General features: G+C 42.6%; 2 protein-coding genes across 11 annotated transcripts in view; one reads left to right on the forward strand and one right to left on the reverse strand.

Moving 5' to 3' along the window:
* The first annotated feature begins 3,689 nt into the window (after window positions 1-3,689).
* Window positions 3,690-19,550, forward strand: DIPK2B (divergent protein kinase domain 2B). The gene is made up of 5 exons (XM_065069710.1): window positions 3,690-4,086; window positions 8,887-9,151; window positions 15,409-15,582; window positions 17,646-17,934; window positions 18,930-19,550. The coding sequence occupies exons 1-5, from the start codon at window positions 3,863-3,865 to the stop codon at window positions 19,268-19,270; spliced, it is 1,293 nt and encodes a 430-aa protein (XP_064925782.1). The 5' UTR covers window positions 3,690-3,862; the 3' UTR covers window positions 19,271-19,550.
* Window positions 19,551-40,325: 20,775 nt separating this feature from the next.
* Window positions 40,326-72,089, reverse strand: part of KDM6A (lysine demethylase 6A) — a 157,145-nt gene continuing 125,381 nt past the window's right edge. For 4 of the 10 annotated variants that reach the window (XM_065069665.1, XM_065069644.1, XM_065069697.1 and 1 more), the window contains 12 exons: window positions 61,132-61,261; window positions 59,528-59,633; window positions 58,604-58,809; window positions 56,203-56,267; window positions 56,026-56,100; window positions 54,120-54,268; window positions 53,007-53,121; window positions 51,142-51,329; window positions 49,755-49,896; window positions 44,626-44,752; window positions 43,508-43,678; window positions 40,326-41,196 (listed from right to left, as the gene is read on the reverse strand). In XM_065069665.1, coding sequence (XP_064925737.1) covers window positions 41,167-41,196; window positions 43,508-43,678; window positions 44,626-44,752; window positions 49,755-49,896; window positions 51,142-51,329; window positions 53,007-53,121; window positions 54,120-54,268; window positions 56,026-56,100; window positions 56,203-56,267; window positions 58,604-58,809; window positions 59,528-59,633; window positions 61,132-61,261 — 1,504 coding nt within the window. In that variant the 3' untranslated portion in view covers window positions 40,326-41,166. Of the gene's footprint in view, window positions 43,679-44,625; window positions 44,753-49,754; window positions 49,897-51,141; window positions 51,330-53,006; window positions 53,122-54,119; window positions 54,269-56,025; window positions 56,101-56,202; window positions 56,268-58,603; window positions 58,810-59,527; window positions 59,634-61,131; window positions 61,262-72,089 lie in introns of all 10 variants that reach the window. The other 6 variants (XM_065069651.1, XM_065069686.1, XM_065069658.1 and 3 more) reach the window with 3 other exon arrangements.

Raw genomic sequence — 72,089 nt, forward strand, 5'->3', positions numbered from 1 at the left:
TGAATACTTGGGAAAATCAGACCAGTTTTAGACAACCAGCAGATACGTACCCTTGTAACTTCCAGAAAAAACTGCTTTGTCCAGTCTGTGGGAGGCTGTTTCGCAGCCCAAGTACCATGGCTGGTGGCCCAGCACAGTGCCGGCCATGCACACTGCATTTCCTGCAGCAGCTCAGCAAGTGCAGCATTGCTCCTGCCTCTTGCTTTTCCACACATATAAATATGGCAGAGCAACATTTCAGCTGCTGCTTTGCCACAGGCAGCCGTGCTGGCTGCACATCCTGAAAACCGGAACCCTCACAGTGATTCAGACCACTCTTCCACCAAGGAAGGACAGAAATGAGCCACCAGGAGTCCGAGACACCTCCACATTGCTGCTGTTCCAGACAAGTCTGAGGCTGCGTACCCCCAGAAAACAGACAGCTCACATCGGTGCTAAAATCTGCCTAAAAGAGCCTCATCCTGCCTTCCCTTCATCTCCTGAAGAGCCAGCAGCTCAGCAGCAGGGAAGGGCAGGTCACCTCCCACTTACAGGCTCAATGAATTATGAAGACTGCAGCCAATCCCCTTCGAACCCACAGACACAGGGTTCTACAGACTGGGCTTTTTCAGGACCCAAAAGTTCCACTGCCAGCAAGGGCTGTGGCCAGAATCGGGACTGTGCTGTCAGGGTGGGTGTCAGCACTGGGGTACCTGGCAGGTTGCCACAGTCCTCATGGAATATTGAGGAAAGAGAGATCAGAGCCCAGAGGCTAAATAAACCCTTTAACCTCTGTCGGTAGAAACCATTCCAAAAGCTTTTCTGCTGCACTTGGTGTGACCTCAATAGGGCTACCCATGCATTTTGGTACATATCAGAAATTTTTAAAAATGAAAACTTCTAGAAAACTAATTAGACTTTTCCATTAGGGCCACTGGAACTGCACTCTCACATGGTTAATAGTGTTGCATAGAAGTATCTTGTTACAAGGTTTTTTTGAACGTCCCATCAGGTGGTTCAAACCAAACTATGAGTAGTGCTGAGCTCCAGCAGACCCCACCGTGATCAGCACCCTTAAAATCTGACCTACTAGTTCCACCTGGCACAGGCAGATGATCTACAAGGCTATTGAAGACCTGGACAATTGCCACGTACCACAATACCTACATGCCACGTTACCAGAAGAGAAGAAAAACAAATACAGGTTTGACGTTGCCTGCTGAACCACCTCCTTAAAAAAGAGGCTGCTTTCAGAAGCGCAGCCCATCTCACAACATGCAGCAAGATGTGGTTTCCTGGCTGCCATTTTAGGCTAGCTAAGAGGTACATGTACTCATTTTTAAGCTTTGTTTTCAGTGCCATGAGCATGAACGAGTGTTTCCTGTGCATATCATCTGTGCTCGGGGACAGCCCAGCCAGAGGGAAAATGCTTGAGGGAATGAGGGGGCTCAGACCCTGGGGGCAAGTGCAAATGCCAGCAGCAAGCTTGAGGTGAGCATGATGGATCAACTCCCATTCTTTGAATAAAAAATTGCTTTTATAACACTTCACATGTGGTGCAGGTGTGATACACTGTAAAAAAACACAATTACACATGCTTTTCCTAGGGAAAGATAAACAATTTTTACACATGCCTAAACTATGCAAAAGTGCAGAAAAAATATGGCCATCAATGCATCGTTAACAGAACAGAAATCCTGCTATCCATGTCGTGGTTTTTTGTGCCAGAACATGAGGTTCGCTGTGGGAAAGGCACAGTCACCAGCTCCGGGTGGTGAAGCCCTCCCCTTTCCACGGATCGCTGTGGGGCAGTGCAGGCCGAAGAGGCTGGGAGCCCGGGTCTCTGCTCTTAAAATTAAAATGGAAAATTGAAGACCAAAGGCAGACAATTAAAACATTAAAGACAATGGATGATATGTATTTTATATGTTACGCAATGAACACAAAGACACATTGCTGGTGTTTCATTTTGGTGCCATCAGGGGAATAGTTGGGCAGGGAGCAAGGTGAACGTGGCCGGTGCTGCAGAGCTACTGGCAGGAAACAGCGGGAGGGGCTGATTTCTGCGGAGAGGAAAGGAGCAATGTACTGGCAATAGGAAATGCCAGGGATAAACTTCTGGATGTGGGAAACAGTTAACACCAGTGTTTATCCCTGCTATGGTTCTTTCCACCAGCACACCTCAAATAGCTCTATACTGAAGGAAAAGGCCAAATGTGAACATGGGCAATGCAGAGCCATGTGCTGAATACACTTGCTGATGTACCAGCACTGCCCAGACCCTCTCATTTGCAGTGCAGCCTAAATGTCAGGATCTCCATTTTGCGTGTCAGGACACACTGGGAGATGAAGAAACCTCCCACAAGGGTACGAAGTTGAGCAGAGGCCGCAGAACTCCCAAGTGACACAACTAACAAGTGTCTGAGCTTGCAAGAGCTGTGCTCTCTCCCTGCCTTGTGCTGTTAGGATTGCCCTCCTCCGGCAGCCCCTCTGGACAGAGAAGGGCAATCAAAGAGCCCGGAGTAGCCACCTGCAACTCATACATCCTTTAGCCCCATCAAGCTGTGGTTATACGCTGGAGGGGATAATAAAGGATGGCTACAGTGCGTGGTTTTTGCCTTCAAAAATGCACTAGGAAATAGCTTGGCCTAATGGCGTGAGTGGTCCAGCTTGGGGCAGGCGGGGGGCAACGAGAAGTCTCCAAAGCCTCAGGCTGCTTCTGCTCAGCTCCCATGGCGAAATGCAATTCCTGAGAGCCTCCCATATCAGTCAAAACGCAACAAGATGGGGACGGGAGGGAAGCAAACCCTGGTGCCACATCAGCAGCACGCTGCGTGCTGTACTGATGTGCTCTGGGGCTGGGGTACAACAAGGGACACCTCTTCAAGGTCTGTTTTCCCAGCCATTTCAGGGCGGGCAGAGTAGTCCTGCACCCAGCAACCTGGCCAGGATGGGCAGCCAGCAGTTTCCATAACTTAAAAATCTTTGGCCTGATGAAAGCGACTTCTGGGTATGATCGCAGTAGTTTCTAAGCACATTTGAAACTTCTGGCAAGCTTCCATGTTAGCCCCTGTCTCTTTCTCTAGCTTCTTTCCAGTGCCAGGACCATCGGGAAAAGATACTCAAAAGCACGCAAGTCTTGCTGAAAAGCCCCATTTTCCAAGAGTGGCTTAGAGGCCAAGCTGTTACGTCAGCTGGGTTGGAAATCTTCAGTCTATCCTGCTTTCCATGGCATGAAACACTGGGGTGCAATTTCTTTTAAACAACACTATTTTCAAGAAACAAAACAGCGATGATTCCACCTGACAGTCTTTTCAGTGCTTCTGTGAGAAGGGCTAACTGAGCCAAGAAAGCTTCTGAGAAGTCAAGCGATGCGTTGTTGCAAATCTCCAGAAATAAAACAACACTGAGGGTCTGGCTTCTGGTAAAATGTGCATTTCTGCCACACTATTATTCCTTCCAAATCAGTTTTTACTAAGTGTCCCACATATGCCCTTTGCTCAAGCGACAGGATATCCTTCATTTGTCTGCACAAAGTGCAGATGAGACCTTCTTCGTGTTGTTTTCCAAGTCGGCTGATGGGAGGGTCAGCAGGGGCCAAAGCAGCTGCACCAAGTAAAGGAAAGGTAACTATGGCAACCCAAGTTATCTGCATCCTCCATGTATTTCCTTCTCCCCACCCTACATCATATCTTTCCCACCCAAAACTCAAGCCGATACAGCCAGTGACCAGCTGGCAGGATGGGGACTGTGGCAGGGTCTCCTGCACCCAATGTGTCTTGCCATGTTTTGGGACTCACCACTGCAGGCTGAGGTCATCAGAAAGAGATCGAAAGTGTACAGAGGGGTAACCTGAAAAAGGCAGAGCTCTTCGCTACTGTAGATGGGGCGCTGGATATGTTGCCCTTGCTCCAGAGTTGCAGGTTCATTGATGCTGCTCCTCGTTTTAGCTCTGAGCTGTAATCCTTCCACAGCAGCAACAGCTTCTCCGTCTGCAACCCACATCAAACCCAGCTACAGTTTTGGCCGGACTTTCCTGGGACTTGACAAATGCAACGCCTGCATTGGGACATCCATTTGCAAGAAATTCTTTAAAGAAGAAATAAGGTCAGAAACTCAGCACAGTAATTTTTAAAGCATTCTGCATAGTAACTTAAAAGTTGCCTGTTAGTATTTCCAAGTACTTTAATGAGAGACAATGCAAAGAATAACTTAGCACCCAGTTGCCATTACAGTGCCTAGTAATTTATTTAATTACTTTCTATACGCTGCTGCTTTGTCTCTTTTCTCTTAAAGCCACACAAACATGATCAGATGTCAGCCCTGAATTATAATCTGGAAGTAAGAGTAAAAGGCATAACTTTTGGCATAAGGAGTGGCTCCAAAACAATTCAAGAGAGTGATGGGGGAAGGAAAGAGGGAAGGAAGAAATCAGTTTGTTAGATGTACTGGAAGTATTTTATTATGAGCCACTCAGTAAAGGTAAAGGCGGTTTAGCTTTATATGCTTCCAAAATACTATGTTAACTACAAACGTATAAACATGCTATATCATTTTGTACCAGGTGCAAGAACACAAATGTGCAGAATTTCACGTGCATGTTAACTAAGATCAAAAGCAGCCTAAACCTGCCTGAGGCACAAGGAATTTTGCACAATAGGTTTCTTATGCACTCAAAAATAGATAGGGCTAAATTATTAGTGCACTTTTGGGAGGATTCTGTGAGAACTTGAAGGCAGAGGCAGAAATTGCCTCTGCCTCAAAGTCGATGAGACATATACTGTCCAAGTGGTCATCGATTGATCCAATCAGTTTTAGGCTGAAAAGCAGAGCATATCTGACAATGGCAGGGAGAATGTTGCCAGTGTATTTGAGGAGAAAGTTAAAGGCAGTGCTTGGCAGAGGAAGGGTTTATTTGGTCTAATAAGATTTATAGAGCCATATGCACTTTCTTTTATAGATATAAAAGCCTGAGGGACAAGAACTGATTATAGTAAAACTGTATTTTTAATGCTATAATGTAAGTAGTATAATATTGGACAAATCACCATTTCTATCATAAACTATCCTATAAAATGTAGCATAGTAAAACCATAATGGTTTGTCCGGAGTGGACTTGTAATACCAAACATCCTTCACTTGCTGCTGTTGGAAAAAGGCAGCTCGTGGCTGTACTATGCCAGGGCACCCCTCCCTGTGACACACTGGGAGTCCCAGCCATCATCACTTTGCTCTCTTGGCTTTCTGTCTCCCCCAGCTCGTGCCGACAGTAACACCAGGCCGTGCAGTAACTCAGGTGCAGTTGCACTGAGAAGGGCCAGGACAGCAGTGCTGGGTTTCTCCAGGCCCAGCGCAGACTCCTGTCTCAAAAAAGCAGGATGGATTTGCAAATAGCATATTCAAATGGCTGACACGGGGCTGCTGTGGGTCTGCAGGGGCTGGGGATGCGTTTGGGGTATGGCCTGCCCTACATTTTATTATCTGCAGTGGGGTGGCACAGGGGCTGGCTCCTGCCTCCTGCAGTCCCTTCACCACTCGCCTGTGCAGGGTTTTTAGGGTCCTACCACCAGGTACAAAGCAGCTTCCATGGGTGCAGCTTGTTGCAGGTGCACTGTCTCGGTTACTCCCGCTTATCCACTGGGGAGGCTGGGGCCATGCAGACTCCTTCACCCCTACCAAAAGTAGCAGTAGCCTTCTGCAGCAAGCATCTGCCTCTGGCTGCAATGGGGGGTGGGAGAGAGGTGCTACGTGAGGGTAGGCAGGAGGCCCCCGTGCTGGCTTTCCTCAGGGGATGGAGGGAAAGGGGTGCGGGTGTGCAGAGGGTTCAAGCGGGGTCTGGGAGTGCAGAGCAGCAAACGTGGGAGCATGATGCTTCTGCCTCAGGGAATGTAGAGGGGCTTCCTAAACCAGAGGTGTGGTTGGCTTCCCGCAGGCAGTGCAGCACACGAATAAATGATAATGTATAACTCTGCTCAGAGCATTTTGGAAGGGGTAACTTTCAAAAATGTGTTCCTGAGCAGTCAGTCAGCTTCAGGCTTTTCTTTGCAGGGGTTAAACTTGTTCTCCCACTTGATTTCTTAAACAGCCAGGATTTTTTGGCAAGTGGAAGCTTAAACAGGGGAAATTTCAGTGGCGCTTATGCTCTTTGATCCACCCCCGTGTACCTTTTGACATGTTCACAAAGGTAGATGGCACTTTTTGCTTCTCTGTGTTAATCCTGATTGCTTCATCAATTTTCCATCATTTCCAGGAGCTGCAACATGCATTCAGACTTGACTAAGGAAGGTGTGGGTTTTGTTCCCAGAATGGCTGGTGACACATCTTGTGCTCTAATGTTCTTTACTTCCCTTATCTTTGCCCAACTTTATCCATCTGTAAATGAGAATACCAAAGCCTGCCTACCGACGGACAGCAGCAGAAGTTTTCATAGAACATTAGATTTTCAAAACACTGTGAAACAGATCTGACCAAAACTATTTGCAAAATTGTGCCAATACTGGCAATGAGTTTTGGCCAAAAGTAATGGGAAGGAAGTTTGGAAAACCTGGAATGCTTCAATTTGATGCTTTTCTTATATGGCATTTTTTTATTTTTTGGTTTTAAGGCTTAACTTGTTAGATTTTCATCTTTAAAAAATGTAAAACTCCAAATGCAAGGAAAATTATTTTGGCTGAAAAAACAAAAACTTCATTTCATCCAGGAAAAAAAGAAAAACAAATTGGGTTTTCTTCAACATTTAGTTCTAGGTTGATCTAAAATCTGCAATTTGTGACTCAGTTATTCACACAGATCTTACTGAAAGTCTTAATTAAAATGCATTCAGGTCCTTCGCTAAAAGGCTTCATACAAGAGTGAATTATTGTTACAGCACAACTTGATGATGAATCTTAAAAGTATCCAGCAAGTGTGCCAGGCCAATGCTGCGCTGCCCAGAAATGATGCCAAATACAGAATTGCTGCGGCCCATGCCGGGTTCCCAGGCCCACGTGGCTCTCCCCCGGGAGCTCTGCGGAGGAAATCACTCCATCCATGCTCAAACTAATGCTCAGCCCTGGATTTCACACATCTGTGCGCGGCCTTCATGTGGGAGGCGGTGCTTTCCTGGTATCTGCCTGACGTGAGCTCCCCTGAGCACACACCCTTGAGCCAAATCACAAGGCACATTTGTGCTTAACTAAAAAAAAAAAAATATAAAAAAAAGAAGGAAGAAAGAAAGAGGAACCTAGCCCATAGCCATCTCTTCCCTATACGTGCCTGGCACACTGCCCCTGCTTTGCAGATTAGGCACTGGGTGGGGTTGTGATGCACAACAAATCACAGTGAGGCATAGCAATTATTCTCTGCCCTTTAGGGCTAGCACAAAAAACAGACACCCCTCTTCCCCCCATTCCACACACACACCGCCCCTCCCCCGCCCCCCCCCCCCAAAAAAAAAAGCAAGATGTTTATTTTCATGTCAGATGCCCTTATCATAGAGAAACTTCTGTTTCATATTGGGCAAAATGTCCAAATGAATGAAATGCCTGAACCCCCCACCTGCTCATGCAAGAGTCCAGGCTCCTCCAATTCTGGTCAGCCAGCATCTCTGTGGCAAACCTTTTGAAGGAGGCACGTGACTAGAGCTGGAAGCGAAGGCAGGACAAGCATCAGCATTTCAGGGAGACAGGCTTTCCCTCCCCTGCACAGATCCATGGTGAGTAAGGGGAGAGAGGTGCTGCCTTCAAGAAGGATCATGGGGAGGATGATGGCCGGTCTCTGATTATGGAGCGTGGCTAGCGTCACTGAGCCAGTTATTTGCTTGAAATCAGCAGAAATTAATCCCCCCAAAATTTCTCTGTACTGATCAGCTTTCAGATTTTTCAATGTCTTTTCATCTAACTCCAGCTAGCTGATCCTGCAGAGAACCTCTTGCCTCTCCTGTTTCACTTCTGAGCTATCGGCTTTAATTTATGGTGGGATTAAATTAGAACGTGCTTTCTTACGCACTTGGGTAAGGAGGTTAGGGCAGGAGGTTTTAGAGGCAGCAAATGCATGACGTTGGCCAAACCAAAGGTCAGAGTTCAGCCGCCTTCCAAGAGCGGGTTACAGACATACTTACAAAATAGGCACCGTGCTCCTCAGCTCCTGCATGTGTGACAACGTCTGTGGGAAGGGCTGAGGGGGCTGCTGAAACAAAAAAAAATCACAACCTAATTACCCAGCCCATATGCTCCCCTCCTGTGTCTGTGTAGGGGGAGCAAATCAATGCAAGATTTCCGTGGCTACAGCGGTGCCACACGCCCAGGGCACACGTCTCCCTGTCCCCCGCATCGCACCCCAAACCCTGACACTGCCTTGGGAAGTCACTCATGCCGGCTGCTAAAATATAGCCAGAGATGCTGGACCTGTTGAGCCCAGTACTGAGTTAAAGCCACCACCTCAAAACAAAAGGTCTTTTTGATATTCCCAAATGCATTTATTGTCAGGAGGTTTTGTCATGCAGTGTCCCTTAAAGTGTTGAGCACTCCTTTTTTGGGGGCCTTTTCTCTGGGATTAAGGAAATTTCAAAACTCCAGGGATTCCCTGTGAAATGAAACCCTGCATCACTCTCCCTTCCCTCCCTCTGTTTAGATGGCCCAAAAGACAGCATTTGAGCACTCCATTCCCTGCCCCGTCGCACTATTCATGACAAGGGATGGTTTAAGCAGGAAGCAAAGACGGACATTTTTTTCCAGAGCACATTTCCTTGGCCGACGTCTTTGGCTGGTTCTCCTCACCCCAGCGCCCATGGCCGCCTGCCCATGGTCACTCAGCTTTTGCCGTGCCATGGCAGGAAGCCCCTGGGGCTGGCAACCGTGCTGGTGCTGTAGGGGTGTCTGTGTGGCTTGTTAACCTGCTCTCCGTGGGGTTCTCGTTTTGGTTTGGCAGGTTTGACACCTGGCTTTCTTCTCATTTAAAGCTGCCCCCCAGCTACCTGCTCAGCTATTCGGGCAACTACACCGATGATGCCAAGAGCTGGCGGCTCGTCGATATCACCCGGCTGACCTCCAAGTACCGACACGACCGGGCTGACAAGCGCATCTGCACCTCCCTGCTGAAGACCAGGACCTGCAGCCTGGAACGCGCCCTGCGCCGCACACACCGCTTCCAGAAGTGGCTGAGGGCCAAGCGCCTCACCCCCGACCTGGTCCAGGTCTGTGCCCCACGGTCCCCATGCCCCCCACCAATGGGGGAGTGGGGAGCCCTAGAGGGGTTGCCATGTGGTTTTGGGGTGGAGGGAAAAGGGCCTGAAGGAGGTACAGGTGCAATTTGCCAAGTGGAGGGTCAGCTTAGACAATGGCTGGCTCTCTTCTTCTTGCCCTGGCTGGCAAAGGGGCAGCCCTGTGTCGCCCCAGCCAAGCCCACTGCCAGAGGGGAAAAGTAAAATGAGACCCTGATGGGAAGAAAAGGGCTGCAGCCCAGGGCCAACCCCCACCCCAGCCACAGGTAACCCCACGGTGCAGCCTGGCCAAGGCTGGGGCTCAGCTCCAGCAAGGAGGGCACCAGCTCCTGGCTCTTCATACAGGCTGAGGCTGAAGGCTCATGGAAAGCCATAGCACCTGCTGGCTTCAGGCACGGGGATAACATAGAGACATGCACACAAACATGGCAACAGCTCGAGTGAGGATATTTCTGCTGGGTTTTTGACCAGGGTAGCTTGGACCACTCTGCTTGTGGCCGGCAGGGTGAGCAGCACAGGCAGTTGGAGCTAGAGCCTTGATCCCTCACCCTCCTGTCATCTATAGCAAATGATCTCAGGCACGAAGAAGCACGCTGCCCTTTCTGTTGCAGTCCTGGTGTGTCACAGGCAAAGCCAGGACAGGCACGCGGGGGGTCACTGTCACCAGACAGACAGGCGGCCATGGAGTGCACAGACAGATATGCAGGCAGGGCCAGCGTGGTACTGCAGGCAGGTTCCAGAGGAAGGATGGTGACAGAGCCCTGCTTATGCCGAGGGGCGCCACAGGCAGCCAAGGACAGACAGCAGGCACACTAGTGTGTTTTGCAGCAGCTGGCTTGAGTCTGAGAGCAAAAGTCCTCTCCTCAAATGCACACACATCCCCCCCACCTCATCCAAACAGCAGCATATCCACTGGCAAGGCGCAGGGGCCAGGGTACAGGCTGGATATATTCTAAACAAGACTCTGAGAGGCAAAGAAGGATTATTCCAGTACTTCTCCCCAGTTCCAAGAGAGAAGTGGCTGTGAAAAAGCGACTTATTTTTTTTTCCTATAAAGGCAACTGTTTCCTCCTGCCCGCACGCTGCCACATCCACTCAGCTTTGCTGAGTGCTAAAGATATGCTGCTTTAGCTTTTCCACTTCTGTTACCCGTGGAGCCACACGCCCGAGGAAGGAGAGCGGGAGACCCCATGCTGCAGCAGCAGGAGCAGGAGCAGCACCAGGGCTTGTGCCTGAGCTGTTCCCAGAAGGACTGACTCTAGGTACTGACAGCCTCACGTTGGAGGTTACCCTGAAGCCAGCACCCTCCCAAGGGGTGAGGTGCAGGATGACATGTGCTCTTTGGAGCTAAGCTATGCTGTACTTTGGCTAGTAACCTTGGGAGAAGGGGCAAATACGCATCTTTTCTACCCAGAGCATCCCTCACCTGAGCCTGTGGGCTGTGGGCAGGGGCATTTCCTCCCTCCCAGGGTGGCAGGGAGCAGTGTCCCAGGCACCTGCTGTCCATTGCTGTTCCCCAAGGCAGCACTGCAGGGGGCTGCGGGAGGACAAGGCCAGGTGTGAGGCATTGCTGGAGTGTCCGAGGGGTTTGTGCAAAACTGTGCTGCCCCCACAGCAGTGCTGTGTGAAACAGGAGTTGAGAGCTTAAAGCTTCCGTTTGCTGGGTGTAGAAGTAACTGGAGAAATGTAGCTCTGTGGTATCTCAGATCTGCTGCAAAATGAAGTCATTAGCTGAGCCCAAATCCTTCTCCTTAAAAGGCTCTTGATGTGCTATACAGCTTTCCCTACCCTGTCCTTTCTGGAACTGAATCCCCAGATGAGCTGGCTGGATCGTACATGCATATGTATGTATGTATGCATACACACGCATGCACATGCATGAACACCCATGCAGCACCATGCAGAGGCACTGGCTGGAGCACCCTGGCCTTGCACAGATTCAGTTTCTCCCAAGTGGTTGAATTTCCTCGTGCAGCAGCAGGAAGCTGAGCTGACTCTGGCTCCAGGGGTGAACCTGGGGGGACATACCCGGGGCCATGCGACATTTCAGCAACCCCTGCAGTATTTTAGCTGGAGAGGGGGCAGGAGGTTTCAGAGGGGCCAAGACCTTTGCACAGTGGCCTCAGGATTGCTCTGCTCATGTTTTCATGGTTCTTTTGTTCCGTAAATCGAGCAGGAAAACCTAACTGGGATATAAATCCTTTCTAACACGGAATAGAATTGAATACACAGAGGAGCATAGCAATCCAGAGGCCCTGGGTTCTACCCTCACCACCTCCAGATTTTGGCAGCAATCACTATGTAAGATCAGGCATGTGCTCTGCAAAATGAATGCTGGTCTCACAGTAGTATGAATTGAAAAACATCTTTCAGCAACAATAATTCAGACATACGGTGTGTGTGAGTTTGCATGAGACCCAGCCCTGTTGTGTGGGCCACCACAGGTTACAGGGTGACCCTGCCCAAGCCACCCAACCCCACAGAGACATACATCGCTGCAAATGCTCACATGCAGCACTGCTCTTCTGGCTTTTTTTTGCCAACTCTCTCTTTTCAGAGGTGTTAACAGCACAATGCTGTTGATGCCTAACATGATGCCCCATCCCGTTTCACAAAGCTGTGGTCACCCAGCAGTGTCTGTACTCCCCTCCTGTAGCTTTTCCTATATAGCAGCACTGAGGAGAGCTAATGGGCTCAGGTAATTTTGTCTTATAGAGCAGAGAATTACAACACACCATAATGTGCTCAAATCAAAATGACAGACCATGAAGTAATGTTTTTTCTCTTTACACTGCCTGCCCTGCCTGACCCAACTATCAGCCGTGCTGCCTGCCACAGTGATTATTTCACCCACCATGATGAAAATCTTTATTGGATGTAGCAAAGTCTTCAGTGTTAAGATCCAGCCCGCCTCGGAGACAAGCAGGATTTAGTTGAGGCTCAGCCTGCACGGTAGCCCCAGCCACCTACGGCTTTACCCAGGAGCTCATCACCTCAAACCATGCCATGTGCATTTCCTGTTCAAGGGGAAGAACAACAAAAAAAGCAGGTTAGTTCCAGCACAGATTACCCACAGGGAAAATTTAAAGCCCTGTAAATTTACGAAACACAGCCTGGAAAATGCTGCAGGAAGACAAACAAAAGCAATACCAAGGTGAAAAGCCAACCATTTTCAGCCACTCTCTCCTAGATGAACTGTTTGAAACTGTTGACTGGCACCTCTGCCAGACCCTGGCAGATGTGCCAGCACCGTGGTTACGTGGCCAGTGCATCCCTTTGCTCACAGTGCACGAGCAGCAGCTCTTGGATCTGGCAGCTGATCCGTCCTAGGGAAGGACAGGCTTTACCAAGCTCCCAGAGCCACCCCTCAGACCTGCTGCCTCTTTGACCCCGCACCTCACCATCAGAGACATTCTTCTGTAAACCTGCTGGCACCACCTGCACCTGACCCCCTGTGACAGCAGGACAATAGCGGTGATGCCTGCAATAGGGACCAGACTTGTGGCTTCACAGAGTGTCCCCAGTTTCTCTGTTTTGCAGGTGAACAAAACCCTTGGATTCAAACAGGCTGGAGATGCAGCTGCTTTGACACCTACATCCAAATATTTCCTCCTGGATCCCACCCCAGACCTGGTTATTTGGTGAAGCTGCACTCAGGTGGAGGCAGATGAGGCAGGAGGCAGCTGTGCTCCTGAGCTGTGCTGTCCTTACTCGGGCTGGCTGAAGAGAAAGCAGAGTGAGGAAAAGTTGTCTTCCAGAGGTCGTCTTTACATCAGAGTGAAATCTGGGTGCATCCACGCTAGATGCGCACACATAAGCATACAAGAGTGTTAAACACATCATAATGGGCAGTAGGAAAAAAAATAATCACACCTGAATGTAGGTAGCCATTGCAGGAGCTACTCATTATTGGATATAAAAATGTGGAAATTTAATCAAAGTAAATAAGAAGCTTTCCATATCAATGACAAACAAAGCATCAGGCTGTCTGCCAAGTCATACTGCAAAGGGCTTCGAATATCGTGAAAAAAATCAGTATCTCCAGTGTATCAAGTATGTGTTCTTCAGATTATTCTTCCATCTACATCTTTTTGCCTGTTTTATGGCTTCAGCTCTTGTTCTGCTGTAGAGATGTCAGAAGGGGGGGCCTTGCTCTGCCGAAACACTTGAGCAGGTGCTGAACTTTGTACATTTGAATAGCTCTGGCCCCACTCTCCAGCCCTGGTGAATGTGCCTTCATTAAAGCATAGGAAGCTGCACTGCTGGTTGATATAAATGTGGCAGCACCCAGCCCTGCTCCTCTGCTCCTACACCATTGCTGTTATGCCTGGAACGATTCCCCAGAAAACGAGCAGACCTGACCACTGTGTGCCCACATCCATGTCTGTCTTAACAGGATGAGCTCTGACCTTGGAAGAAATCCTAATTACAACTTTCACACATTCTCTGCCACCATGGTTCCTCTTCCACCTGTATACTCTTAAGGGTCTCAGCTTTTGCAGACTCCTGGAGGCAGCAAGGCTTTCTAACTTTGGCTGTAAATAATTGCATATGCACTGAGCTGCTAGATACTTTCTCCACCTTTTGTCTCTAACACAGCTCTGTTCTCCTCAGTTTTTCTCACTTCTCCTCCAAAGGGAAAGTGATAGAGTCAGCCACAACACGCCTGCAAGCACTGCGAGACAGAAATCCGTAACCATCACTTCCTTCCCCTCCTTCTATGGTTTTAGATAATTAGGTCAAAAAATACTTCCTTCATAAGGCTACACCAGAGGACAGAAGTGTATGAAGACTTGTAACTAGAATTATTTTTGACGAATTCTTTTATTCTCTTGGGGAAAAAAACAAAAACCAAAACCAAAACATGGTGAAACAAGGCTGCAGTCTCAGTTGAGTTTTTCAGGTAGCTTTGACCAGTTATTGGCATTTAAGGCTTGTTTCATGCAAACAGTGCCCAAGGAATGGGTGGTTGGGACCCCACTGAGGCTGGCAGGGAGGCAGGGAAGGAGACGTGAAAGGTCTGGTCCCCTCTTTCTACTTCTGACCAGCAGAACAGCACACTCCTCCTTTCCTTGTTGGTACCTTTCTTTGTCATGGCTGGGTAATAAGTGTTTTATGCCAAATGAACAGCTCACACAAGACAGGTTGAGAGAGCCCTACCTAGAGTTACCAAATGATTTGCGGAGATCCTCAGTCATACCTTTGCTCTCAGCATGAAGAATGGCAGGGAGCAATGCAAGCTCCAGTGCCATTTCCTCTGAAGCACATCTCCCAGACGTTGAATTGTAAAGAAAGCTCAAAAAAGTAAATCTGGCTACTGGCATTTGGAAGAAAAAGCCTTAGCAAAAACATAATTCCCTTCCCCAAGAGAGGCACGGTAGGGCAGCACTTCTGTGCCACTATGGGCAACTCTCCATATATCTGCTTTCCTTAGCTATTAATGAAGACTGACTTCAAAACGAAGGCCTTTTTCGACTACTCAGGTGTAAATTTCTCTACCCTTTGTTCCAGCCATAGATTGCTTGTGCAATTTTAAAAGCTAAACCTCCAAATCTGAAAGGTGAAATACAGTGATGGTTGACTCCATTAGCCCAACAATTCTTTATTTGTTGCTGGTATTTACAAAATATAGGCACAGGCTGTTGTTTTTGATAGTTAATTAACAAGTTTATCAGAGAAAAAACATATCCTGTACTTGTACCCACATACAGTGTTTATTTACACTTTCAAAGCATGTTTACTGACCTTAACAAATAGTATTTCCAAGAACGCTGCTCACAGGCTAAGCAAATAGTGAAGTGAAGACATTATTTAATGAGTGGAGTGACTCACTGGCTTAACAGCAGGAAGGCCCCCACCAGCGAGCCGGGATGCCAGGGCTGGAAGCCCGAGCGGAGGGAGGAGGCCTCCTGGTGCAGAGCAATGTGGTACCATTCAGTCGGGAGGAGATGAGGTTTGCAGCGTCCATGGCTCTGCCACTAAGACTGACTGCCATTTTGGAAACCTGAGCTGTGAACAGGCATTTTTGGATGGCAACATTTTTTTTCCTAGGAGGGGGTTTGCTGTAGGGATGTCCTCATGTGTCTGTACCCATCAGCAGCTGTGCCATTGGGGGCAGAGGTGCAGTAGGCAGAACACAGAGGTGCCCGTAACCCCAGCGCTGGCCAAGAACGTCGCAACATCTCAGCCTGGAAAATAAACATCTTTGTCGTGTCTTCCCCTCTCTCCAGGGCCTGTCTAGCCCCATGCTGCGCTGCCCATCCCAGCGGCTCCTGGACAGGATAGTGCGGCGCTACGCTGAGGTGCCAGACGCTGGCAGCATCTACATGGACCACCTCACCGATCGGGACAAACTGCGCCTGTTGTACACCCTGTCAGTAAATTCACACCCCATCTTGTTACAGGTACGTAGCACCTTGCCCTGGCTTGAAATGCCACCCCACAGGCCCCCTGCAAGCAAACCCTCACATGAGATGTGCGTCAGCCCCGAGCTGAGGAGTAGTCCCAGCCTTGGCCTTTGGCAAGCTTCCTAGCCTTCGTGAAGTGTGTTTTTTCTGTGGGGCTGGGTGGCTGAAGACAGGCAGACTCGTGCTGTGCTCCTTGCATCAGCCTGTGAAGTTGTGGAGAGACATGGATGCCCAGCCTCTTAAATAAATCAGAACCCTGGTGGGTTATTGCACTAGCACACTGTGAAAGCCAGGGTTTTACACATCCCTGGTGTATGTACTACGTTTGCATTGCTAATATATTATTCAAAATCACAGCCTCTTTAGAAACGAGAAAGAACATGCCTTAGTGTGGGAGGACCAAGACACAGAGTTGAGGTTGAACGTGGACTTGAGGAGCACTGATTTGCCAGGCTCCATATGCCAGCACTGTTCATCCCATTTGCATGCCACTGATAACTAGCTCCATGCCATAGTGCAGTTTTGCAGAGGCATTTGGTGGAATCCCAAATACAACTGAGCCCTGAGCTTGAAGGCAGAGAGCTGGGAGACTTCGCATCCCTCCTCTAGCACCTGACTCCTCTTTTTCCTTACACATGTCCCTTTGGGAGTAGCCTCACCCTTCCACCACCACCGTCCCACCTTTATCACAGAATCATAGAATCATTCTGGTTGGAAGAGACCCTCAAGATCATTGAGTCCAACCATAGTCTAACTCTAGCACTAAACCATGTCCCTAAGAACCTCTTCTACACACTTTTTAAACACCTCCAGGGATGGTGACTCCACCACTTCCCCAGGCAGCCTGTTCCAGGGCTTCAGAACTCTTTCCATGAAGAATTTTTTCCTAATATACAATCTAAACCTCCCCTGGTGCAACTTGAGGCCATTTCCCCTTGTCCTGTCACTTGTTACTTGGGAGAAGGGACCAACACCCTCCATGCTACGACCTCCTTTCAGGTAGTTGTAGAGAGCCATAAGGTCTCCCCTCAGCCTCCTGTTCTCATTGTTGTTACCTCCAGCCCTTTGACATACCATGAAGAAGAGAGGCAGAATCTGTCTCCCGTCCCAGGAGAGGGGAGCGCACAGGGCTCTGCCAAGGCCCATGGAGGGGGAATGGTGCTCGTGCTCTGGGAGTCTCCCAAGGGTCATTCAGCCACCCTGGCCACAGCTCACTGGGGCATGAGGGTGTGTCTCTCAGCACTGTAAAGATACGGGAATGCAGCTTAAACAGGTGAGAAAAACATGCTGAAGAGAAATGGCTTGATTTTACATGGGTGTCCAAAACACCTTTACAGCAGAAGGACAAAGCAACCTTTAACATGAAACTGGATGAGTTCATAACTCTGCCTTGCCAGGGTCAGTGGTGCTGGGGAGACAGACAAGTTATATTGTGAATGGCAGAAAGCTTTGTGTTGGCACAGCTTTCATGAGGTTTGTTTTCCAGATGGGATAACTGCCGTGCTGGCACAAGCTGCAGCGATGTGGGGAACCCAGCCCAGGCGTCCCCACTGCAGCAAACAGCCAGCACTTCTGTCCCTCAGACTGCAAAGTCTCTCACAAAATGTCCAGGCAGTTCCTATGAATTAGTGAAAACTGTTTTAGCTCCACCTCACCTCCAAGTCCTGACTTCAGCTATGCAGTGCTCATGAGAGACACATCAAAGGCTCCATAAAGACACCTAGAATTATCTCTTCTGTGCCTAAAATTTTAATGAATTTGAAACTTATCTTGGACTTTCTGGTGAGTCTCCCTCATGGATTTAGTCTTGAAAGATCAGATATTTCTTAATTTAAAAATAGGGGAGAAAAAATAGCAGCATAGCTGCTCCAGGAAGGACCAGCACTTTCCATGGCTGCTGGAGAAGGCTGGGCTGTGGAAGGGTGGTGAGCTGCTTTAGAGAGCAAAACATGAGCTGACCAGAGCACTCGAAAGTCCCTGAAGAGGGAGGTGGGTCTGTGGGCATGGTTTAGTGGCCAGAGGGCAGGGACAAACACCCCCATTTCACTTCTTCCCGGCAGATCTTCCCCGACGTGGAGGGATGGCCCTTCCCGCGGTACCTGGGCTCCTGCGGGCGGCTGGTGGTCAGCGCCAGCACCCGGCCCCTGCGCGACTTCTTTGGCTCTGCTCCTGAGGTAGCCGCCGACCTGGCCCTCCAGCTCCTCGCCGTCCTCCGCTCCATGGGCACCAACGACCTCAACTATTTCTTCTACTTCACCCACGTGGATGGTGGCACCTTTGGCGTCTTCAGCAACGGGCACCTGTTTATCCGGGATGCTAGCACACTGGGGATTATCGACAAGGAGGAAGGTACTCGGCAGGCTCCGGGGCTGCGCTTCTGTCGCAGGAGGGCTCAGCGAGGGGAAGGTGACAGGAAATTTGTTTGTGGAGTCAGTGGTTTGGTGACTGACCATGGGCGCTTATGTCCTGCCTGACCCCCTCTGTGGCTGGCAGCAGCATTCAACACGCACGGTGCTGAACGCTCACATTTGGAGTCTTCCTAAATCACCTCTTTTTAAAGTTTTGCCACACAAATGTCAATATATTCAAGTAGAAATTTCAGAACTTCATTTATCTTAAGTATGGAGTCAAATCAGACTCTCTTCAGGTGCATTGATCACATTAACTAATAACCATTATTATAACAACACAATCTCCCTTTTGTCTTTTTCACATAAAATCATATTCACTTTTCAAAGGTTACATTGGTCTATTCCTGGAAGCAGAGCTAGTCAAAGACTATCCCACCAATAATTTAACAATTTTACTTGGAATGTTCAAATTTTCAAAAGGCCTTTACTCATCTCATACATTCAGCTGAGTAGATCTCAAATATTTAGAAGCAGCTCTCAGAGAATTTTCCACTGGATTTCTTTTTCTTGTCCCAACAGCTATTGATGTTGACTTGAGTCCAGCTCGTTGAGCTGGTTTTGCAATTTAATGATTTTGGGTAACATGGAAAAATTATGGGTTTGACTATTTGCGGTAGTTTTTATAGGAACTCCACATTTTAGGTTAGTACTCCAGTTCTTCTTGTTCTTCTGCATCAGTTTGACTCGACAGACACCTCTCCACTTCCTCTGTCAGGCAGTTCTGCAGAGCTCTGTCTTTCAGAAAAATATACATATTTCAGGAGAGAGAAAATTAGCCCATATACAGCTACAGCGCAGAGTACGCGGTGGTGAAAGGTAGCCGTATCCTTTAGATAGTGACAAGCCCCATGTTAATACAGAGGTACAGACATATGTGATTACCCAAGATTTCACTACCGTGCTTCTAACAACTGGTTTAATTGTCTCTAACAGGGAGCCAGCTGATTGACGACCAGCAGGAATACAAAGATATATTTAGCTGTTTGACTGTGGACTGTCAGTCTGCCTTTGTGTCCTGTGACTCCATCGGAGAGAAGCACAGCCTTGTCATGGTGTGTCAGGAGCTTTTGCCTAAGCTGCTGAAAGGGAAATTCCTGCAACCTGTGCAGGGTCAGATAGACAGCTTCCTGCAGCGCTGCGCTGATGGCTTCACTGATGACCAGGGTGTCAACGAGGCGGTTGCAAAGCTCACAGAGCTCCTGAAGCCTCTTCGGTCTTGTGATTCCCGTTTTGCCTACCGCTACCCTGACTGCAAATACAGTGACAAATACTGATGGCTTTGGAGGAGGGGATCCCCTGGGAAGGACGGGGATCATGTCAGTCCCCTGCCAGTGTGGGAAGCAAGAAGGAACCAGGGTAGCTGGGAAGAGGTGCACCAAATCTGAGGCTTCCCCACAGGCAGAGGAGAAGGGAGCAGAGCACACATGGGATTTATTGTTTGTCTCCCAGAGATGCATTTGTCACAAGGAATGTCAGACATGATGTAAGATTTATGGATTATTAGCATTATCGTGAGTGACAGGGGCTACAGGATTAATAAATCTTACTCACATATTTTGGCCTTGGAGGAGTTTTCCACGCTATCTGTTAAAAAGAGTCTCTGAGGGAGCATGCTCAGAACTAGCTAGATAGAAGAGCATTATTACCAAGAAAGTCTTTCTGATTGAGATGGTACAAATATAATGTGGAATGGATGGAAGCATTTATGACTTTCCTTGTGGGGATTTTTACATCATAGATAAACTGAACCACAAGATCAGTTCCGTACCATCACCCCTCACAGATCACTTTTATAAAATATTTAAATTTTATTGCTTTTATGGCACACAGAAGAGAAAAACGCATTGGACAGCATTAAAAAGCTGAAAGGCCCTGTGTCTCTTGAGGCTCAAGTTCTCTAATCCCCAAATATAATTACTTTTAGTCTTTCCCAAGTTGACAGGCAGCAATTGGACAGTAACAAAGGTTCTTGTTTTAAGATCAGAAAAAACCCAACTCTGGGATGTGATTGTCCAGTAGATACTTCCACACTTTTCTCTCTAAAGAAAACAGAAGGAACCATTTTCACAGGGCCATTTAAATGAGTAAATTACCTTAAGAGGAGAAACAACACAGGCAGAGGATGAGAGATTTGCTTACCCTGAACCCAGTGAGACTTGCTGAAGACTCAGTACTCCAGTGTACATGCTGGGGCACCCTTGAGAGCTGGGACATCTAAGTCCTGACCCGCAAGAAGTGCAGCCATCCTCATCAGTTTGCCTTTCAAAGGAGGAATCAGTAAGCCAGTCCCCAAGGAGCCACTCAGGCACCTAAAATTTGGTGTGGTGTACTCTTTCTCTGCAGTGCTGTTCACCCTGGGACTAGTTGCAGGTGCCTCATTTTGTGGGGGAAGGTGGCAAAAATTGCACATTTGCAAAACACAACTTTCCCACCCAGCACCTGTCAGTCCCTGTCCCGTGTTCTCCCTGTGAGGCATCAGAGGTCCACACCAAACCTTCCTTGATGTCTAGGGGACCGACAGGCCTCACCTGGGTTTGGGGCTTTCTCCTGAGATCCAGGTGCATGGGAGTCACAGAGCAAATTTCACTGAGCTGAGTCAGAAACTAGACTTTCTGGATCTCCCATAAGTATTTTAATCACAGAAACAGTCTTCCTTTAGCCGCGATTCAAAAACTAAATCAGTAAGAGCATAAAAGCAGAAAAAGGTATGAGCGCATTTGCATTTTTTATCATTGTACAGGAGTTACCCAGAGCAGGAATGCAAGTCAAGATTTTATGTTGGCTGTGGAGGGGCTCCGTGCACACAAAGCACCCGTCCTGGGGTTCAAGGCAGGTTTTGCAGACAGATTAGGCACCCAAAGCCACACACACGTATCACACCGGGAAAATCTGCCCCAGGACATTAATTTTGCCTCTCCTCCTGGCATAAAGTATCAAATGCACCTTTCACCTCTCAAGAATTAGAAACACTGAAAATAATTTGTAGGTAAATTTAGCTCCAGGCCCAGATGGTTCAACAGCAAAAATGTTTAAATATACAGCCTAAGCTATGGCTGCAGCCCTCTTTCCTGATTTCAGTCTATTTCTACATCATGGCTCTCTTCCAATGAGAAAAACATGTCCTTCTCTGCGATCCACAAGGCTGACTAACAATCTGTTTTCAACAGTTTTTCTTGAACATGTCTGCATCTCCGACCTCTTGGTCTGTGATTTTACCTGGTAGCCGGGTGTTATCCCTGGGCCCCTTCCTCTCCAGCCAGTCCCCACTACGGTGCCAAGTGTTGGCTGCCTCACATGGGGCTGGAGGAGCTCCTGGTTCACCACCGATCCCACTGGTATCAGTGGTGAGGTGCTGCCCACCCTGGGCTGCCAGTGTCCTCGCAGTGCAGCCTTCTTCGCATGGTCCTAACTAAAAACACACACTGCAAAATGCCCCAAAAGCACTAAGATGAAGAGCTGGCCTGGTCCGCTCCAGCAGAGATGATTCACAAGCCACACGTCTGCAGAGAGGTCCTCACAGCTGCTCCGTGAGTCAGGCTGGCCTCTGATTCCAGGTTCTTTGGTTTTGCCATGGCTTGACTTGCCTTGAAAGGAGGAGCAGCCTTTGCAACTGGGCTCCACAGTGCACTCACTCCTCTCCTGCTCTCCCAGGTGTCCTGGGCTTTTGGTGTTTTTTCACCACACACATTTTCCTTTGGCAAATGAGCCTTTCATCCACTGCACAGCTCAGTGCAAAATGTCTCCTGGGCAGCAGAGCATCTCTCTGCTGTCAAACCAGCCCAGGGAAATGCAGAGGGGATGGATGTGATCAGCACCTGAGAGAACAGCAGCAGCAAACCCAGATCTCTCAGGTCTAATCTGGCATCAGGCAAAAGTGCTGAGAGGTGTCACATGGGCTTTCGCTGAGCCCTGATCCTAATGTGGGCTGTAATCATGATCCTAAAATGCTGAGTGTAAAAATGGAAGAACCATGGTCTTCCACTGCTACTGGACTCAGTTGGCAAGACTGCAGCAGAAGTCTTGAAGCACATTGCATCTATTTTTACACAGGTTGATTCAAAGTTGTTGAAGCTGAGAAGAGTCTCCCCACTGCTTTCAATAGATTTTGATATGAATTAAAAGAAAAAACCCAACAAAATGATTAAAAATAACAGAATCATGGATTTAAAAACTACTAAAGTGTTGGGAGCTGTGTTCACCACCAGTTTCTCTTCAGACATCGATTACAAAGGCCAGGCTCATGCAAGACTGCAACTAATAAGCCAGCCATAAAATCAGTCCATGGCTCAGAGAACAATAATTTTCCTAAACTAAATCTCATTTCCCTATATTTCCCTGGCTTTTTTTTTTCATTGCCAATTTTTTCTCTTAATGTTTTCCTTTTTCTTGGCAGTCAGGCCCTGGAATTAGTGCCCACCCTCTCTGCCAGCTCCAGTCAAGCCATGAAATGCTAGTAGGCCAAGCTCCAAAAGGATGTGAAATTAATTTATAAATGGCAATTATTTTAAACCTAATCCTTCCCAAAAGAACTCTCAAGCAATTACTTCCTCTCTGTGTTCAAGTTATTTCTGATGGTGGCTTTGTGTGAGCCTTTGCAAACTGTTTCTGGTAACAACTTAAATGTTTCCACAGCAGGACAAGGATGGCAGGAGAAGTCTTCCACCAGTCTCACAGTCAGCCTCAGAGCTTCCTTTATTTGTTGGTAGTTTGCCTCTGTGTCCAGCTGTTTATCAGGTGCCACACATTTTAAAGTTTTCATGTCAAGAAGTTTGTAAAGCTGTATTTTTTGCCATATTTTGTCTAGCAGTGTATTTTAACACTGTTGTGAATCAGGGAATGAGGGCTGCGTGGGGGCAGCCCTTAGCAAGTGACAGCCACAATTTCACCCAGCGTAGTTCACCACTCCCCTACATACCATCCTCAGCCGGCGCCTTCACACGTTCTAACACCTCCCAACCAGCGCCCATGACAGGGACGTTGCATGTCCAAAGGGAAGGTGGTGTTGTGTGTTTTACCAGGAAAACCCACACAGGTATTTGAAGTCAAGGTGTCTGGTAACATGCAGGGCACCCCACAACTTTCTATCAGGGATACTTCTGTTATGATCAGTCCTGGGTGGATTGGAGGTCCAGGTTTCCCACTCCATAGCTTCTGTGGGTGATAATTTATTGCCCCACTTTGCACACACACGCATACACACGCTCCACTAGCTTACTACAAGGGGCTGTCCAGAAAACTTTGTGACGTTTTGGAGAATTTAGGATCAGTGCTCAACAGCTCCATCCACAGGAACAGCCAGATCAACAGATTTCATGCATCTTTCCAGCAAGCTCAGCTAGCAACAGTTGTTTGTATTTGGCTTCTGGTTTTCTGAGACTTCATGATGCACTTGGATCTCATTTGCCAATTACTCTCTACAGTCAGCTGCTCTAGATACTTGATTCCTAATTCTTCCTAAGTTAAGCCTCAGTTTTTCCCATTATCTTGAAAGTAGAGCTTTAACAAAAATATTCAATGTTACGAGATGTTACAAAATCATAACAGCCAGCACCACAATATTCTGAATTGGTTCACCAAGACACATTAATTTGATTCACAGGTGAGTCTAGCTGCTACTGTACCATCTATTTCTCTAATTCAGTGCTGAAAGGAGCTTGGTAGCCATCCTGAAATTAAAAAGAAACAAAGACTAATTTCAGGGAAAGGAAAATTAAATTAAAATAGCTACTCATGGCAAGACCATTGGATGGTTGGGAGAGGTGTGCACAGTTTCTTCCTTACAGATTAGAAAAAACAGCCAGGCTCATCTGCTCTCCTCTGTATGAGGATGGTCTTGGCTGGAGGGTGTTGGTGAGTTTTTAGCACTGGTCCTCAAGGAAGACTTGAACAATTGACAAAAGACCCCCAAGGAAGGGTGAGGATTTTTCTGGACCCTGGGGTCTGGAAAAATGAAGAGAGAGGAAAGGACAGAGGGAAAGCTAGGGAAGGACACCTGGTAAAAATCTTCGAACAATTTTTAAAAAGCAATAAAAGGATGGGGATAAGCTGTTCAGCATTTCAGTGGTGGACAGGAGTGCGAGCTTATGTGGTAGTGGGCTGGTTGCATCACAGTAAGAATAGCACAGAAATGGATATAGGAGCTGCAGGCTCTCCACCACTGGGACAACTGAAGGAAGAACAGTGTGGCTGCACATGGCATTGTACTGGGAAGGAGGCTGACCCTGAGACCACCGGAGATCCTTCCCCATGCAGAGAGTGGACTTTGAGGTGGCAAGACCTCTTCATCTTAGTTACCTCTACCACGTGTGATGAGCCCTTAAAAGCTGTGGTACGCACATCTCGCATGGAGACAAGACCTCCTGAAAGATGAAATGTTAGAGGTGGCTGTTTGTTGGCTGAATCCAGAAAAGAAAATAGTGGGATTACCCATCTGTGCATTACCCACCAGAAGGGAAGGAGCAGCAGCAGTAAGAATTTTTCTAATTGAAAAAAGAAACCCTGTGCTTCTGGCATAGTTTTACTTGCTCGTTTTTTCATTTTTGCTCTGGAGCAATGAGAGGAAGCTTCCCATTCTTCACAGATCTCCAGCTGGAGCTGAAGAATGCTGCCTGCACTGTAAATTTGCCCCCACTGCTGTTGGCACTCCTTACTCCTGCCCCAAGGGCCATCAACATCCCACCACTGAGTTTCTCACCTCTCTCTGCCACCAGCCTGGGATGGGGCTGGCTAGACCATCCCCAGCCCTCTCCTAACCTTTGGGAGGAACAAGAAGGCAAATGTTTCCTAAATGGGAAAAGGATAATGACGACCTGCAGGAGCCAGACATCATCCTTCACCTCTACTGGCTCCTCATGTAGCACCTCTCAAAGTCCAAGCCCCTCACCTCTTTAAGGATCAACTGCCTGGGATTAGTGGGCTTTTTTTAAGACAAAGCTCTGTTCCTCACAACTTAGAGTATAAATGGCAATAGTTAGTCCAAACTTTTCTGGTGTTTGAAAGAACAAGAACACATCAGCCACTCCCCTGGGGACATGGAGCTTTAAGAGGACAAGTTTGTCAGGCTTTACAGTCATAGAATCATCATAGAATCATAGAATGCTAGGGAATGGAAGGGACCTTGAAAGATCACCTAGTCCAATCCCCCTGCTGGAGCAGGAACACCTAGATGAGGCTACACAGGAATGTGTCCAGGCGGGTTTTGAATGTCTCCAGGGAAGGAGACTCCACAACCTCCCTGGGCAGCCTGTTCCAGTGCTCTGGCACCCTCACTGAGAAGAAGTTTTTTTTCTCAAATTTAAGTGGAACATCTTGTGTTCCAGTTTGAACCCATTACCCCTTGTCCTACCATTGGTTGTCACTGAGAAGAGCCTGGCTCTATCCTTGTGACACTCACCCTTTGTATATTTGTAAGCATTAATAAGGTCACCCCTCAGTCTCCTCTTCTCCAAACTAAAGAGACCCAGCTCCCTCAGCCTTTCCTCATAAGGGAGATGCTCCACTCCCTTCATCATCTTTGTTGCCCTGCACTGGACTCTCTCCAGCAGTTCCCTGTCCTTCTTGAAATGAGGGCCCCAGAACTGGACACAATATTCCAGATGTGGTCTCACCAGGGCAGAGTGGAGGGGAAGGAGAACCTCTCTGGACCTACTAACCACCCCCTTCTAATACACCCCAGGATGCCATTGGCCCTCCTGGCCACAAGGGCACAGTGCTGGCTCATGGTCATCCTGCTGTCCACCAGGACCCACAGGTCCCTCTCCCCTAGACTGCTCTCTAATAGGTCATTCCCCAACTTATACTGGGACCTGGGGTTGTTCCTACCCAGATGCAAGACTCTACATTTTCCTTTGTTATATTTCATTAAATTTCTCCCCGCCCAACTCTCCAGCCTGTCCTGGTCTCACTGGATGGCAGCACAGCCTTCTGGCGTGTCAGCCACTCCTCCCAGCTTGGTGTCATCAGCAAACTTGCTGATAGTACACTCTAGTCCCACATCCAAGTGATTGATGAATATATTGAATAATACAGGCCCCAGTACTGACCCTTGAATCACTCCACTAGATACAGGCCTCCAATTGGACTCTGCCCCACTGACCACGACTCTCTGGCTTCTTCCCTTCAGCCAGTTCGCAGTCCACCTCACTACCCGATCATCCAGACCACACTTCCTCAGTTTAGCTATGAGAATGCTGTCCTATAGTAATACTCAGCAAGGATGCATATAGCTACAAACCCTTGTCTTAAACAGTTCACTTGCTACATTACACGTAAAGATAGCTTTTTAGACTAACTCCCACGGAAGTGTCAGGTAAGGTTCAGCGTATTATGTGTTTTAAAAGGAACTTGTCAGTCATGCAGGATTTTTTTTTCCCCCTTCAAAATTTAAATATTCAGTTGAATAGAGGCTTGTCAAATTCATTCCTCTAGTGATGTCTTAAAATAGTGGTTTTTTCCTGCTCTGAAAAAATAATCAAGTCACTAGGAATAATTGAAGAATTTTCACAAGGATTAAAACCTCCCTCTGTTTGTATTCTTGGCACAGGAAGAGCAAAAATGAAGTTCACTTTGGAGTTTTTGCTCCACCCTGGTTGGAGCAGCTGTAAATATTTACTCTTTTTTTTTTTTCCCTCACCATTTCAAGCTGGAGACGGAGAAAAGAAAGTGCCCTTATATAAGTTTGCACTATTTCTATTAGCAAAACAAAGCAGGGATTTGTGTACAGTTGAGGTACACAAGGACTGAGGACTGGAGGAGAAAGGTGCTGGAAGAATGCTGCTACTTTGAGTAAGTGCTGTGATTAAACATCTCTTTTCCCAGTGAGGCCACCTGTCACCATTTCAGATGCCCCTGACGAGAGTCACCGCATCGCCGCTGGTGTTTGGAAATGGAGATCCCTTCAGCAGGTGGCCAAGAGATGGAAAAGGGTGTCCAGGTTTCAGGAAACTATTTATTCTTTCCCATTTCCACTCATGGTGCTTCTTGCTCTGCCTGCCCCTTCCACCAGAGAGGGGGACCCCACGGGGCACCCGTGAAGGCTGCACAGGGTTAAGTCTGCCAGGTGCCAAAGGACCACAGCAGCCCCCCATGAGCAAGGCCAGGGGTGATGCTCAGGGGCTTTCCATCTCATGTCTGTGTTGCCTGGGGACAAACAGTGACAGGGGTTTCTCTTTGTGTCTACAAGGATGTGAACGAAAAAAGCTGTGTGGGAAGCACTTTTGTTGAATTCTGTGAGCAAAGTGACCAGAAAATCTAACAAGCAGCTATTGACTTGCTTTATCGACATGCTTTGAGAAAGGCTTTCCAAAGCTAAGCTGTTTGAGTATTTTTCTTTTTTCTTTATTTTTTTTCCCAAAAGTAGCATTGTGGTTACCGACTGACTATTCCGCTTGACAAGAGGGAACATCTGTCTGCAGAGAGAGCAGGGAAGGGCTGGCCAAGCAGTGATGAACTTTATGGTTGCATGTCCCTAGGTAGGAGCCAAGCAGAGCTTTCTAAAAATACAGCTTTTGCATGACTGAAGGATTATATGTACAGCAATATAATGTTACCAGGCAAGGAGTAGCTTCTGAGTGGAGGACATGAGTACAAATATGACTTGAGGTTCCACCAAAAAATATATATATTTACCTAAAAAAACCCTCTAACCCCTCAGCACCAGCAAATCAAGGAGGAAGTATAAAAGGCCAAAAGCTATGGAAACAACCAAGACTTGTTCTAACTCGACCAGAGTCTTTAAAAGACTGTCTTCCCCAGGGACATCTGTCTTCATGGGATTTTGTGAGAAGGATTGTTGATAAATTTGACAGAAACACAGACTCTCAGTATTACAGAAGCAAAACTTAAGAATTACTTGAAAAGCTGTGAATACCAAGTCTGTCTTTTCCCTGCTGTGGACTTGGATCTGTGAGCACACCCATTCCTGCTCTGAGACACCAGCCAGCTTCTTCTGGCAGAGGAGGGGGCAGAGGCCATAGGTGCAGCCCCCTAACTCACCTGCTGCTGCCAGACGAGGACAGAGGGATGCTACATGCCAGACGAGTGAACTCATGCAGAGGCAGGACTGTAGAGGCCGGGTTTGCAGGTTGCGAGGACAACTCTGAGGTACTTCATGACTTGACTTTTTAAGCTATATATGGAGCCCAACAGGAAAGCCCCATCTGCTGTGATGTCTGCCCAAGTTTTTCTTGAAGAACTCTGCAACACTGGGATCTGTTCAAAGACACTACATTAGAAGTTAAGAGTAAACGTGTAGCAACAATAAATAAAAAAATACATACATGCATACCCCAGGTGGCTAAACAGCACCACTGTGGAGTGATTCAAAGCAAACAGACACCCTTCAAAAAGGAGGAATCAAATGCAGAAATTAGGCAAATTAGATGCAAGACTATAATAAGGCAGCCCCAGAAGAGAAATTCTAGGAGCTACTTGTTAACAGTGTGGATGTTGACAATAAACCCTTTCTCAAACACTCCTGGCAGAAAGCCTGCCAGGAGAGCTGCTGTGGCCAGCAGGCAAACTCAGTGCAAGGAGGCCAAATAAATTAATAAATCAGTATTTTGCAGTGATGTTCACAGGCAGTGTCTCAAAGAAGAAATAGGGATACTACTAAGTGAATCTGTTAAGAGCAAAATCAGGTAAAATCCACCCAGTCTCCCCATTTGTCAGGGTAAGGAGTCTATACAGGAGGGATGGTGGGGGGTTGTCCACCTCACCTCAACTGAGACTTCGATGCTGCTCTGTAGAAAAGCTGGCAAATAATGGGTCTAACAGAAATATTACCCAGTGGGTGTGAGTGAGGAACCCTGCTCAGGGTGTGTACAACTCAGTTAAAGGCAGTTACTTATCACGGGGAACAAAACGGGAGCATAACAGGGACATCAGTGAGCTCAGCCTGCCAAGGGAGCCTGGAAAGAGTTGGGTTTTCAGTACAGCACAGAGGAAGACAGGATGAGGAGCAATGGGCACAGACTGAAACACATAAAGGAACACATAAAGGAACTTCTTCTCAGTGAGGGTGCCAGAACACTGGAACAGGCTGCCCAGGAAGGTTGTGGAGTCTCCTACTCTGGAGACATTCAAAACCCGCCTGGACACATTCCTGTGTAACCTCATCTAGGTGTTCCTGCTCCAGCAGGGGGATTGGACTAGATGATCTACAGAGGTCCCTTCCAACCCCAACTATTCTGTGATTCTGTGACAACCAGATGGGCACAGGAGTGGGAGGAATTTCCCAGGGGGGCTCAGCCTTGCAAGGCATCATGAGCCTGAAGAGAGGTGACTGCAGAGGAAATCCCTATGTCAGGGTTTTAGGGTAATGATAGCAGGAGGACACAATAGGAGAAAGATCCATCTTCATCTTTTTTCTTACATTGCTCCCCAAACACAGCACCAGAGATGTGGCCCAATGAGTCAGCCCAAGTGAATTCCAAACATCACAGGAACAGCTGGGAACAAGGGCTGGGGGTCCTGGGGCAACAACCCAGCCTGTGGCCAGGGGCCCATTACTGATGACCAAGGCAACATCTTCCTCAGTGGAAAAGGAGTTTTTAGCTTTGCAATGTCCATAAAATGAAATATGTGAATAATTCATCAATATTTATGGATAAAGCTATTTCAACATAGCTACTAATGACTCACTGTCTTCTCAAGGAAACATCCTAATTTTCCACTGATACCTCCTTTTGGATTACAAGACAAAACAGACAAACAAAAACCAACCAACAACCAACCACATACACACACACAAAACCCACAATGTGAAGGAAATAAGCTTAACCCGATCCAGGGAAACCATCTTAACAGCTTTCAGTGACTGTACATGAATCAATACAAGTTTCTCTCATCTCATGTGTTCAAGATGGTCCAAGAGAGCTGACCTGATCTTTGATTGCTTTTTAGGGTTTGGAAGCCTCGAGCTAGGAGGACTTGCTTTCCTCCCAGGTGAAACCTGGTAGCTCAGGAACCCGTCCCTCCTCCCATCCCCTCATGTCCTTCTTGGGGTTTTTTTGAGAGATTAACGACCGTGATCATGCTCTCATGACATCTTACCCAAAACAGCTTCATCTATAGCTGTAAGATTTCTTTTTCTGCTCACCATCCTCACTCCTTTATCTTTACTGGGATTGAGTAATTTCTCCAGGACTACAGCAGAGACTCCAGCCTCCTTGTTAAGGAGCAATTACTCATTCCAGAAACAGAGACCCTTGTGTTTTCTGAACTGAAATGCAAGAGGACTTTGATGAGCACCCAGTGGTGCTCCCCCAGCTCTGCCCTGGGGGCAAGCAGCTGGGGAGGAAGACACCTTTCCCCACCCTGATGTGAAGTGTAGCTACCACCCTGTTTGCTCTCAGGGGATGTCGCTGCTGCCACCAGCCACAGCTGCCAGGTCACTGGTCTCCCCCAGGGTGCAGCTGCAGAGGAGCCCTGCGTGGGCATCAGCTGGACCTGGGCTGCTTTGGCAGCTTGGAGGAGAGAAAATATCTCCTAGAAGTCATTGCAGCTGGAGAGGTGCCTTGGGGAAAAACTTCCTCTGACTGTGCTCCAGAGGAGGTGAAAGTGGATTGCAAAGAGAAGAATTAGGGAAAGGTCATTATCACCCAAACTGCTGGGTCCTCCAATTCTAACTTAATTAAGGGAACATGGTGGGGCAAAGGCCTTGTGGTGTGAGGTGGTGTGCTGCTGCTGGTGCCATCCCATGTCAGATGAGAGAAACTCTTTTTGGGGAAACTTTCCATTCAAGCAGATACAACAAATACGGTACAGGAGGCAGAAACTGCGAAGGACGTTTCAATGCAAAAAATGCAAATGCAACTCTTCCTAGTCCATTTCCTATTAACTGGATCACACTTTCCTTCCCCTGCTGACCTGATAACCACTGCAGACCTGAGGAGAAAGGACCATAATAAAATAATATCACCTCCAACCTATCTCCTGTCTCATGGCCCTTTTCCAAGCCCCCTGGAAGCAGGAGGTGCTTCTGCTTGCTGAGCTCAGAGTCCATCACCACACGTCAACTGTGCATCATTAAACTGAAAGACTTGCCACATGAAGTCAACTAAAACCAAGCTGAGGGCACAGGAGGAGCAAGTCAGGAGCACTCAGAGATGATCAGCAAGAGGAGGGAGGTGCTCTCTGATGTGGGGAGGATGCCCTGGGCAGGGGAGCATGGTGCAAGGGGGCAGGAAGCCCAGCCTGGTGTGGGCAGGCAGCAGCCTTCCCTGGGGACAATGCGCAGGCTGCAGCAGAGAGCGGGACACGCGACCACGCACATGTGTGTAGAAAGACGATACAGCTCCAGCTGCAGCAGTGAGGATGAAGCGTATAGATTTTCAGGTCAAAACTTGGGGTGTAAAGGATGGAGGCAGGGGAACTAAAGATGTGACCCATGCAGCAGGGAAGCGCTGACTGTAGTCAGATAATTTTAGTGTGGCAAGAGGCAAATGTGAGAAAACCAAAGAATCACAGAGTGATTCAAGTTAAACCAACATTCAAATTGGCATTTGTGTAATGGGGACTAAGGTGCAGGAGTGTTGGAGGGACTTTAAGCCTCCAGAGTTTTTAAAACATTAAGACACTTAACGCTTTCTCAGATGGCCCAAGCAAATGAGTCACCTTGCAAAAAGGTGAATAAACGCCTGTTTAAAAAATAACTATTTTTCTTGTATGCTGCTGGATTTGCCATTGTTGATGACAGTCACAGGTCTACATACAGTATTAAGCTAGTTGCTTTATTGTATCCTCTGACCTGGAATATTCTCCTAATGCCAACTTGCTCCTCAAACCCAAATTCTTTCCTTTTGAGCATTAAGTATACTGAAAGAAAGTGATGAGCATGGCTGAGACACAAGGACTGTGTCAACGCATAGAAAAGCTACACTAAGGATGCTTGGCAGTGAGAGCATGGAGATAAATGTAAAGAGAAGGTGACATATACTTTGAGAAGGAGCGATGAGCATAGCCACTAAAAAGCACCAAAATGAGCACATAAAGCATACAAGACATTCAAGAAGCAAAGAGATTTGCCAGAATAGAGGAAAGAGGTTTTCTTCTACAGCAGATCGATAGCTTTCCAAAGTAACTGGAGGAGGAAGGAGGTGCAAAAAAAGACACAGACCAGTGAACAGCTCTCCCTCTCTATATAAGACTTTTTTATTTTCAGTGTTTCAAAACTTTTGAAAGCAGACACACCACCCAGATTCTGAAAACTGAGAAGAAATGCACTTCAGTTCTCCTCATCCATAGAAAACCCCACTTGCTTAACTTGCAGATCCACAGCTGTCCTGCATCCACTGCCCCCGCAGCGTGTGAGCTCCCTGGGGGTTTCCTCTGGGGGCAGAAATACTGAACAGCAGTAACCACTGGCAAGGAGGAAAGGTGAAGCAAGATGCTCCATCTCTCTGTCCTCCTTCCAGGTGCCAAAATCTGCCAGCACAAACCTCCTTATCCCTTCCAAGACCCTTTCTCAGCAGAAGTCATTTCCCCCACAGTCTCCATGTTCCACATTTGCCTGGCAGCACCTATCGACACAGCCGATGGTGGGCAGCCAGCACCCCCGCTACCCCCAGCACCCTCAGGGTGAGCTGCCAAGGAAGAGGAGGTGCTGGGAGGTGACCAGCCTTTGCTGGAGCTCAGGGGCTGGGAACATTTCCGTGCTGGAAGCCAAATCTATTTTTCTAGCATGGCCTCTGCATTAATGCACAGCTTAGTGGTGTCCAGCATCACGCCCCAAACATCTCACAGCTACAGCCCGGAGCGAATGAAGCCGTGGGCTGTGTTGGCAGGTCCTTGGGCTCTTACCCAGCAGGAGCCAGAGGGATGCGTGGGCTGGAGAAACACCAGACAGCCCTGAAATGGCCAGATCCTGCCATGCAATCAAACACCTATTCAAACACAGCAGCACTTCATTCATACGTTGCCCTACGTTCTCCCATCTTGTAACTGTGTAAATAGGCCGTAGACATCATTTTCCACAGTGTTCTTCATAACACAGCAAGAATTGCTAAAGACTCCATCAAGCTTTGTAAACAGCATTTTGCACTGATTTTGAAAATCAGGAACTGAAGTTGCACTTATGGTAATTGCCAACCCACTTTGTTGGAGCTGGAAAACTCATCCTACCTTTGCTATTTACCTTGTAGCTGCTGATGAAGTGGCTTTTCAAAGGTATCATCATCAAACACTGACACACATATTGTTTCCCTGTTAACCAGAACTGAGGGAGGATCACTGAGCACTCATTCAAATAATTTTTTGCCTGCGTAGAGTTTTGCCCTGGTAGACTTCACTCCTTCTTGGCTTCCTATCTTTAAAAAAAATGTATTCTTGCACTTCTAAGACACTTCTCATAAAATTAGTGATTTTTTTCCCTTGTTCTTTTAATGTTTCTTTTTCAGGGGGAGTGTTTTCTGCTGTATCTATCTCAGAGATAACCCTGTAGAACTACTGACTAGGTCACACAGGCACAAAAAGCCGAAAGATGCTGGAGTAGGATTTAAATGTCAGGCTGCAACTTTACTTATAATCACATAGTTACAACCATGGCTCACAGACACAGCAATTTCCCTCATCCCTATTTAGGAATACTAAAATCTATTTTTGCAGTTGAGTGCTGTGATAATGATGACGGGAACCTAATCACGTGGAGCCAAGGTCTTTTTCTCCTAAGACATCTACCAGCCCGTGATCTGCTGTAGCTGGTTCTTAGCTAAAGTGCAGTTATTTTGCTGCAAAACTTGTTAGGATCATGCCATGTGAGTGCTTGGCACTCCCATGGGGCACCACTGGGCTGAGCCCACACCTCTGTTTCTCAGTAACGTTATATTCAATGTGTCACTAAAACCTGGTTGTCATTTTTAAACCAGCCAGCCAGGTATCAGGTATCTGCACCCTTATTTGATGACTATACATCAGCACCCCTAAGCTGTCCAGGAGCTTCTTGCCTCCTCAAGCATAACCACGATCACTTTGCCACCTAAAACCTTTCCTTTCTTATGAGGAAAGACTGAGAGAGCTGGATTTGTTCAGCCTGGAGAAGGCTGAGAGGGGATCTTGTTTATGCTTACAAATATCTGAAGGGTGGATGTCAAGAGGATGGTTCCAGACTCCTTTCAGTGGTGCCCAATGACAGGATGAGGTACAACGGGCACAGACTGAAGCACAGGAGGTTCCATCTGAATATGAGGAGAAACTTATTTACTGTGAGGGTGCCAGAGCACTGGAACAGGCTGCCCAGAGAGGCTGTGGAGTCTCCTTCTCTGGAGACATTCAAAACCCACCTGGACACATTCCTGTGTGATCTGCTCCAGCTGAACCTGCTTTAGTGGGTGGGTTGGACTAGATGATGTCCAGAGGTCCCTTCCAACCCCAACTATTCTGTGATTCTGTGCTCCTAAAAGGTCCTTACACCATGGGGGATACAAACAAGGCTGATGTAACTTGCTCTCCACTGCCCAGCGGAGCTGGCTTCCCCTTGCTCCTTCCTCCTGGCACCCAACGCAGGAGCTGGGCAGAGCTGCCCTGTTGCAGTAATACATCCCCAAATCATCAGCGCTTAATCCAGGACAGCAGAGGGAACACTGGCATCTCATGAACAAGACAAGGTCCTGCACGTAAATACCGAGCTGTAAGAATGCCCCGAGCCTGCCAGCAGCTCCAGAGCCCCTGGAATACGTTTCCAGATCTTCAGCTGTAAAGACATTTGCCCTTCGAGATGACCTTGGACTGTTGGAACAGAACCGCAGCAGATGCTCTTCTCACATTGCGTTGGACACCTTGCCAAGTGCTACTGACCTAAAATTTCCTCTGTATGTGCTCCCCACCCTCCCCCCCAAAAATAAACAAACAAACGAACAACCTGTGGCAACTGCGACTGGCTGCTAGTTATCTTCCTTGGCTTTTTTCACAGCCCAAGTGAAGCTATTCCTGGTGGGTCATTTATCCTCCACTACCCAAAATCCATTCCTATTTAAGGTCAACTTTGGTTCTTAAAGAGGTCATTTTTTGCACACACCTGAAGCTTGGCTGCAGACAGGAGGTGACCCAACCCTGTTTGCACCCATTGCTCACCCCTCAGCCTTCTCCAGGATCTGGAACAACAGTCCTTCGAGTTGCTGCTGTGAAAGTCAGCCATCCCGTGACAACTGTGTACAGGAAACAAACCAACCCAACCAAAACACAACCCACAAAACTCAAAATCCTAAACTTTCCATATCATAAAACTGAACAGATTAAAACTCCAGCAGCAGCCAGAAGATGAACTGCATGTTGCACTTCACATAGAGCATTGAAAACTAAAGATGCCTGACCACTGCTCAAGAAAAGTCCCGTTTCCTCAAAGAACTCCTCAGGTGCTGAAAAGGACAATGGAGGAAAGGGCTGAAAATATTCTTTATTCCTGATCATCTTTCTCTGTGTCCAGAAGGCTAATATAAATGACAGTCCAGCTACACGTCAATGGATACAACTTAACACTACTTAGTCTTCTCTTGGGGTGTTCCTTCTACCCCTTCCAATGATTTTAAGTTTTTGCATGTACTTTACAGCCGACTCTTTCATACCCCATTTCGGTGTTCCCATGGACTCTGGCAGTGGCTGGGCTGTACACCTTGGCTTTGGGTGAGATGCTTTCAAGCATCTCCCAGCTCCACGAATTAAAGGAGTTAGTGCCCATTTGTTTAACTATTAGCCTATCAATTAACTGTTTTCTGCGCTTTGCAACTTTTAAATTGGTATCTCCTGAGCCTATTCTGGCTTGGTCTCCTTTTTCATCAGCTTCAGTTCCAAAACACGTGTCACCTCCCTACACCCTGGGCAACAGCTCACATTTAAACCAGACCCGAAATCATCTTCCATCAGAAAAAAATATGGGATGTGTCATTTGAGAGCAGTGCTCTATCCTGCTAGAAGCCAGAGCATGCTGCCTTCTGCAGCTGAGGAGCCGTTGCCCTTCGGGAGCTCAGGGGCAGGACAGGAGAAAGGCAGTGGGCTCTAATGATAAATCCATTTGCAACCCACTTCCACCCTCCATCCATGCATCCTAACTGCTGTGTATACCCAAGGCCTTGTCATTCCCCAGGCAGGGGCAACAGCAGTTGTATTCGAATTCTTTTACAAGGCCCATGGCAACAGGGGGCTGGCAGTGACCTGTGAAATGCTGATACTACTGCCCAAGAGGTGAAGCTGGAAGCTGAACCTGCCCTGTTGAACCTGTCCTTGTCACTATGAGGTCCCTTTTCCCTTCTTCCATCCATGCAGTCTGTTTTTATGGCTTCCCAAAGTAAGTAAGAATATATATAATCATAGAATAGTTTGGAAGGGACCTTCACAGGTCATCTAGTGCCATGAGCAGGGACATCTCCAACTAGATCAGGTTGCTCAGAGCCCCGTCCAACCTGGCCTGGAATGTCTCCAGGGATGGGGCATCTGCCACCTCTCTGGGCAACCTGGGCCAGTGTTTCACCACTCTCATTGCAAAAAATGTCTTCCTCGTGTCTGGCCTGAATCTCTCCTCTTTTAGTTCAAAACCATTACCTCTTGCCCTGTCACAATAGGCCCTCATAAAAAGTCTGCTCCCATCTTTCTTATAGGCCCTTTTATTTATGTGCACCTCACCCATACCCAGTCTTTTCAATATTTTAATGGGTGTTTGCCTCTTAACAATTTCTCCCTCCCCTCTTATCATGACTGCTCCTGGGATGGGGCCGAGCACCCCTCCTCCACAGCAAGGCTGCTAAAATCCACCCAAGTTCTTCCAGCTCATGGGTTCCAGCCCAGGCCCAGGGTCTCAGCTCCTGTGGGACTCAGGGCTCCTCCCTGTGTCCCCAGCCTCGACATGGGGCTGCACCCAATTCCACCCCATGTAACCTCCCACAGCACAGGCTCAGCCCCAGCCCCGGGTGCAGTGCAGGGGTGGTTCTCCCTCTCCACCTGCCATTTTCTTTAGCTTTGCAGGTAGCACCTGGCACCAACAAGGTGTTGTCTCCTCTTCCATCCCAGCCTTTTTCCCAATGACCAAATACATCCTGCTTTCCCCTTTTTGAAGGAATGCTGTTTTCCTGGAAGGAGGCTGCCCTGGGGCCCACACTGCTGCCTTGCCAGCAGCCTCCTCCCTGGCACCCTGTGCCTTCCTCCATGGCAGGCAGCAGCCCTGTGCTGAGCTTGCTTGAACTTGAGCTTCAGCTTTAACTTGTGCCGGCACCACCTGCATTCCTCCTTCCTCTGCTGTCAGCATCACCACAAAGGAAGCGGTCAGTGCTGGCTGGCTTTGACCTGCCCCAGAGGTAAATCGTCACCCTCACCAGCCTTTTCCCCGTGCCGGACCACTGAACTCCCAGCCGGAGTGCTTCTCCCTCTGCCTGGTTCCCACACGGGCTAAAGCAGCCATGGAGAAGAAAGCTTCCCTACCACCCTTATCTGTTGGCCCCACCTCAGTCATCACCAAATTGTTGGGCCATGAGTCCCTGCTACAGATAAAGACGCAACAGCTGTGACCTAGGGAAGCTCAGGCTTAAAAGCCCTCTCTTCTCATCTCTCTACGCCACAGATCAGGGCAGCAACCCAGGATGAGCTCCCTCTTCCGCATCATCTCAGTTGAACCCTTCCATCTTCCACCTCCTAATCAATAAACGTATTTGTGGCCAGGACATCACCAACTGTGGAGTCCCTCATCCTTGCTCACCCTTCTTCTAACAATCTGTTTTATTATACTGAACGGAGCTACGCTGTGCTCATTTAAGCAAAGCAACATGATTTTAATACTACTTTAAAAGTCCTTCCAACTAGAAAGGTGCAGATTCAGGACACTTTGTCTTTACTATCTACCATATAAATTCAGGAAGTTTGGGCAATTTTCTGTCACTAGGTATTTCTCACTTTCCTAGTGACCTTTCTCTAAATACTTCGTACATAGCTACCACCACCACTACTTCTGAAATGTAGCCACTGGTAGGACTTCACTTCTCATGAAAAAAGCAGGGAGATACTGGTTCCAAGTTGAGTACCCGAAGGAAACCTTAAAAATCAAATCCTCTGTTGAATATAATAAATAAATAAAGTTCAGAAAACATGCAACTATTTCTTCTCCTCGTTTACGGGATCCCTTTGTTGTTATGCTCCTCCAGGACAGTTCTCAGATCCACAGTTCAGTAGCAAGTGTTGCTACTTCTAATTCCCTCATCCTTAATTGAACTTTTTACTATTTTTCTTTTAAATGCCCATTTGTATCTCTGCTCTTATCCATCCCCTAATAATGCCTGTTTTTCTGTTAGTCTGTACCTTTCAAAAATTCTTGCAAGAAATGCCATTTCTTTGGGCATTCTCATCCTTTTACGCATTGATCTTTAATTAGCCTGCTACGACAACGTGTAGCCACAAGCAAACCAGGACCGCTTGCAGCTGCGGAGCTCAAGGGTCCCAAGACTGAGGTTCTGTGGAAAGCGAGTCAGTCCCCTCCCTTCAGCTCAGGGCTCCACCTCCCCCGCCCTGCCCCATTGCTAACACTTGGAAATGCCCAGACATCACAGATGTTTCGCTTGCATCCCGTGCTTTGTAACTTAAGAAGCAGAAGTGCTTCGTAATAACTACAATTGATAAAATATTAACTTGTGCTTTTTTAATAAAAGGAAACAAAAGCATTCTAAAATCATAGCAGCTTATAGATCAAAACTGTCCATCGGTTAGGAGCATAGTGTAATTAAGAAGTAGGCAAACTGCAAAGTATTGAAGCCCTGCAGCAATTCAAACCCACGACAAAACCTTCAGGCAGAGTGAGCAATACGGCCTGCTGCTCTAATGATTTGGTCTCCTTGTTAACTGGTGAAATACAAATTTTTGTCCTCGGTAATGGCATATCCTCTTCTACAAAGGGGAGGGAAGGTGCCAAGCCCTTCTGGTAGCGCCCAGTAGCTCTTTCCCTAGTTAGCAATGTTCTTGTACAGCACTGAGAAACAAGGACTTTTTGTTTACCATTAGTTGAGGTAAGTTATCTTGTTTTTATTTGGGTTTAAGACTACTGTAAAGGAGTAGCTTTTCAGTTGCAGCATGGTTTGTCGAGATTACAATGTTTATGACTGCATAAAATACACAAGTAAAAAATGACTATTTGTAGAGTTTGTTATCAAGAGCTGAGACTTACATCTTTACAGAACTGCAAATACTGGCTTCCTAACTGCTAGTTGATAATTTTGCTGGCAAGAGCATTTGTTATACGTTTCTTTAATCACTATACCCTTTTGTCCGACTCTCGTAGGAATTAGCAAGAAAATAATTTATAACTATGGTTAAACTGTCTTAACAGCATTAGACAAGCTGTACTGATTCTTCATTAAAACACCCTTCATTTGAAGCTACAAATGTAAAAGGCGATTCTTTTTGTGCAAAAGAAACTATTAGCATGCTCTGTGCCTTTAACACGTCACATTGATTACAGAAAATTTAACAATGCAAACACTACCATACCCCCACTAATGAGAAATTATGAGAAACTGATGCAGAGCCTTCTGCATCAGTCAACTTTGATCGATAAGAGAGCTATCAATTTTGAAATTTAGATTTAATGCATTTTCAAGAAGCTAATGAGAAAGGAGCAACTTAAAATAAATACCATCATTAAAACTGCAAACTGTTACAATGATATATCAGAAACTTGTCCTAAATAAACCTAGTGCTTCAAAAATTTACCAGTGAATTCGTATTACAAAATATGTGAAAATACAACAGAATACCACAAAACAACGTCCGTTTTTGGGGTCAACAGTGACGCCAAGATGACTCAGTCTGAACTTTTGAAATTGTCAATAGAACATACTGTATTACTGAAGTTGCAATTTGGTTGAATCCTAGAGAATATCCCCACCTGAACTCAAATCCACCTTTTTCATTTCTCCTCTCCAACTAGTGCCAAACTTCCTGTCAAAGCTGGTATTTTCTTGCAGAGCTTTAAAGTTTAGCCATTACTTATTTTCTACTACTACATTTTGGCAGCAACTATTTATTGGTCTGTTATTGCAAAAAGTGCAATTTAACAATAAACCAGTCTGAAGGTCATTTTATGTCTTGAGGATACATACCATATATTTCTTTAAAAATAATCATACTTTTGTAAGCAATACTTTACAGTAGACACCTCAAATCTACCATAGATGTAAAACTTAAAACGAGAAAAATTTAGTCTCTAAATCTTTATACACATATTTATATTCGAGTTCCTATATATATTATATATATACACAAGCACAAGAGTATATATAAAATATATATAATCAGATTCAAAAAAACAAAAAACTGGGCACTGTACATAAAATCTTTTTAAAACTCAAACAATAGAAAAACTTTAAACATTAAACAATTTTAATAAAAGTTTCTGTACAATGCTAAGCAGTTTTATTTACATATAGAAAATGTAATAGGAGTAGTGTTTGAAATTACAGAACTCCTTAAAATTTCAATGGCAGGTAATCTGGAAAAAATAACAGCATTCCATTCACAAATATTTTCAAGCAATAAATATGTATTTATAAATAGTGTAAATTTACATCAAGATTAGAAACAAAAATCACAAATCTGAAGTTTATTCCTTAGTCTATGTGCAACCCATTTATCTTTGTGACTTGGCTGTTAATTGTTTTAAATTTTATTTAGGAACCAAAAGTGTAACCGTCATGGTTTCAAAACAAGACAGAAAAACGTAAAAGCAGTAAAAAAATTTATATCACCTAACTCTTCACATTAAAAAAAAAAAGTTGCCCAAAGAAAGACTTAAAATTTCTAACTACCTTACAAAGAAATGACCAGCTAAGCTAGTTCTTTTTCCAAGGGAAATTCTGAGGGGGAAAAATGGATGAAACCAACTCATCAGCCCAGAAACAGAGAAATACAAAAGAGGTGGTCTTCAAGTCAGTAGTCTGTATAATGTTGCCAGTTTTGTCAGATATATACAAAACATGGAATTATTTTTTTGAAGTACAGCTGGATGAGCTTTATTTGTTTTGAGTTCTGGAGTAGGAGGCAGTGCTCTCTCCTGTCCAGTTGGTTGACACTCCGCACTTGGAAGGTTGCATAGACACAGCTTTCAGCCAGCAGCCTTACGGGATAGCTACAAAAATCAGTGGTGCAGAACTGGGTCACTTCCTGAATATCAGAAAAGTTTTCATTTAATGTCCATGAAAAAATGTCAAGATGAGGAGGATGGCAATGGAGGAGCCTGAAAAAGAAAACATTAAATTACCTTTTCTACAAGGGTGTAAACTCAGTCGTTTAACCAAGACCTGCACAAACTGTAACCATGAGCGCGTGAAGTCACACGCACTACTGTTTTAACACTTTAGGACTCTCTCAAGTGGACACTGGCATTTTTTTCCCAACTTGTGTTGGAAAATACAACGCTTATTTTGTGACTACTCTGCATTACGATTCTGCCTATACTGCAGACTGGACTATGCTGTGGGGATGCCTGTGTTACTACAATGTGAGCTGCCAAACAAGTCCCATTGTGGCCAGCAAAGAGCTCCATGTGGGCTCAGCATAGGTGTATCTTAATATACTCCAAAACAGGGATTCTCAACCTGTTTACCAGTGCGGGGGGGATTGTCCATTTGTGGCTCTCCAAATGCCTTGCCAGCTTCTTTTCTCTTCCCCTCTATCCAAACTATATCATATAAGGCTGATGGTAGGATATCTGTGGAAAGCACCTCAGGTTCTCTGACATGGGGACAAAGTTCACGTGGGTTTTGGGGTTTTTTTTTGTGCCTCAAGAGTGAAGTAAGCTAGGTGTCTTGTTCCTGCCTGCTTTCAGGAGACAAGGCCTAGAAGATACCCAACTATTTCCCAACGCTGCACTTTGTAACATTACCATCAAAATACCCGATCTCTGACTGCATTTCCGTATCTTCTTTTCCTGCTCATCAGTCCTGCCCTGATGTGGAACCCCTCCAAGAAGCTGCTCAGAGTCTTTAAAGACACTTTAAATCATACCATAGTACGCACCTATGAAACACTAACACTAGCTGATCCCCATGTTTACTCCCGATACTTTACCCCAAACTCAAGAGTCTCTCTGTTGGGCCTGTTACACATCTTTGCCATCTGAGATTATCTTTGTCCTGTGACTTGCAACAAAGCTCAACTTTTCTCTCAGATCTGAGAAATGTTATTTTAGGCTATGACTCTTCTCAATCAAGACTGTATCCCCTTTAAAAGAACTGAATGTGTGTACCGATTTCACAAGAGAACAATTATTAATGCCCTTTAGGGCTGCAGGTATGGGCTTTGGTGGGGGAGGGAGCTACTCACAGGTTGAGAATCCTTGTTCTAGGGACATCATCACTGTTACCTATATAAAGTTATAAACACAGACAACAAAATACCCCTCCCTCCCTCCTTCCATACAGAAACTTTCTTGCCCATTTCCACTCAACTGGATGACATATCTGAGAACAAGTGTTTATTTATATGCTTTTCTGTAACAGATCATCACTTCGAAATTGCAGTATTTCACAAACTATAATGACAATGGGCTCCTAGAAGTATGAATTGAAGTTCAACCACCTCAGGCTCTGTAGAACCAATGAAGAGAATTAAATTCAGAGGACATGGTCCTGCATTCTTGACAGCTTCTACTGCTGAACCTTGAGGCCTTTGCTCAAAAGGTCATGACTTATGCTAGCATTACATGAACTAGTTGTCTAAACATACAGTTTCTGCAGCACCTGGAAATGAATCAAAAGGCACAGCCATTTCTGGGCTGTTACGTTTAATTCAACATGAAATTCTCATAACACTTTGTCCAAAGTTTTGTCTTCGACAGAAAGGCAAGGCTTATAAATAAATCCAGCATCGCTTTCATTGTGATTACAAACAAGCCATCTTTGCCTGAAACAATGAAACCTGGGTGAAATGTTAGGACAGTTGTGCTGACACAGTTCAAAGCAGGAGGCTGCCATATATAGCACAAAGCTATAATGGCAAAGAGGCTGTTTGCTTTAAATTGAAATGCAAAGGAGGCCCCAAGCCAAAAGACAGAACTGTTTGAGAGCATCCACTTGCTAAGCAGAAGGACAGTGCTGATTTGGGAGGGGATGGGTGGGGAAGGGGAAGGAAGGGGTCTGAGTGCGTAGGATGCTCTGCTGCTATACTGACTTCATACCACAACCAATGTATTAGAGATGCTCTTGAACCTGGTGCTAGTTTCTCCAAGCTTCACTGTCCTGATTCTTCCCATCTCCATCTGATCCAGTTATGGTCTTCAGGTGATCTCTATTGGATTTTTAAAGCCACAACTTTATGAATTGTAACATCATACTTTTCCTGAAAACTCAGTGGTTACGTTCTGCAGTAAGTTACTCTACTATTTCACATAATTCTGACTCTTCAGCATGTTGTTCTGTAACTATCACACACAACCCATAACTCCATTTGAATCAGAGTCCATGGTACTCATACAATGGAGTACCAAGACAGTCTACAACTGCTTTACAAATAATGTATTTATGCACCCACTTATTAATATGACTTACTAATGTAAATTGATCATAGACTTGCATCAAGTCCTCCATTTTGTACTGTTCTAGCACCACAAAATTTTCCAGGTTCGTGCTTATCTTTCTTGCACAGTCTTGGCAATGCACAACATAGGTCTTTCGAGAATTGCTCTCACTAGTGACAAAAAGCAGATCAAAGACTTCCACCTATTAGATAGGAAACAGAAAGTCAACTGTTAGGATTTCATTTTTTAAAAAGTTAAACCATAAAAACTGTGTTTTCATTAAAATTTCCACCTTTACCCTGTGCATGCAAAGAGAAAAATTAGATCTATTCAGGGAAAAATCTATCCTCCCAAGGCTCAGGCAGAGAACTGAAATATTGTAAAACCACTAATACTACACTTAGGACGTCTGCATGAACAGCGCTCTGGGAAAGCTTATGGTCAATATTGATAAAGCAGGATTTATGCTCTGAAGAGAGGTTACTCAGCAATGTGGGAATTTATAACAATTATACTCAATTTTCCTTTTTAAAATTTGTCTGAAAAAAGAAGTTTGTGATTTATTTCCTTACTACTCAATCACATGCCCATGCTGCCCAAGAGGCTCAGTCAGAAGTAAACTGAAACTGATTTTCAGGGTGCAGGAAAATTTTATTTTCTAGTAAGCTTAATGAAAACTATTATAAATGCTTTAAAGGACCTATTAACAGAAAGTAGAATCAAAAATTTCAGCAAAAAGGTATGTCCTGTGAAGAAAATGGACTTAAATTCTCTCTCTTTTGGGGCTGTTGTTGACTTCTTAAATGAAGACAGATACACCTTCAAAATGAAGCTCAGCAGATCAAATTATATGCAGGAAGGGATAACAACTTTTTATAATAACTGAGAATTGAAAATCGACCTAGTGAATAACAACACTGGAGAAGTAGTGTTGGAGAGACTGCAGCAAGATACAGCCTACATCTAGAAAAACAGCTTGTTAAGCTCTTTGAAGACAGTACTGCATCTTCACATACATGTGCTTCTTATAATGCACCGCAGATGCTGCAACATGAAAGCAAAATTAAAATAGCAACAACAACAAAGGTTAGGAAAACATTAAAATAAATATTATAGTAGTACACAAGCCCAACACATATTTTTACTGACCTCACAAATGCTACAGTAATGAGCTGGCTCGTCCTTTGCTCGCCCGTGCCAGACAATCTCTTTTCCTGCAGCAATTAGAGCTTCCCTCAGTGTCTGACACTGTTTGAGAGTTCTTAACAGGCAGTACCTGCAACCAAAACCAGTTGCATTTTCAGTTCAATGTTCAACTTTATAGCGAGATTCAAGCAGGCTTTAGTTTCTTCCAAGACGCTGTACGTGGAGTTTCCTCTTCCTCTGGGATTTCAGGAACAGCTGGCTAATAGGAATCACCAGACCCATGACTTACGTAGAAGTTTGACCACATACTTAAGGACCTCTGTCTAGATTTATTCTATTTCAGTACTGCCTCTTGCCCTGCAAACACGCCGGATCTTCCATTTTTTACTGGAATGCATCAATGCTCTTTTAAGCGCCATAAAACAATGTGTTTTCAAAAGCAATTAATGTATTTTATTTTGAACTCTGAATTTATGAGCAAAAAGTTAGTTTGAACTGCCAGGTTCAAAATAACTGTTTACAATGTGTTTACATTTTACATCCTGTCCAAAGACCTGTTTTAACTGACATCTTCCTCTGTTACTTCCTCAACACCACTGAACTTCCAGTTATCCAAAGTCAGGAAAGCCAAGTTTTGACATAAATTACTATGCACACAGTGGAAATGAAATCTATCAAGTGTCTTCTTCAGTGTAAAAGTAAAAATTATAGACAGGTAAGTATTAGAAAAGTCCCTTCACAGGAAAAGATGGAAAAAAAATATACTGATTTTATGAAGAAAAGAACCGCTTAAGTGTCAAATTGAAAATCAACAATTCCTTGCCATAATTCTGTAAAGGATAAAACAAAACGGTTTTACCTTCACCATTTTATACAGTTCTCTTTCTCTTCTGTACTAGAAAAATCTAACTTGTTTTCTAGCATTGTATGAGCTACATGCATCGTCTAAAAAAAGCTGGCAAAGTACGTTGCCAGATTCTAAACTACAATGTTATTTAGAATAACTTTTAGCTCTCAGCTATCCTATTCATTTGAGCTGCAGCCTTTGCAGCCTTTAATTTTCTCTTCCACAGGGTGGTTAAGTTACATGCTCATTAGATGCAGAAGGAGGACTGAAAAAATGTAAGGGAAAAAATAAATGTTGGACAGAAAATGAAGTGCTCAAGAGTTCCATCAAAATTTTAAAGCCTTAAACATGTAATACATGTGGGGTATTTTTTGGTGTGTGGTTGGTTTGTGTTTGGTTTTTTTTTTTTAATGTTTTTTTCATGTGTTTCCAAGTAGTTAATAGACTCTTAGGCTTACTTTAGATACTTTCCTCTTGATGTTTTAAACTCAGACTGTTCATCTTCACTAAAAAACAGTTTATGGCTTCATTAATACCCTCACTGTAAGAATAGCACAAAACTGAAAGTGTGTTTCTATGTTTAACATCGTCTTTTCATACACTGCATTTCAAGAAAATTAAACAGCTTGTTTAGTTGTAACTCCTTTGACACTTTCAAAGTTTGATGCTAATGGGACTTATGCAATAGATCATGTATTAATTCACCTGAATTTCAAGCTAACGTAGACATGTTTCTGATAAGTTCAGTAACTTGGGTATAGCATTCTTTTATGCAATACAGCATAAAAAGCTACTTTTCTCTTCTGGTGTTACCTGGAAAAATCTTTGAGGATGCCAAAGAGCAACTGGAAGCGCACCTGCATGTTTACCACCATTGTTCTCCACTCTTGACTTACAGTTTTCAAAGTGTTATTTTGAAATAATTTTCTAGTGTTAACAGTTGTGGAGAAAGAATTGCCCAAAATGTAACTCACATGTAACATTGCTGAAAAGTTTGCCAAATTTGCAACCACAACTGAAAACAACAGCTGAAAGGTGTTTGGATAAAATTCAGATCCTGGTAGTGGCACTTGAAAATGTAAATGCTAACTATTTTATGCCGTCAAAGACTGGGAGAAAGCATACGAAGTATCACTTTGAAAATGCACCGCAACTTCCTAAAGTATGGGAAGCCTAAAGAAAGCCAAAAAAGGTGTCTAGCAGAGTCACAATGTATAAGTTAAACAGTGTCAGCTTTTAATATCGTAGGCCTGCTTTTATTCTTGTACAGTGAGAATTCAGTTAAAAGAACATCTGGACCACCTCTCTCTCTCAAATCCTTGACAGGTATGGCATGGAGTATGAGTACATGACGTCAAGTCAAATTACAATATTTAACAGAAGATTTTAAAATGGACATAGTCTTGATTTATTCTAGAAAGGCAGTGTTTGAATATTTAGATATTCAGTAAAACCTTCTGAAGTACGGAGACCATTCCAATGGCAATGCAAAACCGACCTCTTTGTATCTTTCAGTAATATATCTTCCCCACTGATACCAAAACGTATTCTATTTGGCTTCATGGTTTTGTGCAAAATCATTTCTCCCATGTCACATTCTTCGACAGTTCTGAAACTATTTTTGTAAAAGAACTTAGTATTTCAGTTACTTTGGAATTAATTTTTAAGCCTTTATTACTATATTCCCATTACCTCGAAAATTCTTCTCTTCTTCAGATGCATTTGTAAAAGTCCTTGTAGCTTCCATCTAAGAGGTTTGAGGTTAATTTTTCTTATCTCGATGGCTACGCTACCTCAGTCAATTTTTAAATCATTCTCCCTTTGTTCCTGCTCATGATTCTACTGTTAATATAAACTCTTTAAAAAACATTTTACAAGAAGGTTTCAGTTTTTACTCTGTGCCTTATCTAGCAAGACAGCACTGAGTTGCACATAGGCTAAAAATATAAGGAAGCTTCAGATTTCTTTCAAAAGTAAAGTTTCCGTCTATTATTTTTTTCCATACTGCTATTTTATTTCTTGGCATAATTAATCTGGTTCCCAATATTTATATGTATTCTTAAACTTTAGTTCATTGCCTCTAGAGCGGTTACTCTCACGTAACTCAGTAAAACATATTTGTGTTTGTCTTTCAAATTGGAACTGGTTTTTATTGTTTTCTAAGAGCTACTCTTTTCTACTATTCTGATATTTAAGAAGCCCCAGACAGAGAAATCAAACTACCTGAACATTTCAGGGATCTTCCATGTGCAATTTTAGATACAAACTTGCATTTTGGCAAAATGATGACAGCTGCATACATTTTATTTTCCTGATGACAAACAAAGAGTCAGCTAGTCAAGTTGAAAATCAACCAGCTGTGTCAGAAATCACTATTTCTGAAGTGTTTGCATACATGTGCATACACGCGCATATATATAAACACAGAAATGTCTGCATTTTCTACATAATAAAATCCAGGAGCAGTGGACAACCACTGCTTGCCAGGTGGTGCTATTTTCCTGCAGACAAGGAGTCCATAGCAAAATTATGCAACTGCTTTCCTATCTAAAGGAGATTCATGAAGGCTTCTGCATTTCCAGTGTGCAAGATCAGATCCTAGACTGTTTATTCTGGTGACACCTGTTTCTAGCATTACCTTACGACAGAAGTGACCACAAGGAAGAGTTAATTCAGGTTACTGCTACTAGCTGTTACAAACCAGAGCTCATCTGTGCACACAGCACAGAACTTGGGATGTGGCTGACAACTAACTTGGATGTAGGGCTTAATCCAAGAAAACTGGAAGTGGTTTCAGCAGACTGGAAAAAGCAAACGCATGCAAGACCCAAGTTTCTATCTGCTCCTCAGCATCTCTCTTTATTTGTAATGTACACCTAAAATTTAGGTCTCTTATAAGAAGAAACTCAGCTGCAGTCAGCCAGCAAGACAATAGGAAACACCCATTTCATCCTATGTGTTTTTTCACAACAGTTTAAGAGATTCTCTTGTAGAAGGATGCTATGCTCAGTCATGTTTTTCTCCCTTTAGGCCTAAAGCATGGCAAAACCCCTCAAAATTGTGTAAACACAAAATACAGGTGCCAAAATATTGAAATAATATATTGCCAAAAACTTTCCAGAACTGTTTCAAGCTTGTGAAATAAGGTGGGGGGTTGTTTTGTTTTTTTCCTCTCTCCCACACCCTGCTTCTTTTTCTCTATTTCTCATTTCTAACTATTCAGTTTCTCCTCTCCCTTTTTATGACAGCTAACATCCTACGAACACTAATAGTTTAATATTAAATTCATACTGTAAAATTATGTCTCATTCAGATGTCATCAACAAATCCTACTAGAAGGGAAAAAATATTTTTCTTTGCCCTTTTCTTGCAAGTTAACTTACTAATTTTTTAAAGGTCCATTTCAAGGCACATTATAGAAGGATTTACCACTTGTGGATCCAGTGCACTGACAAGATTAACAAGTGCTCAAGCTACAACTTCTTTGGTGGGTTTAAGGAAAACAAAGAGTGCTGCTACCTGAGTACTGTCATGGATGAGTAAAGTGCTTTGGAATTCATTTCCCCACCTCCTCTAGGACAAACCAACGAAACATGCTGAATGTCCATTCAACCTAGGCATAATGATGCTGCAATACAATTTATATTTGTTTGAAGTTGTAATCTTCAAACAAAATCAATAAAAGGTGCTCTGAGCCTGCAACATTCCTGCATTTTGGCATATGCATATGAGAAATATCACTAAAGTCAATTACATTTTACACATCAATTCATTTGTTGTTCAGAAGAAAGAGCAAAGGGAAGGAGGTTTTCACATTCCTACTGGCCTTTATTTAAAACATTTATACTGGATCTCCAAATGACAGTGCGTGAGCATTAACTAGAGGTTCTAGAAATGTAAAATTAACTTTGCTGTAAAAATGACTGAACATCTCAATTCTAATATTTGGGTTGATGACCTAATTTTGTTATTTCTTATGGTATGTACTCCAAACAGTTTTTGTCATCGAAGTCAAGTACTTCTGTAAACTGCTCTATTAAGTCTATGGCATATTTAACAAAAAGGTTAATCAGATCATTCTAAAGCTATAACACAATAGCATCAAACACAATGTAATGAAATTGATGATATCTATTAACAAAATGCTGAAAAACAGAATAGAAAATAATTTTGGCTTGATTCTCAGGGACGGAAAAACTTTACAAAGGCTTACTTATAAATCAGGTATTGTTTTATGCTTGAAGAAGAAATAGGTACAGTGAATGTTCAAATAAGTAAAACTTACTTTATCATTTCAAAAAGCTTTGGATCTGAGACTTTGATATTTCGGGCCATATTCCACGAAAGATGAACCATGGGCACTATGGACTTTACGCTCTGCAGTTTATTCCACTCGTACCGTTCCACTGCCAATTTATATTGACAGGCTATAAAAAAGCAAAATTACAGAAGCAATCGGTTAAGTTTAGAAATAAAAATCAACAGGAGCCAAAATAATTTCATTATAATCAAAATGTATACCTTTTAGGGCTACATTAAACTTCATTTGCAATGATCCACTCACTGCAACTACATTTGAATTCTATAAAATTTCTTTTTAAAAATGTATTTATGATGCTAGAGGAACACACAATACCAGAGCAGCAATGACTACCTGTGAAAACAAGTTACTGACAAGTGTTTGATTTCTAAGGTGAACTGAGCGCAATATTTCAAAAAGTGTTACCTAAACATTTTTGAAATATTTCAGATGAAAAAAAAATATATCTAAATTGGAAATGTCTTTATCTCACTCTATTCACTCTTCATTGTAATTTTACAACGCTATGGTGTATATCTTGTCTTCAAAAGAAGACTGCACCTTTAGAGATTTGTTGCAGTGAGCCAGACTTTTTCATTAAGCAGCCTATTCATCCTGCCCTTTTTAAAAAAATGTTTTACAAAATTTACTGCAACTGAATATGTGAGCTCTGTATCAGTCAATCATACGGTCCTGGAGATATACAATTTATTGCACCATTATGAAATAAAGACACACCTTAAACTATTCAAGAAAATGGGAGGTTTTTGGAAGTATATTCTCTTCCAATGCTTGACAGAATCATTTTAGCTGTGAAATTTCCTTCCATTCTTACACCTAAAAACGTTCCAAGACCATGCTTCGAAACGGAAGCTTCTAGAGCAGTAGGTCTGAAAAAGCTTACTATGAACAAGATTTTACAACTGTTCACATTTGCTGATGCTTTGACCAAAGAGCAATTAAGCATCCATTGTCCTGAAAAAGCTAGATTGGCCAAGTCCTTAACTCATACGCCAGCTATAGCTTGGTCTGCCAGGTAAAACAAATTTTGGGAGAAAAAAATTAAGAAATGGCCTATGAGACAGAGCGTATAGATTCATCTAAATATTTTATTCTGCTAGTATTTGCTACACAATTGTCACTTTTACAGGTCCATTAAATGAACAAAGGCAAAGACTCCATTCTTGCTGCTTTCTCTTCCTCTTACCAATGGAATTAATTTAAAGCTTCAACACGTTTTAAAATATAGTACATCTATTTTTTTTTAATCTAGTAAAGCATGGTAAATTAGTAAGAAATGGCAAGTTCTGAGGCAAATGTAGTATAACATTACCTAATTATGTAGTTCAGCACAGGCAGTACTCAACCTTACCTGTAAGAGGGCCAACATTCCACGCAATGTTGTTGCACCAACCAATAGCCTGAACCCAATGAACAGTTCCAGCATTTATCCACACTAAATCCCCTGGTCTTTGAATAAACCTGTAAACTGGGACGTTAGCTTCATACAAATCTTCCAAGTTCGGCCACCAAGATCCCATTAGGAAATTCATATTATTCCTGAAACAACAGGAAAAATAAAGACTTCAGCAATTATCAGCAGACATATTAGTGGTTGATACTTCCACAATAAATGCTTTCTGCATCTCATCAGTGACCCAGGAGGACTAATCAAAAGAAAAGTTTCATCTATAAACTTCCTAATCCTAAAACCACATTTCACATCCTACAACACATTAAAACACCTAACCATCTAGCCGCCCACACGAAGTCAGTTTATGGCTTCCAGTTTTGTTCAATTTTCCTTTTAGTTTCCCAGTACCTTATTAACAGGCATAGAAATCCTTGGTCAGATCTAGCATGACACTGGTGTCAAATACTGCTTTTTCAACTGGTGACTGGTTTTATCTACAGACCACACCAGATCTTAAGAATGTTTTCTGTTTTGAGCAAAGCCAACCAGGTACTCGCACTGTCAGTGTATACACATGAAGCTTGTCCACATAACAAGCTACTTGGCACCATCTCAATTGTGATCCACACATCTATGCTTTATTCAGGCAAGAAATGTTGACCCTCCCGAGAAGCATGAAAAAAAGACCTCCACATGGATTTCCTAAGTACGAACTCTTCCACTATGCTTATGCAAAATACTTACTTCTCTCCCAATTTTATACTGGTTTTATACTGCATGAGAGCATTTGCAATTCACAGTTTGCAAAGATAATTCAGTGCCTCTGTGAGGTACTCTACAACTTTTATGAGGTTACCAAGATCTTAGCTTCTCAGTCACCCTCAAGAGGGCTGTGTCACAGGGGTAAAAGGCACGTCATCATTGGAAATATCAAAATTGCATCAGTGGAACTACAATTTTAATGGATGAAGTAAGAACAGTTGTCAGTAGATGGGCAGAAAATATGGAGTACAGAGACACTGAGATGCATCTGCAGAGCTCTGGAAAAGTTCTGAAGAGAAGTCAAGAGCTTAGTTCAGTTTTAACTGGGCAAGAAAAAAAATCTCCCATAAAATAAGCTTCAGAAGCTACTGCCTGAAAACTAGCACCATTAGAGGACAAAATTGCTCTTTTGTTGTTGTTGTTGTTTTGTTTGTTTGTTTTTGTTTTGAAGGTGAAGGGGAGTCCTTCTGCATGTGTGTGTGTTTTGTTTGAAAAGCATCCACTCAACACAAGACACAGCACAGAAACCCAAGTCTTTGAGCTGGCTGAGTATTTCTCCAATGGTCAGTGCATCTTAGCTTGTTCCGGCAAGCTACAAACATGTAAATGTATGTAAAGTATGCCACAACACCTCCTGGCATCTGAGTAAACTAAGCGCTCTCTCTAGATGCACCAAGAAGCCATGCCAAAATACCAATGACTCTGTACTTGCTTGTGTATAACATGTACATTAATCATAATACCGATTTTTGAATCATGAACCTAGATGAGCATTTAGTACTACCACTCTCTCACTTCTTGTATTGCCTTTATTCCTGTATTTGAAAAAACACATAATGAACCTGATGTTAATTTTTGAAAGCAAAGCTATCACAGGCAATCCAGGTTTCTGCACGTTGTACAAATGTACTGTTTTGCATTTTGTCTTATTTTACAAGACTCTTCTGACTACATGGAGAACCCATAAAATAACTTCCTCTTAAAATACCCTCAGTAATTTCCCCCCCTAAGTCTGAGAAAGACACAGAGAACTTAATAAAAAACCAGTACGCCCAGCTTACTTTTCACAGAAGTCATTCATGACACCCCAATAGCTTTCAGGGACAACGAACCATTCACAGTCACCTGGACCAATATTTATATTTACTGAGCAAAAGTTGTTATTTTCTTGATGACCTGCAATTTGGAGAAAAATAAACACATTTTACGTAAGGCTGATCTATCAAAACAACAGTACAAAAATGCAAAGTTAGTGAAAAACCTAAATCACAGTTAAAGTATGTACATATTTCTATATGATACTTACATGTTATTTAGGTGCTTTACGGTGTTAAGAAATGTAATTAAGCTACCAATGATATGACAATTCTCCTTTTGTTAGTTTGTGGACAATGAAAAGCTGAAACTACCAGTCTTGTAAATCTGACCAGTACTTCAGCAGTTCCCTTTTTGTAGAAATAAATGCTTCAAGATGCCAAAGCTTAGATTTTGTGTTTTATGACTAGCTCTTGACAGTCTCAGTCAGAAGCAAAACTTCATTACTTCAGGCACTGAATAGACAAGTAGTAACAAAATATGTCCCAAAGGAGCTTTCAAAATCAATGTAGAAATGTCAGTGTTTTATCTTCTTTTGACAGCTGGAAAACTGAGCCATAATACCTAATGGAATTTTCTGAAGTTGTACTTCAGAAAAAACAGACCCTGAAATTTAGTCCAGATCCCTCAAGTCTCAGTCCAGTGCCTTAACACAGCACTATGCATTATGGAGGGTTGACTCCTATCCTCAGAATCTAAAAAGTAAAAGTATACTGATTTCTATGATTGCACAATACCTACTTTGGAAACCTGTAAAAAACTTTCAAGGCATGTATAATACAAATACTGTCAAAGTATATAAACCCATCTACTTTTTCCCTTAAAGAATCCAGTATTGCATGCAATCAGTTAGTATGGTAATTACCTAAATTACCTAGCACTGCAGAAATTTCCACTATAAAGTAATTCAGTACTTCATACATGCAAAGTTCAGTTAAACAAGAAATTAAAAAAATACTCAATATATACAATTTCATCATGTTTAGGCATGCCAAATACATGGAAAATCTGCAGTGTAGTTAAATCAAATACCACAGCAGTAGAACCTGATTTTTTTCATGCAAAGAGATTATACTCACCTGGTGTTCTGCTTCCTGGAACCTTCATGTACAACTGCACTGTGTTCATGCCCAAGATGGTATGACCAACATGGCTTAGAAGATTTCCTGCTGATACCACACGTACAAAAGCAGGAAGTTTTGTCAGTTCATGAAGTTGCAACTTCCACCTGCAGCAAAATAGCAAATTGACAAACTGTGAATCCCTAAAACTCTTAGAAGAGTTTGAGTAATATGAACATTTTCAAAAAATTGTTAGCATAGGAGAAGAGTGAGCAGGCAACCTACTTCTATATACCTTAGCATCTCTTAAGCAGGAAGCTGAGACAATGCAATACTCTTACTTGACAGTTACAGAAATTTAAACGACAATTTCACTTGAGGGTGAGCTAAAAGCCACGGTGACCAGACTCACTCTTGCAGTTAGCCAGTCTGCTGATAAACTGCCAGAAAATTCTGCTTGCAATTTACACCTCAGTGCACATCTTCAACTCGCTAAGCTAGTCAGGAACTGTTAACCATGCTTTCAAGAGCCAAACAATATGATGCTACAACATATATGAAGCTGACTGACTAAACACATTCTAGTGTGTTCACAAAATTCCTGTGACTACAAATGAAGTTAACTACCTGCATACACAACAGAAAAATCCCAGAACTTACGTGTTAAGCTCTGTAATGTCACCCAGGTATCTGTGTTACTCTTTCAAATTTAAAATATTTCCAAATATCATCACAAATTTTACAGGCTAGTTGAGGGGAAAGATAGTTATGTAGCGAAAGCTGACACGACAGATCAGAAGATCTGGGATCCTACAAGAACTATGTGAAGTATCAAAATCCAATTCCCTATGAGTCTCAGGTTAGTTACGCTTACCTTAAAGTCTCTCTCCCAACGGTTTGCTTTAAGTACTAGTTTATTAGCTACGATTTTATATCTACAGGTGGAATTTTTGTTAGAAGAAACTAACATCAATATTTAAAATTTTATAACAATCTCTAATCACATACATATGTACACACATTGATCTTTCAGTGACTATACCACAAAAAAACCTCAGGATCTTAAGTGGGCTTTATTCCCCGGTTTCAAACACCATAACCTTTTCTTCTGCTCTAATGACTGAAGTAGATCAGAAATTTGGTACTGCAGCTTCTGGGACTGACAGCCTACACCTGCTGGATCTTCTATGGAAATATATAGTAACTAGAGATTGAACCAAATAAAAAAAATATTACTGGACAAAAAAAACCCCACTTCCTTCCAAAGAATTTCTAACGCTTTCTGATGTTCTTCTGAGCTAACTTAATCTACTGGCAGAAGAACAGGTAGCCTAAAGAATACTCAATTTATTCCTTTTTCTGAGGTTCTGGGAGTGGTATCATGTTTTAACCAGAGGTCTGGTCTTAAGTACATATTTTGAACCCTATTTTGGGATAAAGAAGCAAGAGCTATAAAAAAGTGGAACCAGAAAGGATGACAGTAGGAACAAAAGGAAACAAAAAACAAGTAACAGAAATCCAGGCAAACAAAGAAGAAAAAACTTGTAATCTTACAATTTTGATGCAAAGACTGAAAACTTGGTATTGTCAGAAGTTGTAAGTAAACAATTTAAAGCCTCAGAATCAAACAAACGGATTGTATTAGAAGGACTAGAAAATACAGTTTCTGATGAATGTTTAAGTTAATTTCTGGAAAAATAAAGATCCTGGAAAGAAAAGGCTGACAATATATTTTAGCTTGAGAAAGACTCGTAACAACAGTCTGTAGACCAAAGGTAACAATTTCAGTGTGGAAATGGAGTGTACAACTGAACTGGGTTTATCAACAGACTGACTGATGTCTGAGAGGAACACATTGGTTTTCCAGAAGGAGTCTCATACTGTAGAATATCACTGTGAACAGGAGAAACTGTAATTAACTTACTTTTTGTCATCTGACAGGTCAATGTTGGTCCCAAACTTGATTGTTTTAAAAGGTCCTCTTCTCCTCCTCCCAGAGCTGAAAGTATAAAATAAAAAAAATAACAGATGAATATGAAAATTGGAATGATGTAGAAAACCACATGAAACTAGAGAACTATCACATTTATCCCACACTTACTTATCAGAAGATGTGGATTCATTATCCGAGTGGTCCTTGTGGTGACTCTTCTTCTCATTTTCCTCCTACAAAATGCAATTGCGGAGCTTGTTTTATATGTATAAATATACATAAAAATAAGAATATATATAATCTATATGGGTATAAAGTGATAACGTTCACAGAGATAGGTACATTTGTTTCAAGATGCTGGTTCACTCTTTAAAATATCTGTATCTAAGATTTTACATTAATATTATTGTTACAAAAATTTAAGAAGTCATTAGTCAAAAGCCATTGCAAAAAATTCTGCATGACTATAAATTCAGTGTAGCTCAGGCCAGGACAACAGACAATGTCTACACTATAAACATTTCTGCTAGTCTGCATTACAGGTGCAAATGAGTATGCTGCTTCTGTCATTATGCAGGTGAACTGGAACCCAATCTTAAGGAATACTATTAACTTCTTCACACTATAACATTTACATTCCTTCAAAGTCACACAGGTCTCTTGATAAGAAACTAGGATGGCTAACATTTATAAAATTCATTTTATAAAATACATTATATAAAATCCTTTGAATTTTTCATAGCCATATGCTATTTTAGCACCGCAGTAGCTCAGACCATGACAAGTCAAAAAAATCTAACCAATATTAAATGATGTAATTTGATCTTTTTAGCAGAGTGTGCTCAAACCCCTGTTCCAAAGATTTATTTGTTGGCAAGTACAGGGACATAGAAGGAAAAAGCATATGACAAAAAGGAGGAAAGCACTGCCTGGAGACTATCCAAAGATTGCTGGCTTTGAATGGGTTTGTTGTTAAATCTCAAAGTGCCCTATGTACCTGAGAAAGTCTTATTCATCCTTTGAATGAAGAACAAAGAGAAACAAAAAGGAACCCAGTGATGATGGATTTATCAAATACTGCAAGGCATGTTACAAAAGGAATGTAATAGTTATTAGAGGAAAAAGGAAAAAAAAAAATCACTTAGGGCAGGCCAAGAGGATTGTGTCTGTAGAAAGAAGAAACAAAGCTTTCATTTGAACACCATGAAAAGTCACCTAAGGACAAGACAAAGCAGTGTTAAGCGAAGGACACACATACACTTAAACCAGTGTCTTTCTGATTCCCAAGGGAAAAATGAAAACGATCACTGAAAATTATTTTATATACTGCATTTTTACCACCAACTTGTAACAGAGAAAAAAAACAAACCAAAACAAACAGATAATCCTGTAGGTCACTTCTTGGTGCAAATCCAAAATTAAAGCTTTCCTGCTGACAAGTCGGTATGTGATCAATTACATATATTATTAAACGTGTATATCTATCTGTCTATCTATTTATCAAAAACGTTCCGGTGAAGTAATGTCCTCCAGGCCCCTGGAATGATACAGAAGAACACAACGCTGGTGGCAACTGTCCAAGCGGCACCAGAAAACTTCAGGTGATACCTACTTAAGTTTATTACCACTGTCCCAAGCTCTTGATGACTTCAGTGCTCCCCACTTCCCAATGGTATCCCTGTTGCTTTGCCTCATCCTTCATCAGTCTTACTCAAAATCTTGTGACAACCTTTCCTCCTCTTTTCTTCAGCTACCAATTAATTTCTTCATTTCTAATCCTTTCCTCTAATGCACAAAGTTTAAATTTAGAATCTGTCTTTCCTTTCTTACTGAACCCATCGTTGTTTCTGTGTAATGGCAGTGAAAACTGGAACAGTCAATTCCCCACGTTGGCGTTTTCCCTATTTTCTAAGTAGCAACTGGTCAATAATATCTTTGTCCTTGTTCTGCCTCAGCTTAATCTTTTTATAACACTAGATAATGTTAGACTCCAAGAAGTGCTCACAGCTGGATGTGGTCATTACTTCAGCAAAAATGTTAATAAGTAATACCAATAAAATAACATTTCAAATATTTCACTCTGTCACATATGTCTAACAATTTCTAAACTAAATACGTGCTGTTACGTTTGGAACAAAACAAAAGACAGGTATGATTGTAAACTTCTAATAAGGCACATTCATGTTAATTCAGAATACTGTGAACAACAAAGAAATCTGATTTCAAACCATGCATGAAATTAGAAGCAATATAAGGTAAAAAAAGGCATCTGAAGTTCTCAATATTTTCGCATGAATTTTGATATTATAATATGAAAGCTTAAGCTAACAAGCTTTTAAAGTATGTAACAGCCAGAAGCCTTCCATCAAACATTTGGGAGGAACATTCTACATGCTCTTTGACTCTCTACTCAAAAGAGATTTTGCACATCTACCTGTGCTCTTCACGCTAACGGAAATGTCTCCTTTTCCTTAAGAGCTTCCATTTGATTTCAACAGCCATTATTAACTGGTACCATAGCTAGTATACACCCTGTAAATGACAACTTAAATAATAACTACAGACTTACCCTTAAAGACTCCTGGAATGAGGAGGCTTGGTACTGTGCATATTTAGCAATTGTGGTATGAGATCTACTGCTTTCACAACGCCAGATTTTCTTTGTTCCAGTGGGGTCCCAGTTTTCATCTGCTGGCTGCAGTAATTGTGTCCTCACTTCTACTATGTGTTCATTATTTGCTTCTACCAGTGTCTTAGTAGAGAAGAGTCCTAGATCTAATGAATAGGAATAAAATTCATAAATGACGGTTAAAACATAATAAAAAGCTTCAAGAAGATTAATACTTAAAGTTGTCTAAAGGTTTAAAGTAAAGCATTTTTTCCCACCTCAGCCTTCACAACACAGCCCATCTTTAGGTTGAAAATCAACACTCATGATGAACACTCAAAAAGCTTTTCTGCACACGACAGAAGCAGCTTGGAAAAAACTCGGCAGATACTGCATGGACTATATTCCAAGAAACTTTTTACATGCCTTGTGTAAACAACTCTGCAAACAATGTTTAAATTTATTACCAACAAAGTATTTTTTTTGAAACCAGATTTTTATGAATGCGCTTCCATTGTACATTTTCTGCCAGCAATTAAGTTTTTCTATCCAAAATATTGTATGCAGTCAGATTATAGATCATTAAATCTAAGCACAAAGACGTGTAGCCATAATTTCCTTCGGAAAAGTCTATCTGTAAGCTTCTGTATCCGCAGTTCAGCTTCTGTCTGTGCTCAACAAAATCTGCTAGGTTATTTGGGTTTTTTTGAGATTATCACAATTAGTAGCGAACTGAGAAATGGCACATTTCGATGATTACTTGGAATACACAGGTAATACAGTATTACAAAAGTAAAATATCCACTTTGAAAGAACTGAGAGACTTCTCTTTGAAAAACACAGACTTTTTTTTCCCAAAGTGAAAAGAAAATAAATTAAACTTACCTAATTTAAGCGCTCCAGCAAGGCCACGTATTACAGTAACAGGGTTGTTTGGATTTGTACAAAATTGATGTAAAGGTGGAAAGAAAGCATCTCGTTTATTTTCCAACTGTAAAATTATAACGCAATATTAGATGTCAGATGAATTTAAACTCCTTATTTGTAAAATAAGAAAGAATAATTTTTAAAAAAAGAGAAACAACAGAAAGAAAACAGGAGTTTTCTCCACTTCCCTTCACTGTAGGGAATAAGCCATTATATCATACAACCCTCTTCACATTAAAAGCTGGGTTCGCTCCTGAAATCGATCTGTTACTGCAATTTATTTCTTGGCATGAATTATTCCCAGGTTTCTTTGGCTTTTGTAACTCACGCTTCTGAAGTTTATTTATCTGACCATAGCCTTGTACATTCCCTAAGTCCACAGAATTCTCTGAAGAGCAAGATAATATACTAACTTTCTTTTCAGAAGTCAAAAAAGCTAATTCTACAGATAATGTATATGAGAAACACTATAATTATAAAGACTACTCTCACAGTGTATCTTGTGTTAACCAGAAAGGTTGATTTGATTTTCTTATGCTTTTGTGCACCTGTGACCACAAGTCTATGCTATAGTCTCCCCATTTTTATTTATTTTTTTTAATTCTTATGAATCTTCTAAAATACCGAAGACCTCTCTTTCAATAAACAAAACGTAATACAGAGTTCCCAAGTACTGGGACTGATGCTGGCATATCTACAGCATACTGTAACATGGTGACTTACCAGCTTTGTATGGACTCAAAGCAGCTGTGACAGGCTTTTTTAAGGTAGATTAATTCAGATGCCACACCTGGAGAACAGCTGGAAGCTCTACTGCTTCCAGCAGACTGCTTGTGCACTATCAGACCAAAGTGCCAACACCATCTGCTCCCCAAGCTGAGCTGACCAAAGATGACTGGAGGTTTTCACAATGACTGTTTGGACATACTATAATTTATTCTTCTGTTATCAAGGAACTGAACATCCTACAATTTATTTTCTATTACTAAGGAAGTTAGCTCAAACTCTACATTAAGCTGTTATGAAACTTTATATTCAGAAGTTTTAATGTTTTCATAAGAAAATACTATACAATTAAAACCTGCTTTTCCCTAATGATGCTTAATTCTTAACATGACCTTAACTTTTATTTATTTTTTCTTTACTATGTTTTGAAGCAGATTGTTAGGAGAGTTTAGTTTAATGACTTGATCATTTATATGTAAGCTGTCACTTGAAAAAATGTACATACATATTTGAAATATTGTATCTAATGAACTGTTTTATTTTGCCAATATTTTGAGTATTAAAAATAAACAAAAAAAAAAATCTGAAGCTCTTTTTCCTCTTGTTTACTGAAATCCTTAGTTTAGAAGTACTTTTAAGAGTCAAACTGTATCTCAAAATTTTCTTTAAGGTTAGCATTTTTCCTGCTTATAGCCTAGCTGGAAAAGCACTGTAGTTAGAATTCAGCTATGAACAATGCATCTCTAAAATATTAATAATTACATTATGTAATTCACATATCCAAACAATTAAAAAAAGACAGTCAGCAATGTACTTTTACCATTAGATTTACTTACATAAATACTAGGTGTAGGTGGATTCAGCTTGTCCTTTGGCAAGGGAGGGTACGGTGGAGGCGGTGGTCGTGGAGGTGGGCATTTATCCAACAGAATACTACTGTTAGATAAACCATTTTTACCCAGATTCCTAAAAGGAAAGAACAGCTGCCTCTGTCAATACTTGACAAATAAAATAAATACATGTTAGTGTCATCTCTTCTGCAAAATAATGATGTATGAGGAGAAACCGTAATTCAAGATGCAAATAAAGCTCATATATTTTAATCAAGAATTCTCAGTGTATAATTTGGTATTATTCAAAATAATTCCCACTTTGCCTGCCAAATTTGCAACATCATCACTATTAGTTAAAAACCCAGCCATTTTAAATAAAAGCAAGTATGACTCATTTGACAAAATTCAACAGAGAAAGCAGGTTTCAAGTAGAACCTTATTAGGCTGGCACTGCCTGACGGATGATCAGTTCACAGCAGCTGAGATAACGCAGCCCAGCAATGTTGTGCAAAGCACCAAGTCAGAAAATGACACTGCCCCAGTCAAGGAACTGCAGAGTCACAAAACCCAACTACACTAATGGAACTAAACTGAACAACCACCTACCCCTCTCTGATTTACCCATTTTGAAGCCAGAAGGAGCCTCTGCTGCATAATCTATTTGTTTGAGCAACAGAGGGAAAGCACCAAAGTGAGTTGCTGTGTCAATAATCACATGCATACTTGAGTGAGAACCTCTCTGGTTGTATTTGCAGCCTTTCTCTGGAGATTTCTAGACGAAGATAACCCACCGCGTGTGTGAACTCCTTCTATAATGAATGACCCGAAAAATCTGCATTCTGAGCTTAGTCTGTATTTAATTTCAAGTCCCCATCACCACAGAAGTACTTAACAAAACCATCCCTCGAATTTGTTTGTTAAAAATGACTCAACTACTTCAAAATTCTTCCAACTGCACACTATTCAAATCCTTCTCCCAGCCTCACTTGATTAACTAGCTGTTACTACTTCTCAACACCCCACAAAATGGGATGTTTCTAATGCATAATTTAGTTATGTATCTTCATAAAATTTACCAGTTACAAAACAGTTGTTCTGGTAACAACAGTCTTCAGCATAAAACACAGCTGATTTATATTGAAACTCCTAGCAATAGAGCTTGTCTCTGAAACACAGAAACCCTCATCCTGGCACTGAGAAACAACATAGAGCTGGATGCTGGCATTTGAGAGCAGTGCTTCTAATCAAGCTACCACAAACCACAAGGTAAGGTGGACTTGGGACTTGAGATCAGATCAGAGCGCTACGACAAACACTTTAAAGAAAATAAGCAAACATCTCACCTACCCCAGGCTGCAGCAAAGACAAGCATCCCGAGAAACTGATGCTCATCAGGACAAACAAGTCAGTTATTCCATTCAGAACTTAAGAACTTATGGCAGCTTATGGCATACATTGCTCCCCTCTGACAGAAGATCACAGCAACACCGACAGAGACATGTTTAACAACTGCCTCCAAAGCACACGTGTCACAACACCAAACACAGCTTATTCCTTGCGCTAGGTGAGTCTAATGCCAGACGAGATTGCAACTTCAAAGAAACTGAAAGAGCAATGTGGAAGCTTTGATTAGGCATCATTCAGCTCGGGAGAAAACTCACTGACCAATGCTTAATGTCTGATGTATCTCCTGCAAAGACTTCATTGTCCCACATAAAAACAGATAGAAAAAAACATGGCAATATAAAATCATCATCACCCAAAGACATGTATTGATCATGGCTGCACGAATCTAAGATTCAGACCACCTACACAAAACAAAACTATAATCTGAACAGCAGGTATTAGAAGTAAACTATAATCTCTGTGTTACCAAAGTGAAAAATAAAACCAACAAAAGAAAATGCTTAGTATTAAAAAACAAAGAGAACTTTGACGAAATGCAGTTTGCATCGATAAAACAGTTCTCGGGCAATTTCTGAGGCAAGGAAGGAAGACTGAACCTGAAGAAAACTGGACATTGCTCAGTACGAGCATGACTTAAGGTACTGTCATCACAAGATAATCAGCACAGTGGAAGCTCAGTAAAACCAGGGAACTGTGGGGTCTTCAGGGAAGGGGACAATAGAGAAAGGAGAAACTCCTGTATGCTTAGAGAAACTACAGGTCTGAAAAGGCAAAGGAGATACAGAAGAAAACAGAGAGTACAGAAGAAAAGATCAGATGAACAGAGAGATCTCATAAACCCAGCACATGAAGCTGATATTACCGAACGTACACAATAGTTTCTTATTAAGTTACTAAAACCTGTGTGGAAATTTCAAGGGAGGAAAGGGGTCAAAGAAAAGCAAAGCTGAGATAGCAAAATGCTCGTAATTCAAGTGGCACAGAAAACAGATGGGCAAAATATTTAAGGTTGTATTTAACAGAGCAGTTTCACTGTATCATGATTTTTTTTACTATGAATCAGAATAACTGACTATTAGTAACATTAAAAATTATGCTGTAATTGATACTGTGCAAAACACAGCAATAGAAATAATAAACCCCACGGAAGTACTAAAATGATTTGCTACCAGCACCTGAAATGAAGCGGTGTGAGTATCAACTGCCAGCTTCTCCACCTCTAGAAAACCAGAACTATGGGCATTGCAAGGGAACTGAAAGATCCTTTTTGACCACAGCAACCATGAGGAAAATCTCACACACCTCTGTTTCAAGAGCCTACTTTTTGTGAGAAGATTTCATACTGCCTGAAAGAGGCAACAGATGCAATGCCCGAAAAAAAACACGCCTGCTTTAAGCCTCCCATAAAAATGGATGCATAAAGGGTCATTTAGAACACCATGATGGAGGAATGAAAGGAAGGACAGGCTTCATTAATTTCAACCAGCTTTCCAGAGGGAATTGGCTCTTTGTTACACTGGATGGGCAGAACAGCACCCTTCATTCCCGCAGAGGGAAGAAAAGACAGGAGCAGCTGTCAGCCTCAGAAATGTGCAAACTGATGTGCAGCACTCTCCTGAGCCAAAGCTGCAGCTCTCAGTCCACTGCAACTTGCTCGACAGGTAAAAGCAACAAGTCATGCAACTGCTTTACTCTGAGGTGCCATGCTTATGAGCAACACAAACCACTACAGATGAAACAGGTTCCTGGATTTCATGTAATCAAGGCATCTCTTGAATAATCAATCACCAGATCAATTAAAATACCCCGTTTTTCCCATTTTACTGCTTTCTAGGATAGATTCCCACACCTTCTAAAAACAGTTTGCAATCTTGGAGAACAACTTCCCCTCTGGCTGTACCAAAGCATGCAGTTAACCAGAAACAGAGGTGTGACCCAGGTTGCTTTGCAGCAGTCATCTTTCCTCTTCATTATATAGGCGCTAGCTCCCCAGCCTGTGCTTTTAGAAATATTAATACAAATAATTCAATGTTACCTAAGGATTTCTTGACAAATGAAGATGGATGGCTTAGCCTGGGATGATGCCTTCATCCACCTACCACACTTTCTCCCTTGAGTTTAGTATGCATGGACATCCAGAAGCTTGTTATGCAGCTGGGACATCCCTGCCCCATGGAAAGCTGGACTCCAGCTGCTCCAGCCTTAGAGACTCTCCTGCTGGAGCCCTACGTCACTATCAAAAACTAAATGAAACGAGACCAAAATCCGATGCCAAGGCAACATCACTGAAACATTTACAATCACATGAAACTTATACGGTAGTTGTTATACAGCTCATAGGTACTGCATTGATTTGCATCATCCTAGTTGACTAAAGAGAGATCATGCAAGCTAAAAGCCAAGTGTGTTACATAGCTGTATCCATTTTAACTCTGTTTTATTATACAAACTCGCAACTACATAAAGAATATTAAAGTTAACATGATAAAAACTTATTTTCCAATAACCAGGACTTATCATTACTCACTATCCTTTATATTTATTCATCACCTCAATAACTTTATTATTTCACTCAAACCTAATGTCAGGCAGAGGATTACATTTATTTCTCAGAAAATAGTTCCAGAGTGCTTTTCAACAGTTCATAGTGGAACTTCTTCTGTTTTCCAAGAACTGTTTTAAAAAATCTGTATGAAGGATAAACAATTCTCTGGTCTGCTCTTTCAGAGCTCATGGATATATGCTATCTGATCCTCTGACTTAACAGTGCCAAATTTAAGTCTAACTTCTGTTTAACCTTCTTCTTGATTATTGCAAAAACAGAGAGGGTGTTATTGTACATTCCATGATGTGAACATTGTATCTGCCTTTTCCCCAAGCACAGAAGGAAAATATTTACTTAACTCTCTTGCTGCTATTAACTATTCTGATAGCTGTGTGCAGTCATCGAACAGTAGATTTTTTGTGTTTCTTCTTTTTCATTCTTGGCTATAAATTCCTCAACTTCATTTCTGAGTTTTCTAGAACATGAATATAAGGAACTGCGGATTATGTGCTATTCTATCTCAAATCTATCAGAATTAACTAATGTACAAAGAAAAATGAATGAAGCATTTTTAAGTGTGCTTTCAGGAGGAATCAGTTGAAGCACTGGGATGCACAGTACTTACTTGACCCAGTCCTGATTCAAAACAGAAATACACAGCCTTTGTGAACAATTAGTGGACACGATTAATTGCTTTCATACTGCAAGTTATTACAAAACCACAGAAAAATGTCTGTCAACACCCATCAATCTGAGAAGGAGGTGATTACTTGCAATGTCTAACTGGGGCTCTCCGAGGCTTGCCTCCCCAAACTCCTTCTAGGAGAAAGAGATGAGCTCTCAAAAGGGAATATAAAGAAGTTAAGCCAGGCTTACATTATGCTCAAATGCAAGCAATACCAGATAATTACGCGACCTGTTTCTCATGCAATTCTCTACCACAGCCTTTCATAAACATGTACTAGCTGGCAATACTCCCAGAGCTTTCTTTTTTAACCTACAAGAAAATCCTACAATAGAATAATAGAATTGTGGATTTTCTCATTATGCAAGTATATTTCTAATAATTTTTGAATTCTGTTCTGGTTTTGATCTCACTAGTATAGGCTGGCAGTAAATTTCATAGGTTAAATATATGGTACAAAAGAAGTAATGTTCCTTTTTAAAAAATTTTCTTAATGACTTTTACATCTTTCTTTTCTATTTCATTTGCTAATTAATTACCTTATTCTTAGGCTATAAGACAAACAGAATCACATTAATGACTTACGCATGAAAAGCATTATAACAAGTGGTACCAAACTTATTCATATGCTTACCTTCCCCCTAAACTACAAATCTTTCCTATTTTTTTTTACTCCCAGATAATTCTACTTCCCATCTGCAGATTTCTGGATCTGCCTTCTGTAACAAAAAAGAATGTCTTAATCTAAGCAGGGTTTAGCTTCTGGAATCACAATACTTCCAATTTTATTCTTGTAACTTTTGCTATGGTGAAACCCACTTGCCAGATGTGCCTTTAGAGCAGCTGAACAGTTCTCTCGTCAAGCCAAAAAGTCCTTTGCTTACAAAGAAACCCCCCAATAAAACAAGAATTGCTTTTGTTATTTTTGTTTTTAAGGACAAACCACAAACTTAATCCAGCTCTTCTCTCCAAAAAGTATTTCCCCTCAAACAAATTTAAGCTCTTTGCCTCTTGATTGCAGAGTTCCCAAACTAGTGATTCACTAATTGACCTCACAAAGCAGACTTAATTGCCAGGGAGCAGCACCTGCAGAAAAGATCAGCACAAGTCTGCTTCTGCCCCAGGCTTCACCACAGAGCCCATGGAGCAAGGAGATGTCTGTCCACCCCAGCACTGTTTTTCCCACTCCTCCTCAAGAGGCTGATTTCCTATGCTTGTGTACATTCTGGCTATTTATCAGACCCTTCTCCAGACTGTTCAGCCCAGATGATCTTCTGTTTGCCATCCTATAACTTTTATCATTTTACAAGGTCCCTGGAGAGGCAGTTAATCTCTCCTGGTCTACTGTCACTTGCTTTTCTCATCGGATTGCTCCCTAGTCTTCCTCTCTGCTTCCCTAGTCTTTCCTCTTCTTTCAAAAAGAATGACAAAAAGCCCCTTTTAATATGCATTACCGTAAAGTCTACACCTCTCACTTCCCCAGTTAAGGCAACTGGTAAAGCTTTCAAGTTCAGAAATGCCTTAGAGTTTTCAAATTAGTTTCTCCATATATCACCATAAAAATGACAACAGCAACTTTCAGCTGACACAAAGTTGTCCAGTTATTCAGCTGGGCTCTTTACATTTGAAGACCTTTTGTAGAAAATTCTCTAAGTCATTATCAAACAAGGGTTTTTTGAGCTTTGCCTGTTCTTTGGAGGCTGTAAACAAGCCTTACTAAATAATGATTAAAAAAAAAAAAAAAAAAATCCCAACGAAGCTATTTCTTATTTCATGAGAAACAAGTCAACTCAGAAACTTCTCTACACTGCTTAAAGGAAGGACTTGACCTCTTGTGGGTTTTAGAGAGGGCAAGAGATGGACCCTTTCAACTGAGACAGATACTGGATTTTTTAACATCACTTCACCAGGATGTTAATTAGAAGCACCAGTTGAAACACAGAAAGCAGCCGGTTTCACTTCAGTAGAAATAAACAGCTTGAATGCTAAATCTCAAGTCTTGTGACAACGTTTCATTAATTCCCCATTCAGGAGGATTGCTCACAGGGAAAATATACTTACATTTCTAAGAATACAGAAAAGAGTTTTTGATAACAGTCTTTTTTAGGAGACCTCATACACAACTAGACAACACAGCACACTCTTGGTTAACAATCATCTTTTCTACTAAACTCAGAGCACTTATTCCTAGCATATTTTCTTCTTTTAATCACAGGGTTTTCACTTCTGCTCAAAATTACTTGTTTGGTTGGTTGGGTTTTTTCTCTCCATTTTTTTTAATGACCTCAACAGGAGATTTTCTCTAGGAGTCTAAGGAACGATAATTAATTTAATAGTACACTCTTTTATCTGTTATTTTGCTCAGAGGCTTAAAGAAATTTAGTTTACTATGTAGACAGTTTACCAAACATAACAATTTAGTTGTTTTATAATCACCTTGAAATTTACTGTTGCAATCAGTTTTATTGGTAGGGAAGACTAACCAAATCACACTTAATGTCTCCCAGAATCACCTCCTCAAATCTCTTTCATCCAGACACTCCAACAGCAGTTTAACAAGATGAGCGCATTTGTTACCCTACTGTTCTCCACAACAGCATCTTAATGAGATTTGCATGTTTTAATCAATGACTGAGCTACTGCATTTTGAAACTCCCTTCAAGGGAAGTTCCTTGTAGAAGTATCAATTGCTAGGCCAGCACCTTCTGTTTGACCCCTTCTCAGCCTCCTAAACAACCGCATTTCACTGCATGAATAGAATAGGTCTCCGTTAAATATTTCCTCAACATCCTCAGAGGAATATGGGTATAAAGAAACTTTTCAGCCTCTGCAATGATCTTCCCCTACTTAAGCATTCACTTTAGTCTTTGGGAAAACAAAACATTTACCAAGTCTGTTCCTACAGACCAGACAACTTATTCACAAATACCCCAAGAATCAAACCGAGCTTTCTATTTGGCATGTTTTGCAATTTATGATACAAAGCATGTCCTTTCACCTTACGGCTTCACTTGAGCAGTTTTCATATGACAATGCTTGTTTACATACAGCAAAATTACAATCTCCCAGCATTTTTTTTTGCCTATGTACATTTTTATTTTATTGTAATGCATGATTTCTGAATCCCTTTTTCTAATAATCACTTTTACCTTAAAAAAACAGAATCTCCACATCTCTGATGTTCTTCTGTTTTTAAGCAACAAGCAAAATCCTAGCAACATTAACAGATCAGTCAGTTTTGGTAGGTTCGTATTTACCATGTTGTTTCCTGATAAAATCATTCCTATGAGATTAGGATTTTCATTATACTGCACTTCACTGTCCTGTAGTAGGTCAATTATAGTTACATTGTGAATCAACTCTCGTGCATTACTTAACCCCAAACTGTTAATAATTTTGGGTCTTTTCTGGTCCAAGCATAAATAAACCTGCAGGGTGTAAAAGATGTAAAATATGCTTCTCTTAGACAACTTTATTTTAAACTTGGGAGCATTTGAAAAAAGATTCTTTAACAAATAGACTTCTGAGGAATTTCAATGTGACTTACAAGTAACATCAACAGCATGGTTTTGAAGTAAGCATATAGGAAAAAGAGCCAAATGGAGAATAATAAGGAAGACAAAAATGGTTAACCTAGAGCTCCAGCTATAAAAAGGCAAGTTACATCCACCTGTGCCTACCTGCCAAAGTATCTTTTTTTCCCCCAGAGAATACCATCATGCAACACACTGTATCAACTAAGTATTGTCAGATAGCAAGAATATGCCAGAAGGTAACAGAAAATAATTATCCATGTTAGAGCTGAAGCTGGAATGTCTTTCTGAACACATCAAATTAAATAAGGGTATGTATGTAACAACTGGCAAATATTAACACATTTAAGGCCCAATCCAGGGCAGCTCCAATACATAAAAACTAATACTACAGGACAAATCACTCCCTCCTGTGCATGAAGTTTATTCTAATGTAAGTGTTTAGTAGTTTTTTTTTTTTTTTTTTTTTTTTTTTTTTTTTTTTTTTTTCCGGGGGTGGGGTGGGGTGGGGTGCAATTTATCGATTTATTTTATTTATTTTTGTTTTGTTCTGTCCGTCCTGTCTCTCCCTGCCCCTGCTCCCCCCTGGTCCGCATAGATAAGGTTTTCTATTATGGATAGTTTTCCTTCAATTTTTACAGTAATTCAAAAAAAAAAAAAAGAAAAGAAAAAACAAATTCTTGGTCACAAATTCGGTTTTGTACCTCAAAATACCACTTACAGAGACAGCACCCAACTGTAATTAGCACTATGGGAAGTACTTTCAGTTCTTTGTTTTTGCACTGCCTTACACTACGCTAAAATAAAGGTTAACATGCAGTATTGACGTTCATGGTATCTGATATAGTAATATATAAACATCATCTATTTTATGTATAAAGGTTGACTTATTTTCACAAATAAGCAAGGCTTTCAGCAGAATTTCTTTCAGTGTTCTCCTCTTTATGTCAATCATGGTCTGCTCCTGAGCCATCACGTCACTGCATGCACCTTCAAACTCTACACGTTTTAAAACAAAGCAAGGGCTAATCAACTAGTTAGTATGTGGCTGGGATAGCCTTGTCCTCAAATTTATGCATGTAAACTGTAAGATATAAAAGAATGGCAGGAAGAAATACTATTAATATATTATATAGTGGTTATATTATACAGAGTTATTGTTCCCATTAGTATGAAAAAACCCTCATAGACAAGACCCTTTCCCTAACAGATAACCAGCCCAGCAAAGGCCAGGAACAGTAACAACAAGCACAACATTTCACATACGGGAAATTAACTGTCTGTCTGCCTTTGCACATTAGGCTTATCCTAAAAATGTTGCAATTGTTACCTCACTGCCAGTCCCACAAAATTTCTCAGAATATCTTATTATTATTGGGAGACATAAGGTGACACTTTCCAGAAAGAATAGTTTGACTAGGAGAGATCCAGTCTATAAACTCTGTGAAAGCTGTCCCAGCTCAGACTGAAGCGTTTCTTGACCTCCAAGTTGCTAAAAAACCCATGTCTTTCCTCCGTTTTTCCCATTGTTCATCTTTATTATCCAGCTTCCAAGTCCTCTGCTCTGCTGAATTAAGGTGGAGACAGGCTGAAGAAGGAGCTCTCAATCTCTACTCAATAAGTAAAAGGCACATCTATTAATAACAATTTTTGAGCTGTCTGTAACTACATGGGACAAAGTACTAGCTTACCTCCCTTGAAAAATTATGACTATATGAGCCTGGGATAAAATAAGGACTATATGAACCCAAGCAAAACACTATAGAAAAAGTCAAGAGACCAGGATCACCACGTTAAGGAAGTAGTTTTTAAAGGGTCAATACTCCATAATTAGGCTCTCTGAATACCGTTAATAACTTCTATGTACAACTTTAAAATAGAACTTGGTATCACCCCAGTGAGTAAGCTAAAGAAAGCACAATGGCAGTATCTAGCCACGCATAAAGTAAACTTGACATACAGCTAAACGGCAGAGATGTATAGGTTCTGGCCATGCTTAAAACTCAGCCCTTCTGCACTAAATTCACAAGTTCGAGCGGGAGTCTGGCAACAGCCTTTGGTGGGCAGAGTTGCTCTGCCTCTCCTTGGACAAGGTGCAGCTGGGAACTCACCAGCAGTGCTGAGCCAAGCCCTGCACTGGCTGAAAATCCTGCTGACCGCGCACAGGCCCAGGCAAGGGCTCCTCAAGGTGAGGGTTCTGCCGCTGCATCAGGTCCCTGGCCCAGGCTCAGCAGGAGCAGCCTTGCACCCAGCAGACTGCAGCAGAATGACAGTTGCTTGGAAAAGGCCCTTGCAGACACTTTCGTGTCACTCACCACAAAATTTTTTAGATTTCTTGTGCTATAGTGAAGCCACAGTTTTTGAAGTAAAGACAGAAATATACATTTATTATCCTCCTTTTGTTTTAGAAATTAAGTATCACTGGGAATAATACTACCTCTATCAATGAGTACAAAAGCAAACACTTGTATTAAAAGCTGGTTTGAGATTTTTGTAGTAAAAATGTTCAACGTTTTGCTACTAAACACAAACTGCAGATCTCAGCTATAAAGAGCTTGATAAACAATGTACTAAAATGATAAAAATGCAATATTTAACTACAGGAATACACTTCCCATTACCCTCTCAAGAAAGCTGCATGTAAATTTCTGCTAAATGAATTTTGAAGACACAAAGATCAGCTAAACTTCAAGAAAGAACTTCAAGTCTATAACAACTTCTTTTATGTGCATTTGCAGTGTGCTCATCCTAACGCCACACAGTGAAGTTATTTTTACGCTTCAACCAGCAA

The sequence above is a fragment of the Columba livia genome, chromosome 1 (genome assembly GCF_036013475.1).
Source record: "Columba livia isolate bColLiv1 breed racing homer chromosome 1, bColLiv1.pat.W.v2, whole genome shotgun sequence".
Classification (NCBI taxonomy): domain Eukaryota; kingdom Metazoa; phylum Chordata; class Aves; order Columbiformes; family Columbidae; genus Columba; species Columba livia.

Bases quoted from the DNA above. Each gene is read 5' to 3' on its own strand.
- DIPK2B (XM_065069710.1), top strand. From the start codon at position 3,863: ATGGGGCGCTGGATATGTTGCCCTTGCTCCAGAGTTGCAGGTTCATTG. The intron at 9,152-15,408 runs GTCTGTGCCCCA...CCCTCTCTCCAG, and splicing joins TCACCCCCGACCTGGTCCAG to GGCCTGTCTAGCCCCATGCT. The intron at 17,935-18,929 runs GTACTCGGCAGG...TGTCTCTAACAG, and splicing joins GATTATCGACAAGGAGGAAG to GGAGCCAGCTGATTGACGAC.